Here is a 72,089-nt window from a genome sequence, read left to right as displayed (position 1 = left end):
GAGAATAAATTAAGAAGGCAATGGTAGTTTGGGGAATGGACATGAAAAAAAAAATAAGTTAGATGTTAGATACATTTTAGATGGAGAACTAAAAGGTCTTAGAACTACCTGCCTACAAAAGGCCAGAGAGGGGAAAAGGTAAAGGATGATTTTTGAGTTTTAGACTTGGATACCTGGAAGAAATAAGAAACATAAAAGGAATTATAGAGTAAGAGAGAGGGGAGTTCGGAAGATGGCTTGATGGCATGATCTTCAAATGGACATATCCAATAGGTATTTTAAGTTCTATTTTTGCCTAGGAACTGAATCCTTCCCTTTCATTTTTCATTTCTAAAAGTCATATCTATATTGTCTGTTATCGCTTACATACCTTTAGATCCAGAGAAAAGAAAACTCAATGAAATGAATCCTTCCATTTTTGTAGAAATATCAAATTCCTGGTTTATAGTCCCAGTTGCAAAGACATGGAGGTTCAAAATATTTATGTGATTAACTTGACATTGCTTTTTAAAAATTAAATAATCAACACTAGGAAAATTATGAATTTAAGGGATGGTTTACAGTATGTCACCTTAGATATCAAGACATGCCTAAATTCAATATAAGAAAGCAATTTTCGTTAAAAATCGTAAATGAAGGGGAAAAATGGCTTGATTTACATATGTAAGGGTTAGTCTGTCTTCTTTTTTTACCTAGATTCAGTTTACATCAGCAATATATTCCTGCTTTACTCTCTCTTCTTTCAATTCTTAAGCCAGACTTAATTGGGGTTTGTCATTGCCTGAACAGCAAGTGTATGAGGGATTGGAGGAGGCAAAATGTTGGAATAGAGCCTTAAATCTATCTTTCTATTCATTTGTCCTACACTTATGGCTCTTGTCAGTTCCCTAAGTTCAGACTGATCAGATTTCGAATCCTCCAGCCTGCTTTGCCCTGGGCCATGTGTTTCCTCCTGAGTCCGACCAGAGTCCTGACATCCATATTCAAGTACACCCATGCTCTTGTTTTTCATCCTAGGTTCTAATGGCATTTCAAACTAAGTCTTTTGTACTCAGGAATGCTTCTGGGCTTCTTACGACTCAAATTGTAATGTTAAAGTAGGAAAAACTCTTGTGGAACACACACTAATTTTATAGATGAAGAAACTAAGCCCAGATAGATTAATTAGTCAGAATCATATAGCAAATTTGTGGCAGCATTAAGACTAGGAGCCAAATGTTATGTCTTCTAGTTCAAGGCTTTCTTTACCACAAAAGCTTTATTCCTTAGCTGTTGTCTCAGTGCTGAGACCAAGTTTAACAATAATTGTATTTTGATCTTTACCATATATATCATCCTATCATTTGTATCCTCTTACTAAGCTTCATTTACAAGATACAGGTAATTCATTTTCACCTGTAAAACTGAGATACTCCTAGGATGAAATATAATAGCTACTGAAGCAAATCACTAAAAACAAATTAAATTCAAATGACAGACTATAACGTTACCAATTTGAAAGGACATGGGGAATCTAAATGATGCTGAGTAACTATCAAAATGAAAAAGTAAATACAGCTCAAATAATTGTCACCTTAGTAATGTTCTTAGAGAACTGCTACCATCAAGGAGAAGTTTCATGAGGTTTTAAGAAGTCAGAACTTTAAGATTTCCCAGGAGCACAGGACTAATTCATTGTAAGGTACTGATTCAGAACTGTTTCAAAAGAATAATTCCCCATTCTAAATCGCCAACACTGATGCTCTAACAAGCAGAAACTCGTTTTGTGTACAGACTTCAATTCCATTTAAAGATAAATTAAACAAGCAACAACAACACAAATGTTATAACCCAGCCCTGATCGTTGCTACCAAAAAAGAAAAAAAAAAAGGATGAAAATCATAGTAGAACTCCAGAGTCTCAAATATACATCTTGTTCCAGCAATAACCCACATGAATTTTATCCTTCCCCACTGAAAACCAAAACACTAATTTAAGTGCTTCAAAGCTAGCATGGTTTTTGGGCAAAAGACTTATTGGATGCTTGACAGGGAAATAAATCAAGAGATGGTGAAAAAATGTTTTGCACAAAAGAGTAAGGATTCAGAATCCAGGTCAATGTATTATTTTCCTCACCCTTTTCTACTTTCCATAGCAGGTCCCAGAGGAGAAGATTAGGCATAAATAATGAGATGGGAAGAATAAAAATTTGAACATCTAACCTCTCAAACCCTCAATAGAAATATATCAATAGAGAAGAAAGATAAAAGCTGAGGCTTGCTTGGTTTCTCACTTACTCTCAGGAGTGGGTGCTCGTTTTTGCTAAAAACTCTTTTTTGTGTGCATCTTTAAATAGAGAAAATAGAAATACATGAAAATAACAAGGCTTCTTATAAAATGCCTTTATAAAATTAACAAAATCAACTTCAATCAGAAGATTTATTAGTTTTTTTTTTTGCTTTGAGGAATATAGATACCATACAGACTTCTGAACTAATGAAAGATAAGAAGATATTTCACATTTATGTCCAACATCAGAAATTACTATGTCTCTGTTGGATGTTTTCTCCATCAGTAAGTTAGAGTGGCATGGATGATCTTTTTTCTTACAGTTTTAATCATGCAAATATTCATGGTAATGGCAAAAAACCTGGGCATAGGTCAATCCCCCTTGCTACACTTCTGAAAATCTCAGGACGAAAAGTAACCCAATTCACTGAACAACTACTGTGTTCCTGTTTTGATGCTAAGGGCATTAAATACAATATTTACAGCAACCTTAGGAATTCGATATTATTGACCTTCTGTTAAAGACTATCATGACTCAATGTGAGCCAATGAAGGGGATGAGAATTCTAATCTAAATTTTTCTGACTCCAAAACCTATTCTCGGGACTTCCCTGGTGGTCCAGTGGTTAAGATTCTGCGCTTCCATTGCAAGGGGCACGGGTTCTGTCCCTGGTCAGGGAACTAAGATCCCACATGCCCCATGGTGCACGACCAAAAATAAATAAATAAATAAATATTTTTAAAAATTAAAAAGAAATTTTCTCTCCACAGCTCTGTGCTGCCACTAGTATCAATAAATGCAGGTGATCCACCAAATATGTGAATTAGACAATGAGTTATTGCATTTACTGTGAAGACCACATATGGTCATTTAATTGCATTTGCTGATAACTACAGAAAAACTACTTATGTAATTACTTTAACAGATAGACTATTCGGAGAAAATACCATGATTATTTTTTTCTTAAAATATCACCGATGCACATACAACTAAAAAATTCTTCTAGGTAATTTAGAAAAATCCCCACACTATTCAGTGCATCATATTTGTGAATATGCATTTAATTGCTCTCTTATTTTCCTCTACATTTCCCTACTAGAAAGAATAGTTAGTGATAAGATGATTTCACAGATGAAATTCCAAAGAATTCGTACAAGATGCAACTTCAAGTTGATTTCTATTAATAGATGTGTTTGCTCCAACCTTCAATTTTGAACAAGCATATGGGGAACAGCCAACCAGAAACTTGAATACAGCCTGTGGCTAAGGAACAATGTGTGTCTCTGTGTGACACTAACCAACACATAGAGAGAGCCAGTCATGTTGACCTCACTGAAATCAATCTGTCATCAAGTAAACTATCTGGGTAGAATGATCTACGAACTCTTGATGGCCCCTCCAAAAACCCAAGAGTTAGCTATATGCATTAGTTCCAAATATAGTCATATATTCAGTTACCAAAAACCTCAGTCATGCATGAAAATGTTAGAAAAAGCCTTCAAATCTACTTTAATCCAGAAACACGTTCTGATTTAAGGAAGAGAATGAAAGTGTTGGTTACTCCTTTATCATACAGAGAAGGCAATAATCCACATACCATTCAATGATCAGAAGCCTCTTAAAATGAGATATCATCTCCTTTAAGACTCTAAACTTTGCTTTCCTTTAGAAAGGAGTGTTTGGTATTAAGTTCATCTTGTTCAAAGCCACATTACTGCTGAGTGAAATAACAAAACTGGATTATCTAAGCACGGCAGACCGCTAGGCAGCACATTTCTGAGTGGTTATCACAGACCGTACCTTAAGTGGCTGTTGTAAGGCCTGAGGCCAAAAGCAAAATGATTCACAAGAACTGCATGAAACAGCAAGAAATTATTCTGTTTGGCTTTCATACTGATATTGTAAAATGGAATTAATATAGACTAAAGAAGAAAAAAATCTATTAAGTGTTTTCTCCTCACGTTCACAAACTTTGGTTGGAAATGTACCACAGGATAGAAACTATGGATATAACTCTCCAGCTTAAACAGAAATTCTGTGGCTTGTATGTGGTTTCTGGCCACATACTAAGTAAATTAGCCATTGATACATTGTTAAAGTCACTCATGTGACAAGTGAGTCAAAAAGACCATGTGTGCAGTGAGGTAAAGAAGGGAAAGGTGTTTTTCATACATTCAGAAGGAAAATGTTAGCCTCAAAGAACTTTTAGAGAAGATTAATCACCAATTTTCAACAGGTAGTTTTGAGTTACCTGCTTGGGTAGCTCAAGAGAGCTACTCATGACAACTGTACCTGTTGCCAAGGGACCTCAGACTTCCACTTGTTCTACCTGGAATTTAGTAAATTTCAACAAAAAAAAATTGAAAAAGCTTAGTTATAGACCAAAGAAAATATGCTAATAATAATAATAGGTACCATTTCATAAATACATGTTATGTTTCAAGAACTTAGTATTCATTACCTCATTAAGTCACAATACCTTTATTTTAGGAAAACTCTGCCTTAGAGATGAGGAAACTAGAGTTCAGACATCAGATAGTGTCTTTAATCACTTGAATATTATCTCCATCAGGGCCAACATGGTACAATTTACTAATGTGAGTTTAGCTCCAAAAACAGTGCCGGGCACACAACAGATGTTCGATCAATAATTGTTGATGGATGGTCTGAACACTTCCAAAGTTGAAGACACTTTCTCCTGTGCCATGCTACTTCTCCAGACACGTAGAAAGACAAGGAAAGAAAGAAAGAGAGAAGGAAGGAAGGAAGGAAGGAAGGTAGGAAGGGAGGGAGGAGGGAGGGAGGGAAGGAGGGAGGAGGGAGGGAGGGAGGAAGGAAGGAAGGAGGGAGGGAAGGAAGAGACAAAAGTATCATTTTCTTAGTGGGAAAAAAACTTCTATATTTTCAACTGTTTAAAACGAATGAGCAATTTTTTTTAATTGAAATGACTTACAGTATTATGTTAGTTTCAGATATACTACATAGTGATTTGACATTTGTATACATTATGAAATGATAACCACAATAAGTCTAGTAACCATCTGTCCGCATACAAAGTTATTACAATATTACTGACTGTATTCTTTAGGCTGTATGTTACATCCCCATGGTTTCTTTTTTTAACTGGAGGTTTGCCCCTCTTAATCCCCTTCACCTATTTCTCCCCACCACATCCCTTCCCCTCTGGTAACCACTGGTTTGTTCTCTGCATCTATGAGTCTGATTTTGTTTTGTTTTATCTATTTGTCTTGTTTATTAGATTCCATATAAAAGAGAAATCATATGATATTTATCTCTCTCTGTCTGACTTACTTCACTTAGCATAATACTCTCTGGATCCATTCATGGTATTCCCAAATGGCACGATTTCAATTATTTATGGCTGAGTAATATTGGATAGTAGGTATATATATATATATATATATATATATATATATATATATATATTCCCCATCATCTTTATCCATTCATCTATTGATGGACACAAGTTGCTTCCATATCTTGGCTATTATAAATAATGCTGTAATGAACATTTTTGCACATATGTCTTTTCAAATTAATGTTTTTTTTCCTTCAGATAAACACCCAGAAGTGAAAATGCCAGATGATATGGCAATTCTATTTTTAATTTTTTGAGGAAACCTCATACTGGCTGCACCAATTTACAATCCTACCAGCAGTGCACAAGGGTTCCCTTTTCTCCACATCCTTGTAATGGGCAATTATTTTTATAGCCCATCCCTGTCTGACTAATGAAAAACTTCATGCTTGTAAATTCAACAAGTTAGATAAAATGGATAAATTCCTTAAAAAATATAAACTACCAAAGCTCACTCAAGAAGAAACTGATAACCTGAATATCTCATTATCTATTAAAGAAACCAAAAATAACTTTCCCACAAAGAACACTAGATTTCATTGTCAGTCACTTTCTCCCCTACATCTAATCAATAACCCATGCTTATCAATTTTTCTTTAAAATTTCTTCTTGCATTAATCTCTGTCTTCTACAACTACCTGGTCAAAGCCTTTTTCAAGTTTTGCCTGAATTAGTATAATAGCTTCTAAGTTGTGACTCTGCTTTCTTTCTTTCCTGGTTAAATATATTATTTAAAGCATTTCTTTTATTCATCTGCTTAAAATAATTTTAAGATTCCCCTTTATCCATAGATGTGGTCTCAACTCTGTTGAGAGTCAATTTTGCACAGGTCTACCACAGGTTCATCATGAGAAACAAAGCACTGACTGCCCTTTGTTTCACATTATCTTTCAAGGATGTTTATATAGAAGATAGAGATAGAGTCTCTCCCTCTGGAGCAAAGGGTAGGCATGCTACTTTCTAGTATAAAATATGCAGGTCCCCTAAACTCATGAATCCTCTTCTGTAATGAAACCTACTATGTGTAAAGGTATCATCTGGCCCTCTTTGTATCACCCTATGGGACTTATGGCTCGAGGAACCAGCACCAAAAACGTTGATATTTCTATGAATAATAAGCTGCCCTTCATCTCTAACTAAGGAATCTCATGTTTTATGCCAGCATCCTTGAAACTGTGGCAGATTAACTTTTTAGCTAGCAAATAGAGTAAAATTTCAGACCCGTCACTCTTCTTAAGAATTAGAATCATCTTGGGAGATATTTAAAAACACCATGCCAGTCTCCATCAAATCAATTAACTCAAAATCTCTGGAAATGAGCCCGAGTTTTTGGCTTGTTTAAAGCTCCTCAAATAATTATAATATGCAGCCACATTAGAGCAACCTATAGGATAGAATTTGCATTCAAGGCCCTCTAAAATCTGACTCAAATTTGCCTTTTCAAACTTATTTTCCAAGTAGAAAACTGAACACAAATAAGAGACTAACTAAGCTGGAGAAAGAGAGACATCTTCACAAGAGAAAATTGAAATATGGAAGAAAGGATAAACAAATATGATGGAAAAAAATGAGATTCTGAAGGTCTGAATAGAAACATATAAAAAGGAAAAAGAGATGTATCCAGGAATGTTTGATGTTAAAGAAGTCATTAGAAAAGGAAGAAACATCTAATGGCTACTAGAGCCCAACAACATCTGAGAGAGGAAGAGAGAGGTAAAGTCTCAGAAAAGAAAGAAAGGAATGATTTCCCCAAGGAGGCCAGGATCGTGGAAACTATTAAGATGTGGTTTCTTAAGCTACAAATACGGATTCCATTGTAAAAGTAATTGGGGAACAAACTCTTAAGTTTAGGACAGCAATATTAAATTGTTAAAGAACATAAAAATCTGCATATATTTGAGGGGAGAACATCGGGATTACCACAGTAAAATACTCCAAGAACTATCAGGTGAGTTTCAGAGTAATACAGTGCCCTGAAAGCACATACCAGAAATATGGGTGAAATTAGGACTGTAAGGGATGGTAAAGCAAAGAAGGGGCACATAAAAGTGGAGCCAAGCAAGACCAAAGCAGATGGAGTCTGAATTCGATGTTGGTCTGATGGGAGAATAGCTCCTGGGTAAGATTATCCAACCCAAAACATATAAATTGGGCAAGATATATTTGACAAGCAAAGGTTTTGGCAGTCCTGGAATCATACTATACCACTATTAGCATCTACAAGTAATCTGGAGGAATAGGGTAGAAATAGAAAGAATAAATTAAAAGTAAAAAAGTGAATAGATCAAGCAAACCGTGTTAGAAAAGGAAAGAAAACAACTTAAGAAGCTGATTAAAAATTCAGTTGAGCTTCTCTGAAGATGTAACAGAATAGTAGAGATAAGTGAAACTAGAGACAAATATTCTACAACTACAGAAAAATATTTGGGAGAAAATAATGTTACTCAAGACATTTAAAAACTAAGTACAATGCCTTAAACAGCCGGCCCTTAGGGGTGCGGTTTTCACAGTTATCAAAAGGGTCTTCAGTTGAAAAATCTATTGAGTGATTCTCAGGTAGGTGCCAGGGGAAAACTTCCCTAGCAACAGGTTTCTGGGATCAGGCTGTTCATATTAAAAGGAAAGAACAGGTACGGGTCTGAAAATGCCTGCTGACAAGACATTGGATGGCTATACCTCTGGTAAGAGTCCACACTCATTAAGCTCTGGAGTGCCAGAAGCAAAAGATTCAAAAGGAAAACTGGGAGTTGAAAGAGTTTAAATACACAGAAGGTAAAGAAAAACATTTCAAATGAGACCCATGGGCCAAAGTTGCCACCATCATAACTCCTAAGCTTGGAGAAAAAATACACAGCACATGGATACGTTCCGCTCCCCAATTCCGGCCATGGGATTTTGCCAAAATTACCTCTTGCTAGGAGAGATCTCAGGCTTTTGAGTTCCCTGGTTGTAGATTTGGATTTCAAAGAACTAATCATGGACAGGAATTGCAGCAACTCTAAACAGAGAAAAATCTAACTTTCTCCTCTCAAATACTACTTGGACTTTGGCAACACTAAGTGAAAGGCCCTGGAGACAAACTTTTGCTTGGGACCACTGCTCTAGGAGATGGGAATTGGCCCACTTTCTCAATTAGGCTAGTGAGGGGTTGGTGCTCAGATGATTTTTTTGTTCTGTTAACTATTTGGACACTTTTTTAAAGACAAGGATATGAAAGACTTAACTCTTACAACTGAAGGCACTACATGTTTTTTGGTGAAAAACCTTAGCCAGAGATGCTAAAGAAAACCTGACACAACCCAGGCACCAGAGAGAGAATAAGAAATTGGGGAAGACTTGAAGTCCTTTGATTTTAATTTAACCTCAGCAATACAATTTGATTCGAGACTTTAAATCTTTGGAATCTCCCCAGAAATGTTATACATAGAAGGGATTTATATTCAAATTTAGGACATCTCTGTGTTGATAGCACTTAATTACCAGAGTATCTTAATGTTTGCATTCAACCTCACGGCAAAACCCTGCTAAGCGATTGTGGATACTATGGTCAGCCTTGGTTACAAAATGTCAATTTAATTGGTATGATGTTCTGACTTATTTCAGAGCCTTGAGTGCTAAATCTATACTGACAACCGGTGGTGGTAGAAGTCCAATAACAAGTAGGAGGGGAGTGCCCTCGAGAGGAGTGAAGCTGTCTCAAGATGTTCATCTTCTCCCAAAAAAAGGGAGAGCCACACTCCTAATTGACCACAGTCTTTTTTTTTTTTTTGGCCATGCCACTCACATGGCATGTGGGATCTTAGTTCCCCAACCAGGGATCAAACCCGGGCCCACTGCAGGGGAAGCGCAGAGTCTTAACCACTATACCACCAGGGAAGTCCCGACCATAGCCTTAATGGTTAAACCCAATGGGTTAAAAACAACAAAAACAATAACTCCATGGAATGTGGCAAATAGAGAATGGGGGAAACTCAGTATTCAACTGACAAGTTTGGGAACAAGAACCAGACAAGCAGAGCTGAGATCCTTCCCCTCCTCACCTTCCTTTTAGGAATAATTTGTTTGCAGAGAGTACACATTATCCTCTATCCTTAACACAACTATAACGTTACATCTCTGCCCTGGGGGAGGAGGCCTGCCAGAGTCTAGACAGGCCTGTGGGTTGGAAAGTCTGGATATTTATGGGATTCAATATTTATGGGGTTCAGTATCTTTGCCACATACCCAAGACGAGTGTCCCAGCAGCCCTGGCAATAATACAACTAACATTTAGATTCTCCTCAGCTAGACTTCTTCGTCTATCCCAGTTGAATCAGAATTAAGGGGAAAGATTCAGGTGGATGTTATGCACTGCTCCTCTCCAAACCCCAGATCTCTCTGATTCTACAAGATGAACCAAAACCATATTGCCTCACACCAGACAGCTCTGGTACCGATCTGACCCAAGTAGATATTTAAATATGACCCCTGGAACAGTATAATCACAGCAGGAGCATGGATGGGATTTAGTGATAGGTTGGTACCAGTTTGGTAAAAGGAAGGAAACTTCATAGATGATGCCAAACATTTTATTTGGGGAAACAGAAAGGAACCTGAAAAATGACGGTGCTCCTATTAAAAGAAATGGGAAAGCAGAGCTCAGCATGATATCACTACTCTTAGCACATCCATGTGCCAGGAACTATGTTATGAGTTAGTGGTACACAGATGAAAAAGCATGAAGGAAGCTCTTTGCCAGTCACCCCATTGTCTCCTGCCTGGCAGCACCAGCAGTAGCACCAGTAGCACATAACATACAGCACAGTGTAAGATGTCTGATCCAAATCCTTTACTTGCATTCATCAAAGAACAGAAAAAGGAGGTCTAAATGCATGGTCCACAAAAACACAGCAGAGTTCGTTTTTCTCCTCAATTCTCTTGCTCCCCCAAGGTTTCCAGAAACTCTCAGTCTCTAAACTCCCAATTTTTAACTCAGAGATTTTGTTGCTGCCTCCTCTTGAGCCCGGTTCTTCTTCTCTCTTCATCTACCTTCACACCTGATGCTCCTGAAATTTTATCTTCCTGAGGGATGTCATCTAAAATGTCCATGACTTTTCTCTGCAAGAATCAGCCCACTGACTTTATCCTTTCCATATCTGCACCTGTTCTCATCACTCAGCATCACAAACAACCTAAAATCCTTTCTGGAAATATCAGAACCCCTTTGGAAGGTGGTTGAGGGGAAGAGGCTAAGTGAGCACAGCCAGAATCCTCTTCAGGGGAAATGAGAGGGGTAGAACTGAAAACACTTATACAATTTTATCCAATCATAATTATAATAATAAACATAATTAATTAAAAGATTTACTATATGCAAGGACTTATGCTGAGCACTCTTACATGGACTATTTCGCTTGATGTACCAGTTTTTTGAGATAATGGCTGTAACTATTTCTGTTTTAGAGAGAAGGGTGATAAGGCTTAGGAGTTAAATGTTGCCCAAGGTCACAAAGCTAGAAAGAAGCAAAGCCAGAACTGGAAGCTGGGTCTGCCTGACTTGGGAACCCTTAACATTTTCATTTCTTGTTTAGTCCCTGACAGCCTTGCCCTTTTCTTCCCATCACCTTCCCCCCAAATTCCAATTGTTTTCAACATTTTCCAGGGCAAAATATCAGGAATCTTAAAGTGTTTGGAACATCACATGGTATATAAAAGCATGGACATGGTGCCAGCACATTGTGCGCACTGGAGTAATATTCACTCATTTGACTTATAACATTTGAAACAAAATCATATACCTCCATCCAGTTCTTAGCCTCCAAATCAGTTGCTGCCAATTTTCCTTCTTCTATAAAGTATATCATTTCCCACATCCCTCTACCCCTAGGTCACAACATCAATCTGGAGTCCACTCTCACAGAATCTGTTGTTGGCCTCTCCTGTTGATTCTTAAGACTGCCCCTCTCATCAATCTTTTCAGGACCACTATCCTGCCTAGCCTAGACCCCCATCATTTTAGATCATGAAGCACCACAATAGAACCTTAATTGAATTCCTGTTTCTAGTTTCCCAATTACAGTAGATTTGACACACTACATATCAATTTTACATCAGCCCTTCAGTTAGATCCTTTACCATTGCCTTTAGACTAAACTTCTCATTATTTTGTCACAATCTGGACCTACATCTCAAATCTAATATCCTATTGATCCCCAGATCAAAGACTCAGCTCCAAACTGCCTTTTCATAGTTCCCTGAATATATGCTTACATTTCTTTCTCCTAAGTGAAATGCAAACAACAAATAATACACAAAAAATGGGTTCATCCTTACTCACAATTAAAGATACATTAGTTAAAACAATGAAATAAAATTTTAATCCAAGACATAGACAAAGACAAAATTAAAAGGTTGATAACATTCAGTGTTAATAAGGAGGTGGGAAAATAGGCACTCTAATTCATTGACAACACAAATTACTTCAGTGTTTGGAGGGCTATTTCTCTCAAAAATTTAAAAGGCATCCTTTATAACTCTAAGAACTTGTGCTATAAATTCTCTAACACAAGTAGGCAAATATAATATATGCCTATATATATATATACACATATATATATATATATATACAAATTTACTTACTAAACATTATTGTGCTATTAAAAATACTATCTAGGAAACAACCCAAAGGTCAAATAAGAAATAAGTAACCAGCTAAATAAATTATGATGCATCTACACAATGGCACACTGCACTTTGGAAATTAACAAATATACATATATATATATATATATATATATGATTGATCTATATGTGCTAATATGGAAATATATTTATGATATGTCGTTAAGTAAAAAGAAAAAGTTGCTGCAATAACATCAATGAATCTCAAGGGAATTATGCTGAGTTTTAAAAAAAGGCAATCTCAAAAGTTTACAAAGTATACAATTCCATTTACAGAACGTTCATGAAATAAAATTATAGAGTTGAGCAGGTTACTTATGGTCAGGGTTGAGGGACTGCGGGTGTAGCTGTAACAGGATAGCACCAGGGAGCCTGTGGTGAGGGAACAGTTCTGTACTGTAATTCTGGTGGTAACTACAGGAAGCTGCATTTATGATGAAATTGCACTGAAGTATACACCCACAAACACACTCACACACAAATGGGTGCATATATAACTAGCAAAGTCTGAATAAGCTCTGCAGATTGTACCAATATCAATTTCCTGGTTTTGACACTGTACTACAGATTGAGGAAGTGTAGGTGAAGGGTGCATGGGACCTCCGCATACACATATTTGCCATTTCCTGTGAAGGTATAATTATGTTAAAATTAAAAAAATTTTTAAATATATAGGCACTCTTTCTGTGTTCACACAAAATATAATATAATAGTGAGTGTAACAACTGTGCAAGTCTTACTAGAAAGGAAGGCTGAATATAGTTAGTACACTAAGAGATCACTTTTGTATAAAGAAGGTTAGAATTATAGAGCATGCTGACATAACCTTATGATCTTTTAATAAACCTTTTAGTAAACAAAAATAAAGAGAACAAGTTGCAAAATAGACAGATTGGTATATCTCATTGGTGTAAAATATAAGAATATTTATGTATTAAAATATCAGGGAATATCCTCAGCTAAGTCTTGATACTGGCTACCTCTAGGCAATGTTAGGAAGAGTTGGGGGCCAGCTCTTTATTGTTTTACTTTCTTTTGTATTAGCATGTATTTCATTTATAACTTAAAATTGATCAGGAGGATAATGAGTAGGAAGAAACTGAAAGAGAAAAGAAAGGGAAAGAAGGAATTTTTCTTGTCTGAACCTTTGCTCATGCCATTTCTTCAAAGCCCAACAGAGGGCCTGAGGTCTCAATAGAACTCTGAACTCCAGAGGTATTTACTTATTGTTTACACTATGTATTTGGGATTTAGAAAAGTCTTCCTTGAAATACTAAACCCTGGGATAGCAGGGTTCTCAAGAAATGTTTATCATGGCAATACTAATACTTTATATTTGCTAAAAATGGATTGTTCACAAAATAGCTGTACCATATTGTCTACCACAAAGAGGAGAATAAAGAAGATCCTAATTTGAAAAACACAGACCTTAATTAAGTACCATAGTCTTAAACTTCTGGGTCAATCAGTCATCAGAAGAAAACAAAATGCAACCTTAAAGAATTATTCAGATTTAATAAAGAAAGATTTTAAGGGTTGTTTGAATACTGCTCCTTCTTTTAGAAAAACAACCTAAGTTTTAAAAATTATGAAAACTCAGATTAACACCTAAAAAGGGAGTCTGTCCAGCCACACCAGTCCAGTGCTCACCAATCCACTGCCGTACAATTTCTTACAAAAGCCTGCCCTGCACTCTTGTGGTGGCTTCTGTCCTATGCAACAAACGGGAAGAAAATTAATCCAAACTGTATAAGCCACGGCATTCAGACTTCCTGTATCTTTCATTGCTGTTAAGGAAGAGATGGGAATTACTTAATGTATATGAAGGCACAGCAGCAGTAAACACCTCTAAGAGCTAATATGAAGTACTTGAATGTAGACTACTTTGCATTTTACATTGATAGCGGTATGGTTAATGATGGTAATGATATTTGAAAATGTATGATTCACTTGAAATAACTAAAAGAAATGGATAGGATATATTAAATTTTTCTTCACTGAGGGCTAGAAATTAATTTTATAATAATACCAAGAAAAAAATTATATCTGCAATTTAGTATACTCCAAGCAGTTATTGTAATCATGCCACTATCTCAAAGATATGACAAAATGTCATCTCAATTATTAAATTATAATAGATAGATAGAGAAGATTTGGTTTTATTCAGATGCAAGATAAAATCGAGAAAGGCTTTAGGAGTTTTCTATTGATTTTCCAATAACAACAAAAAAAACTGTGCTTTGTGCACCACCTAGAGGAAATATGTAAAATTTATATTGCAATGCATAGTTGCATTGGTTATAGAGACTGAGTGAACAATCTCACCATTAGAGTTATAAAAGAGAAACTACTTTCATCTGCCTGCGGTGATTTTTCAGGTAGTCCTGCTGGAATGACTTCCAATCTTATCTAGATGAAGTAGATGTCAGTTGGAGTCTAGCATAAATACTTATAGTTGCAGTTACTAAAAATTTTTTCTTGAACATAATTTAAACTCTAATTTCCCTTCGTAAATTGGAAAGCCTACAGCTAGATTTTCTTCTAACATTATACCAAAGTCTATCTATTTAAAATTAAATGTAACACTTGTGTTACCAACAAATAGTTTAAATAACAAGGAAAAACCTCTCTCTCTTTTATTCTCCTTACCAAAACAAAACAAAACAAAACAAAACTGTATTACTGACAGGGAAACTGAAATGTAGATTATAAAAACTTCCAAACCTAAATGTTTTATTACCAAAAAAGAGAAGGAAAAATAACTGAATTTCATGACCATTTTTACCAGATATCTTTCTGGGCCTCATAGCCTCTATGTAGCAAAGTGTGTTCAATTAATAGTTACACTACCCTCTATGAGTAAACATTTTTAATATGCAACTCTGTCTTTATGGCATATATTCAATTTATTTTCTAGAAAAATTATTGATATTACTTATAAACACAATTTTTTTAATGAGAAGAGGCTCCTTACTATGCTATATTGAAAATACTTAAGACTAAAACGCTATGCCTTCAACTCTTCTCACTTATACTCTCTCTTCCTAATTAGTCTCATTCAAAAATAAAGTCTCAGTTAATAGTTTTACATTATTGACTCCAAATTAGTATCCGTATACAGTATACAGATCTTACATCTACATATTCAAAAGCCAACTCAGTATCTCTATTTGCATATCTCAAGGACAGTTCAACTCAACCTGTTCAGAACCATTATGTTCTTTCCCCCCCAAGCCTCCTTCTCTTGCAGCTCCCCTTTGTTGAGGCTATGACACCATGAAACTTGAAAGTCATCCTTAAAAACTGCCTCTTCCTTGCTCTTCAAATCTACTCCATTGTCCAAACCACTAAATAGCTCTGAAATCTGTTCACTGCTGTCCATGTCCACTTCTGCAGCCCTAGTTCAAACAACCGACACTTCTGAATTGGGCAGCTGTCCTAATGTCCAAACTCATCTCCCTTCATCACTCCCAGCCACGCTCAGTTTACCACTCAACAGCTAGGCCATTCTCATCACATTGCACCCACCCCCGAAACCCTCTTACAGTCCTTCAGTGGCTTCCCAGTGCTCCTAGGGACCAATACTCCAGTCTTGAATCTACCTAAGAAGGCTAGTTTCACTGATCATATCTGGCCAGTACCTGCTTTACCTATCTCAGGTCACACTGCTCTTCCCCTTGTCCTCCACATTGTAGCCACCAGAATTCTTTCAGTTCCTCTAAGCACCATTCTCTTTTCCCAGCCTGGACCTTTGTAAATAACTTTTGCTTTTTCTAGAACATGCTTCCTCTTACCCCATTTTAATCTAATCACCTCATTCTCAGCCTATTCCTCAGATCTCAACTCAAATTCACTTTCTCAGGGAACCTGCCCTCTGAGATTAGGCCAGATGCCCTCTCTTATCTGCCCCCTTTGTTGTCCTCATGAGCATAGGAAAACTCTCTGGTTTTGCTTATCATTGTATTTTCAGTGCGTGGCATAGAGTTAGCAAGCACTTAATATTTCTTGAATGAATGAATAAATACATGAACGACAAAGGCCATTTTTGTCCTCATTCCAAGAAAAAAAAAATCAAGATGAAAGACAGAGTACCTATGTTTATCTCCTCTCTTTCCCAAGACTCAATAAAAACAATATAGAGGTATACACAAAAATGATATACATGGACAATGAGAAAGAGATCGAAAGTGTGGCACTCACCAAATGATTGCAACAAATTTGGGGAAGACTGAAAGCAGATGATGATGAACTAGTGACTGATAAATTAAGGCAAAGGAAGATGCTATACGTATGCACACAGAGTGAGCTGTAGAAGACAGCTAATCTGCCCGGTGGAATCCAGATGACTGAGAACTTTGAAGTGCCAACTACAGTGGAGAGCAGAAGTGAGGCCTGGGCTAAAAATGAAGAGATTCATTGAAAGACTTCAGAGAAAAGATGTTATCTCCCCCTGCACCCTCCTCTCTCAGCCAACATCTTTCTCAGAAGGTCCAATTACCTAGCATTCACCCTCATCCCAAAGCTGGGTGAAAGGAAAAAAAAAAAGAAGAAAGAAAGAAGAAGGAAGGAAGGAAGGAAGGCGGGGGGAGGGAGGGAGGGAGAAAAGAAGAAAGGAAGTAGTAAAAGTAGCCATTCTTCTCTATAAAAATTGAATACGGTGCTTGAGAAGAAGTAGGGCAGCTTGTGTAGGAGTTGGAACTCTGACATTTAAGAGTCCCAAATTATAATGTTCATCTCCGCACCCACACACCTTCAACAAGGCTTGTCAGGGCAGTAACGGCCTTTGACAAAAACTCACTCAGCTTTTCTATTACCTCTTTCTAAAATATAAACAAACAAGCAAGAACCACCAAATATCTGAAGAAAGAAACCTGCACTATGAATGAAAAAGATCAAAATAAGCAAAAATGACTCTAGGAAAAACAGAGGTAATTCCTCAACAAGGAGATTTTTTTAAAAAACTTGTATCCTAAGAAATATTCAAGAAGATACCATATCTATTGCATGTATAAAGCAAACAAAAAAACAAGAACAGGATGCTATTAAAGATTAAATATCATAAAGCAAATGTGTTACAATATATGTCAAATTAAAATATGAATACTAAAAATCTTCCAGCGTAATAGAACTAAAAGACAAGAAATAAAAAATATAAAACAAGATGCCCAACATTAGAAAGAGAGAACAGAGATCATAGAAGAGAGGTGATAATAATAATAAATACTAATAATCATCCTAGAAGAAATCTCCTACAGCTAAAGTACTTCAGTGAACGTCTGCTCAGTGATATGTCTGGCTCAATTACTAAAAGGAAGACATTCACTGAGCCATAGCATTTTAAAACCTCAAAACAGTAAACAAAGAGAATATACTTTAAATTTCTAGTGTGGAAATAAAAACAAATTCCATAAAAAGGAACAAAACACAGACTGTCGTCAGAATTATCAGCAGTATCCGATGATAGAAACCAGTGGATGAATGTTTAAAATTCTGAGGGAAAATGATTTTCCACCTAGAAGTCTGTATACAGCAAAACCACCCATGAACTGTGAGGGCAGAAACAAGAAATATTTTCAGACATGTATGCAGTCGGAAAGTTCAGCTACCATGGTGCTTTCTGATGAAATTCCTTCTAGGATATATGCCAAAAAAAAGAAGGGATAATCCAAGAAAAAGTAAAATACCAGCAAAGAGTAGCTTCTTCTCAGAAGGGCAGTAAAGATAAGCCTCAGGATGACAGTGGAGCACCCGAACAGCAAGTCATACTGGCTAATCATGAGGATGATGGAGGGCTCCAAGCAAGAGAGCTTGGCAGGAAAAAAATTCACAGTGTCATAGACCGCATGATGGGTAGTTTGAACAAAATGTAAAATGCAGTAAAGGCAAATGATCAAGGAAAAAACAAAACCAGTTAGAAACTCTACAAGAAAGAAACAATTGTAAAAGGAAATATAAATATAATGCACTACTTGCCTCTTCAGTGAATGACATTTATATTTTACACAATCACTAAAAACATGAACAGTGTCTACTGAATTTTATATGTTAAAATCAACTTATGGACAAAGTATAAAATTATCGTGGTTATAGCATAGAATGTATGTGATGTGAACCGTGAAAAAAGTAAAGTTCAGTGACAAAAGGTGAAGGCAGAAGGGAAACTAGGAAAACTGAAGAATAGGGTTACTGTTTGTGTTTATAGAGAAGTGTCAAAAGATACTCTATAGTTGGAGAAACAAGAAATCAAGATAGTAAAAAATTATACTAGCTAAACTAAACTAAAGCTACTACATAGAAGATTAAATTTTTGATAAAAATATACTGAGAAGCAGGGGAATACTGGAAAGCTTGGCAAAAATGAGCTAAATCCTGATCTATCATAGCAAGAAGTCAATAAAGAATAAAACTGATAAATCTAGCAATAGATATATAAGCATATTTTAGCGATAGAGGTTTACTGTGTGAGAGCTAAATTAACTTAACCACTATGCCTATCTCCTCATCTGTAAAATAAGAACAATAATAGTACATACCTCATGGTGTTTATTGTGAGGATTAAATGAGTTAATATACATAAAATCCCTTACCATCCCTCGGTGTCTTCAGGGTATTAGTTCTGGAACTTCCTCGGATATCAAAATCATACTCAAGACACTCAAGTCCCTAATATAAAATGATGTGATATTTGCATATAATCTACCTCATCCTCGTGTATAATTAAATCATCTCTAGAGTACTTATAATATCTGATACAATGTGAAGGCCACGTAAATAGTTACGTGTGCATGGCAAGTTCAAGTTTTGTTTTTTGGAATTTTCTGGATTTTTGTTTCTAATATTTTTGATCTAGGGTTGATTGAATCCACAGATCGTAACATGTGGCTATAGAAGGCCAACTGTACTGCTTGGTATATTGTGGGTGCCAAATACAAATGTGTGTGTGCGTGTGCGTGTGTGTGTGTTTGTGTGTGTGTATTTTATGCCTCTTGATGAGTAATGCGGGTGGAGATGGGGAAGGGAGCCACAGGGCTCTTAATTTTCATTATTTACCTTTCTTATTATTTTATTTCTTTTAACAAGAATAAGTATTGCTCTGATAACAGGAAAAGTACTTGTTTAAAATAACTTTCAAAATCATGTCTTACCATTGATTAAGGTTAATTCCAAAGCTTAGAAAAGCCAAATTTAAATTTATATGATGAATTTTTAAGCTCTCTCATAATAGTAGTAAACACCTCTATAAAGTCAAATTGAATTAAAGGATTAATATGAGTGCAACTAACCCAAATTCTCATCCTTCTATGATCTTCCAGGCAAAAATGTTTTGGTGCTCTACTCCCCTTTGCTACATACATCAATTGTTCCTTTCTTTTTCCCCTTCACTTCCTTTCATTCCCCACCCCTCCCCCTCCCCCCGAACCCACCCATCCCTTTTTCTCTTTCATTGTCTTCTCTCCCTCTATACTGGTTGCCCTGCCTAAGCGTTAGGATGTTAGTGGCCTGTCTTACAGTGCTAACTTATCCCTCTTGGGGGTATTTAATACTCAGTGGATTGGTGACTATGGAAATAGTTTTCTCAGAAATTAAAATTTATATCAATAACATAACATAGTTATTGTAATACATATTATAAATGCAATTTATTCTATATTATAATGCTGGCATCATTTCCTAGGATCTCAGAAATGACCACACTTTTAAAGTGTCAGAAAATAACCTTTTAAAAATGTTTAAATAAATATTAACCATACTCTAAGGGTATTACAAAACTCTATTGTTCTAGTGAATCATTGAAATACTCAGAGAAATCATGTGCCTTTAGCATCATGTAGACACTTTTTTTAAAAAAACATACCTACAAATAGAATCACTTGCTATGCATTCATGTCTTATCACTAAATATAAAACTGACACTAACCAAAGTGAGAAAAATCTGATCCTAGGAAACAACTCTCTGAAGTACTATATTCAGTGATGTGGCTTTGCTAAGAATGAGCAATTCTAGTGCTGGGATAGTGGAACTTAGGAAATTAATCAAATTAAATACCATTTGGGGCTTCTTAAAATGAGATTCATCTTTCTTTAGTAGGCATTTTTTCTTATAAGTAGTCTTTTTCTGCTGTATATATTTTTCACTGAGAGGCCAACGCGTGGATTCACAGGTCGCAGCAGTAATGCAGCGTGAACAGCAGAGGGAGCTAGAGGCACAGGCCAACCTGGGAATATCAGTGAGCCTAGTGTCTCACCACTACAGCTGAACCACGCTGGAACTCCTAGGAAGCATGCATATGCAAAACTCCGTAACGTGAGGGCGTACAATGCGTACTGGTGGAAATAATTGAGAGATTTCTTTATTCTCAAAAATAGCATGAAACTTTCAAACTACCCTTAATGGAGCTCATTCTCGCCAAATACTATTTCATGGGCAAATATAATTAGGAAATTATATTTTTAAAATATTTTGGAAACACCATTAGCAAATATTTCACCACCTCCGTGATCGTCATTGTGAGTATCATCAATCAGTGCAGAGTCTGGGATACTTATATGAAGACTTGACGCCCTGGGTGGGGAATTATGCCAAAACAAATCATCTGACTCATGACTTCTACTAAGAAGGACTTGCTAGGGTGGCCCATTTACAGATTTATTCCCACAAGTGAGGCATTTTAAAATGCCTATTCAACGTTGAGAGGCGGTAAGACAAGCCTGGAGACAGGGCTGCCTGCAAGGGCTTGGGTGTCCTACTCATCTCGGCAGCATCTGTTGTTCTGGCTAATGTCTCGCATACTCACATCATGAACCCAAGAACCCTGAGGAGAATCCAGTGATGGTCTGCTTTTCTTGACCGTTTTGTGGATGCTTGTTTCACTACTCAAATTTCCCAACATCGGTATCCTATATAAAGCCCCGGATTGTAAGCAATAAACAAGAATTATCTATCAAAAAAATAAATAAATAAATAAAATGCCTATTCACTACTCTCTTCTCTATTGTCTCATGTTTTTCTCACTTATTTTTTCATATATTTCTTTTCCTTTGTATTTTACTTCTTTTAATTTTTCTTTCATTTCTACAACTCCTTTTCTCCAAATGACACCTATGTTTTCTATTTTTATCTTTTGTTCCAATCACATTTTATTTCAACCCCTATTTTTATTGCTCTTTAATTTCTTTTTCATAATTTATTCCTTTTTTCATTCATCCTTTTCTTCCATCTGCAAGCTTCCCCTCTTTTATAATCAGCCATTGTTTCAAAATTTTTCTTTTCCTCTTTCTCTTTTCACATTCATTGAAAAAGCTACCTCTTTTCCACTTTTGTGAAATGGGAATAACAAAATTTGCTGCTGTAATCACTGATTTCCTTATTTTATAAATGCTTAAGGCATGCCTACAGTATGAAAAATATGTAGTAGGCAACAGGGTTGCAGGGTGGGGTAGCAATAAGGAATGAATGAAGAAAATAAAAATGAAAAAGACATTATTCATTTCCTTTGCCGCTCATAATATAATAAGAAATAGACACAAATAAATATCAAGGCAGTATAATATCAGTACTATCAGGAAAATATAATATTTTTCTATGGGGATATAAGGGATTAACATGAAAACTTTCTAAGGACACAACCTCTGTGAGGAATCTTGAGGGATGGAGGGTTACCAATGAGTGTAAATGGAGAGAACAAAATGAAAAATAACACGAGGTGAGAGAGGGAGAAGTTTAAGCGTGTTAAAGAATAACTGGGGGTTTTGTACGTTATTTGTCAAACAACGAGGATGGTCCGTCTGCAATATTCATAATAGACTCTCCCTTTCAGTTAACCTCTTCCACCTTCCTGTAGACTTGGTAGGAAAGACTGAATATCACAATTACTAATCCTCACCCTTCCTTTGCCTCGTTCCCCCTTCATAAAATGGGATTAAAATAGTACTTAATTCATAGGGGTTTGGTGAGAATTAAGTGAGTTAATAAATAAATGTAAAGTACTTTAATTGTTCCTGGAACATATTACGTGCTGTAAAAGTATTTCTTACTGTTGGTGTTTTTGTTATCTTAAGAGTTAATTGAGGCCAATTCAAATAGTACTCTACACTCTTTCCATGAAGTTTTTTCTAATCTCTCCAACTCACTCTGACTTTTAATTTCACTGTACTCCTAGACACTGTTACCCAGTTAATATTTATTCTCTAATTATTTTATGTATTTTCATTTTGTGTCTTCATTGGATCATAAATTCCTTTTGGCAGGTCCCACAAAGTATTGTATGCTTGCTTGATTGGTCCATGAAACTAATATAATTGAGGGCACCTAAGAGACACTCAAAGAAGCATCAGCTAAACTCATCAATGTATTCCATGTCTTAGAAGTGAATAAGTGACTAGTATGACATGTAAGCCTGCACATTCATTAGTGGAAAGTGAAAATTATTAGTAAGCTCAGAAGAAATCTGAGAACTGCTCAAATAAATAAACAGTATTTCATTGTTTCAGGGTTATTTGACAGTATCAGGGAACATTTGTCAGATATTTTACTTTTACATATCTATTTATCCACAATGAATTAATTATTTAATTGAATTTTTGCAACCATCTTATGAGATTTTGTGAGTGAGGCTCAGAAAGGTCTATAGTCACACTGTCATTAATAATGACAGAGCTGGGGTTCAAATCCATGTCTACCAAACTCCAAGTATGTGCTCTTCTATAATAGAAGTAAGATAAATTGGAGAAATAATTTTTTTGGATTAAACAGTTATATTACACAGGCAAAACAACTATGGAAATACCAATAAAGTGAGAATAAAAAATCAAAATGCATATTTCTAGAGTTATCCAAGGAAATTTAGCAAGAATTAGCAAATGTCAAAAAGTAACTAATATAAAAGATTAGAACTCTGTAAATTTATTGTAAAGTCTCAAATCATTACTACTGTAATATTTTTTACAAGTGGTATGGAAAATCTTAGATACATGTTTATTGAGGGAACAAGTAATAGCAATAAAGTACCTTGATTTGTATTTCATGTTTTTAAGGGTCAACCTAAACTTTTTATTGACCCCATTAGTGGGTCATTTCTTTGATAACTTGGAGTAGGGCTAATACATTATTAAATGGAGCCTGTCTTTCTGCCAGTTCCATTTTTTTCTTTTTACGTATCAAGTATTGCTTATTCATTAAACATTTTCTAGCTAATGACAAATATCACAGAGTAAGGTGAACTTCTTCCTTACCTGGGCCAGGACTGATGCCCAAGAAAGCTAACCCAAGGAGTAGTTGGGGTGCTGTAATGCTCACCTGAGGTATAGTTTGCTAAAACTGCCATAACAAAATATCACAAACTAGATGTCTTAAACAACAGAAGTTTATTTTCTCACTATTCTGGAGGCTAGAAGTCCAAGATCAATGTGTTGGCAGGTTTGGTTTCTTCTGAGACCTCTCACCTTGGGTTGCAGATGGTCACCTTCTCCTTATGTCCTCACGTGCTCGTCCCTTGGTCTGCATGTTGTCTGTGTCCTAACCCTCTTCTTCTTATAAGGACACAAGTCATATTGGATTAGGGCCCATCCATCTGACCTTATTAATTACTTCTTTAAGGGCCCTGCCTTCAAACAGTCACATTTTGAGGTCCTGGTAGTTAGAATTTCAACATAGAAATTTTTGGCAGGGGGGGTGGGGGAAGACACAATCCAGCCCATAACACCTAGCATCAAGATCTGAATCATCTATCTGGTTAAAGCAAGACTTGAACTGTAGCACTCAATTACCTAACTAAGCACTAGGCAAAGCAGGAGAACCAAAACATGTTTTTGTTTGTATTTTGGGGTTTTTGTTCCGTTTTGTTTTCGCAGATTTTGATATTTTTAAAAAGCATCAAAACAGTCATCATGGAAAAAGCAGAACTTTTTTGCATTTTCTTATACTTATAACAGTCTTGTTAATTGGCCTCTAAGGGTCTTAGCCAGTCTGTGGCCAATCCTGGCTAAGGGCTAAGGGAGCAGCCCAGGTAAGTGGATGGGTAGCCAAGGCAGGACTCTGACCTAACATGGGAATTAGAATGCAAATCAGAAGACTATGACTGAATTCCAGTTATAGGGTCCACAGGAGTTAAGAGAGTTGAAAGGGAAGGCTGCCACTGTGGACCAGGAAAGCCACACCCTCACTCCACGTACATCAGATAGGAGGCCTGGGATACCAGGTTTGGTTTGGATTCCTTTAGAGTCCCCGAAGGGTAAATCCTAAACAAAGTGGTGGAAAGACATCAGCTTTAAAGTGAAAAAGTTCTGAATCAAGACACTAAATATGAATCATACTGTTTGTGAATCTATGAAAATGTGATCACACCTCTTTGGGTCTCAAATTCAGTAAATATCTCCATAAACACTAGTTCTTTTTCTTTACCCTTTTTGCACAGCTGAGTAGGACTGGAGGAGATAATTACCAATTATAAATGTAATCTAGTGAAAAGTAAACCAGAACTAAATCGGGCCAGTAGCAACATGGAATGTATCTTCAGCCACCAGTGTCACAAAGTCACATGTAATAAATCTACAGTTTCCTGACTTTGCATTAATATGTTATGGAAATATCTAAGAACAAAGGTATCTCCTTTAATGTCTATCTAAATAGTCAAAACTTCCCTGAACACCACATATTAGAGTATTTTCTGTTAAGCTTAAACATTTGCTTATTGCCATAGTAGCGTAGTGTTGACATTTCTGGTTGCTAGGAGTGTCATAGTGTTGGGTACGTATACAATAGCATTCTGTCAGCTCAGATGTGGGACCTTTTAATCAGCAGGACTTTCTTTTTCTATGCTGGTACAATAATCGAATGTATAGATTTACCATGCAAATTATACATGAATATCTGAACTCACTAATCCAGAGAGATAAAACACGAGTATTTAATAACTTATATTTAAGGATTTTTTTTTCAGCATCTTTCAGAGTGAAAAAATAAATAAAAGCCTTGAAACAAAATGGATGCCCGCCAGTAACATAATGGCTGAATATATTGTGCTGCACACACACCTCGGATACCACGGAGTCATTAAAAGAAGTAAATTACAGGTATGTCAGTTGACTTGAAAGAATTTCCACCCTGCGTTGTCAAGTGAGGAAAGCAAAATGCATAAAACTATGTATCTATAGTAATGTTCATTGCAACATTATTCACAGTAGTCAAAAGGTGGAAGCATTTAAAATTTGATTATGTAATTCTTTTTTTTTTTTGGTTGCGTTGAGTCTTCGTTTCTGTGCGAGGGCTTTCTCTAGTTGCGGCAAGCGGGGGCCCCTCTTCATCGCGGTGCGCGGGCCTCTCACTATCGCGGCCTCTCTTGTTGCGGAGCACGGGCTCCAGACGCGCAGGCTCAGTAGTTGTGGCTCACGGGCCTAGTTGCTCCGCGGCATGTGGGATCTTCCCAGACCAGGGCTTGAACCCGTGTCCCCTGCATTGGCAGGCAGATTCTCAACCACTGCGCCACCAGGGAAGCCCTGTAATTCTTAATATTTTATAACTTTAAAACATATTAATATAACCTTAATTTTAAATACTTTTACATTTACTTTAAAATACATTTTGTAAAATATATTCAAATTTGGATTTTAAATGCAATCATGCTTTGAATACAATTACATTTTAAATTATTTGATCATTACCATTAGAACACAGATTATGCAAAAATCTTGATCTTGACAAGATCAAATCTTGACAACCTAACTAATGATTTTGTTGAAATAAAGGCAAGAAAAAAAGTTTATAGAATAAACATATAATGATTTATGAATTATATATGTCTTTATTTTATTAGTCATGTAAAACACTTCCTATTCAATGGACACCAGACAAAAATAACTAAATTTGGTCTTTTGGATATTTTGCCAACTTATGGTCCTTATAAAACTATAGTTTTACACATATCTTTCAAATGTTATTATGAAGATATATTTGTCAAGGTAGGAGGATTTCTACCTTGTTTTTACAGTTTGTTAACTTGATTTGTGATGTTCAAAGGTTCTAAAATGCGTATGCGGGCCTCTATTTTTACTTTTGACCCAGGCTACCCGAATCTCCTGAACGGGCCTGGAAAGCACTCTGAACACAGGATTTATGAGAGTCCTAAGGTTAGAGCACCTACAGAATGGCAGAGGCTACTGGCTCAAGATATCTTGTTACTCAGTTCAGTTGAGAGTGGAGAAAGCCTATTGGCTTTCTGTTTCTAGTTGATGTTTCTAGTCGATACATGTATCCTGAAGTTCATTCATTTCGCCAAGGAAAAATCACTTCCACATCCATTTTCCTAACTAACAAAACTTTTGGTTTTGGTTCATTTTTTTTTTAATTTTTTTTTTTTTAATGAAATTAAGATAAAGCCTTCAGAGAGTGAGCTTTGCTTAATCTTTCAAGTGCTAACTAACACCCCTGGAGTCTGCATACCTAACTAGGGTAATTCAAATGTTAACTAACTGCCCTTAGGGTGCAAATTACACTGAACTATCACACTATATACCACTGTTTAAATAGCAGTATTTTAAAGTAAATTATAGCAAATGTAACAATCACCGTATATAAGGGCTTTATAATCATGAGTTCTGCCATTAACTAGCAGGTCTTTAATATGTTCTTGCATTCAAACAATGCCCAGACTTTTCTCTGAAAGGTCAGAAGTCATTCAACTCTATCCTAACAGACCTCAATTTGATATCTGCTGTTCAGAACCCACACTGTGAGCCCAGAGACTAGAAAGGACATCTCCCTTTCCAGCTGGTCCCTCGACGCTGCTCATAGTAATTGGCTAAACTGTAAACAGGTTAGAAGTGGTTGCCACCGCTCCCTACACACCTCTCAGATCATGGCACACATCGCTGACAGTGGTATCTCCTCACTGAAGCCAATTTCTCCAGTTCAATCTTGGGTTCAAGGTATGGGTAAATTTCTGTACACAAGCCATATAACCCACCCAACTCATTTGAGGGGGCTCAGATCTCCACCGTCAAATGATTTGAACAAAATGATCATTTAAACCCCACTGTCTAGAAAGATGAAGTCCAAACACCTATCTTGGCTACCACCTCCACTTGGAGCAAAACCAGTCCCAAGGGAATGGAAACCGGACCCCTAGCACAATGCTATTCTAGTGGAAGTCTTACATCACAGGCCATGTCACCAATCTACTACATTTTTCTAATGCTTCCAGTTCTTTTAAGTTTTCTGGCCTTGAGTTCTCTTCCTTATCAATATCTTTCAGCTTGGGTCTGGGCCTCCACTAGGATATTGGTTTGTGGGGTACATAGATTCCTTCTTTTTATCAGCTATCTGTTGGGGGTGCCTGTGAAAGAGTACCTCCACCTTGCTTCCAGAAAGGCTAAGAACTGCATTAAAGTTGTAGATCTCTCATTTGTGCTAGCTGCTATACAAGTCACCTGGCTTAGCTTGATAAGTCAACGCTTCCTGTCCAACATTGGTAGCTTGAAGAGGCTGGAGTTATGGTGATGAACATTCCTGGTTTTCCTGGGGCTGAGGTAGTACCCGGGACATAGGATTTGCAGTACTAAAATGGGAAAGTCCTGCACAAATCTGGACCAGTTTGTTACTGTCATTGGGTGATTGGCTGGATTTTAGCACATGTGGCATACAATGGAAGTTTCATGTACAGCAGTGCCCGCCCAAGGCTGGTACAGTGATACTAACACATTTCCTACTTAAAAAGCTCCTCTGGCCAGTCCCTTTTACATCCAAGTTGTAGCCTTAGAAAGAAAGAAGATTCTTCTTTGACCTTCTTGAAAATTTTAAGAAATTAACTTTCACAGTCTCCTAGCCCTCTACTTATTCAAAAGCCATAGGGTCTTTAAGCATTTTGCTGCCATTGCCAAAGGTTCATTTGTTTCAAAGACAAATGACCTCAAGCCTGGGACTCTATGACATTCCATTAATGTCTGGCATTTCCAGGATTCTGATACTTATTCCACAAATAGCTCCTCAATCACATACCTTTCAGCTGAGCTATCCTTAAGCTCCCCTTCCCTTCATTTTCTTCTCCTATAAACTAAAAAGTTTGTATGGACTGAGCCCTAATAAGTTGTAAGGTGTTTCTTTATTATTAAGTAGAGTACATTTTATGCAAAAGGTATCAGAAACTAAAATTATTCATTAACAAATATTTATTGAGCTGTTGCTATATTATAGCACTGTGCTAACTGCTAAGGATACAAGAGTGAACAACGCAAGCCCAATCTGCTAGGCTAGTGAGGGTTGCTGAGAAGTAAATGAGCAACTGCAACGTGGCAAATACCATGAGGGTCAAGTTCCACATGCTATGGGGGCACAGGGGAGGAACGAGTCATCCAAATTTGGGGGTCATGGAAGATTAAACGGATGGTTAGCACTCATCTGTTCACGTATTCGTTGCTTAATTCAATAAATATTTATTGAGAGTCTTATGTGTACCAGCACTGTGAGAGCCATTTTAGATGAGCATAAATGTAAATATGACTTAGTCTTTATGCTGAAAGTGTTTCATAGTCTAGTATGAAAAAAACACATGTAAATAAATAACAAGCAGTTATTTATTTAGTTATTAATAAGTGCTATTATAAAGGCCTCTGGGGAGAGTTTGACTGAAAGAGGTGACTTCTGTATGGAATTGTATTTGACCTTGAAGGTTAAGGAGGAACTTTCTTTTGGGACAATGGGGAAGAAGAAGGGCTCTCCACACAGAAGCAACATCTCATGGACATATGTACAGGTATGGAAGCACAGGATCTGCAAGGTAAGTACAAGAATTGGGTGTGGCTAAGGGTTAGGTGTTTGTGGAGAGTGGTAGACAATGACTGAAACTGTAGGTGGCATCAGATCACAGAAGGTCATTTTATGCCATCTTTAAGGGGTTTGGATTTATTCTGAAAATAATGGGAAGCCGCTGAACAGTTTTAAGTCAGGAAGTGACCTTTTCAGATTTGTGTCTTGGAAAGATCTCTGTAAAGATTGTGAGCGTGGACTGAAGGAAGAAGCGCTTTATCGAATTCTCAAAACCACTCTGTGAAGTGAGTATAACAGGTATTTTTACTCACATTTTACATAGAGGAATCTAAGATTTAGAGGTGTCAAGTGATTGGCTTAAGGCCCCATAGGCCATTCCAAAATTGACGAAAATCAACACTTGGTCCAGATAGGAATATAAATAGCTGGGAACCTCTATGCAGTTAGCCTTTGGCTTCAGTCTTGCTACCCTTGAAAATAATAATTACAAACTAGTTCTGGTTGTAGTGCCGACTCTAAGTAGTTTTGCATAATCGATTAGATAGAATTGATTCAATTTGAATCAGACACTTTGAAGTTTCAAAGCACACCACAGTGTGCTTTTCTATTTCCTAGGCAAAGGTCTGGGTCACTCATATTTTCTAATGTTATTCTATATCTTCTAAATCTTACATTCCAGGCTGCAAGTGAGCCATGGAAATATTCCAACTTTTCTAATTTGTAGCCAACAGGAGGCAACTCACTTTAAGGAAATGACATTTTTATCCTCTAATATTGTAAACATTTCAAAATTGTTGACCCTGGCTCAAATATGTTTCTTCTGATATTTGTGGGATATTGTAGGTGGCAAATAATTGAGAATTAGTTTGATTTGGTTTTCTTCCCTTCTCAGTTTTATATTTAGGTGCAAACGAGCCAATAATGATTTTCTTTTCCCCCAAATGTCTCTAATCAGTACTTAAAGTTTTCAAAGAGTTTATTAATTACAATAAATATTAAAGGTTATGTTCATAGAAAAAGAAAACACAGTAGTTTAAATTATTCCTGGAAAGTCTGGATTTTGTTGAGGTGAAGGGTGAGTAGCAATAAGTCTGTAAATGTTAGCAAGGGAAAGTCAGTTTACTAATTTTTCCTATGTAACAATGGTTCTCAAAGTGTGGTCCGAGGGCCAACAGTTTCTGCGTTACCTGGGAACTTGTTAGAAATAAAAATTCTTAGCCTGAACCCCAGACCTACTGAGTGGAGCTGGGGAGTGGGGGAGAAGCAGCAGTCTGTTTTTTCAGAAGCCCTCCAGGTGATTCTGATGTAGGTTAAAGCTTGAGGCACATTGATATAAAGGAAGAAAGCATATGTTTCAGACTATGAAAGACATGGTTTCCATTCCAACCTCAGACATTTGATTTTAGACACATCATCTATTTCCTGGTGCCATCATCACATTATCTGGTTAATAACCCCATAGCTGGCCTCGTGAGTATTATAAGTGATACCTGATCATCTGTTATAGTGACAGTCTTCCGCCTCCAAGTGATTTGGATACATGCTTAAGTTTGAGAACCACTGGTCTATAAGTGTAATATATTGGAAGCAGACCAGCTACGTAATTTGAGAGGCCCAAAGCAACATGAAAATACAGGGTCCTTTGTTCAAAAACTAAGAATTTCAAGACGGTGACAGCAGAGCATTAAACCAAGTAAGGGGCCCTACTAAGCATAGGCCTACAACTACACAGGTTGAATGCCCAAAGAGGAGTTTTTGCTTGTATCTAACCACACCATTTTGTTTTGTTTTTAGATGGAAACAATACAATGCCATGAAAGTGGGCCACATTTTCTCCTCAGACACTACCTCCTGTGCTGTCAGTCTCCACAGGCGGACGGTGCTCATTGGCCTCCCCATCTTTGCTCAGTATTGTCTTCTTTTTAGCTAGCCAAATGCATTTGTACTTCAAGACCCAACTTAAGGTCCCCATCTTCTGAGAATTCTTCCCTTACGACCTTAACTCACTCAACTCTTTCTAAACGTTTCAGTACTAGTTATATGACATATTTAGCTCTTTTTAAAATATTAATGATTGCTCATCATTGTGTTCCTCTTGTGTCTTAAGTCAGAGTATAAACATCTTAAGTATTGAGATGGTGTCATCATCATACAATGGAAAGAACATAGGCTTTCAAACTCAATAAAGCCTGAGTGTAAATACCCTCTCTTGTTTACTAGCTGTGATATAGGTAAATTTGCTCTTGAGTCTCAGAATCTTCACTGGAAAAACGGGTTAATAAGACCTACTGCACTGGGTTGTTGTGAGGATTAAATGATATAATATACGTAAAACCCTGGGCATATGTAAGTGCTCATCAAATATTAGTTCATTTATTGGATGTCTCCCACCACACACCTGATTTTGTTTCAGCAAACAGATCATTGCTAGACACAAAGTCAAACACAAATTTCAATAAATATATGCTTGTTGGAAATTGTATTTTATTTTTTATTGTATTAAATTACATGTACCCAGGAGGTAAACCAATCCTATGTTGAATTTCTTATAAAATGTTAATTATTATCTGACTTTTTGTACATTCTTATGTTTACATTCTGACTCATAAAAAATTTTAAATTTTGTACAATTCTCTATATTTTCAAACCTCCTATGTTATTAATGTTACCTTAAGGGGTGAAAAGAGAGACAGTTTTATTCCCAATGAGGAGATGTGAAAGACCGGCACAGACAGGTTAAGGGATAGCTCTAATTACATACACTACCAGCGTAATTAATATCCACTAATGTGTCCTTGAAGCTGGGTCTAAACTCATATGCTGACTCCTTGTCCAATATTTTTTCCACTATGCCAAATCTGAAAAGGACATACAGGGATAATTATCTTAAGAACATACCTGTAAAGTACTTACAGGAACAATTATTTTAATTGATTAAAACAGAATAAATGATACTATTTCTTTTTATGCTGCGCACATAGTGCGCATTCCATGTCTGTTAAACAGCATGTAAGCTGCCTATTACAGTTCTTGGTTCACTGTAGTACGTGTTTAGTAAAGAGTGACTTATTTAAATTCCTCTATTTGATAAACGCGTTTTATAGGAACGATTTTTTTCCTAATGAAAATTTAAGGACAAGGTTCATTATTATTAACACAGTTTCAGTTTGGGGCCTAGCAAATCATGCTTGAAAGCTGTTTTTTTTCCCCCCGTGTGAACTATTACACTCCTTCCTCCTTCCTGACTGGCGCAACCCACACTTTGCCTACCAAACTTATGACTCAAAGGCCCCTGAGGACTTTCTGTAGCCTTGCAGACATAGCCCAAACATCCAAAGCTGCTTCCACGTGAAACAACCAAACACAGTCCCACAAGCAGAAGATCCGCTACAGCGAGAGCTCCTATAGACAGGGCAAATGAGAAAGCAGCGTCCCCCTTTGCTCCCACCCCTCCCCATCTGCAGCATCCAATTGCTTTCCTCTGTTGTGCGGTCGGCTCCTGGGATTGGTCGGGATCGGGACCGGCGCGGGACCAGTGAGCACAGGCCGAGCGGGGAGACTGGTCAGTCACGTGCGGCCGCCCGGTTACCCCGCCTCACTGCGCGCCTGGCGGGGCGGGGCGGGGCGGGGCGGGGCGAGGTGGGCGGGGCCCGGGAGCTGCTGCGCCTGCGTTGTGGGCGTTCTCGCGGAGCAGCTGCTGCCGCCGCCGCCTCCGCCTCCGCCTCCGCCGCCGCCTCCGCCGCTACCGCCGCGTTTGGGTGTAGAATTAAGAATTCCTGCGCCTCGTTAACAATGAAGCAGAGTTCGAACGTGCCGGCTTTCCTCAGCAAGCTGTGGACGCTTGTGGAGGAAACCCACACGAACGAGTTCATCACCTGGAGTCAGGTAAGGGTGAGGGCACGGCGGCCTCCGAACCCCCTAACTAACGTCCTCCTCTCTCGCGCTCTCCCGCGGGGTTGTCTCTCGCGGCCTGCGGCTCGACGCCTTCTGTGAGGCCCGCGGCGCGGGGGTGGCACGGGCCTCGGCGTGCAGCCTCGCGGGGGACCCCGGTATTGTTCGCGCGGGGAGCCGCGGGGGTCCCGGCCGGCGCCGCTGGCTCAGGCCGCGGTGGGGGAGGGGCGGCCGGCGCGGGGCGCCGCGGCCCGGGAGACCCCGTAACGGTCCGACCCGGGCGGCGTTCGGAACCAGCCCGGCGGAACGAGGGCGGCAGACGAGCCGAGGGAGCGGGAGCCACGTTACTGCACACTCATCCTCCGTCCTCCCGCCGGGCTCGCGGGCTGCGGCTCGCTGGGGGCACGGGCAGCTCTGGCCGGGATCTTCAACGCGGGGTTTATGTGAGGCAGTCTTTACCTTCGCGACCTGATTCTCGCCCCTAAAACAGACACACAGTCCGCCTCGCATCTGAGATCTTTATGAGGACGGCAGTCAGGGAAGGAGGCAAATGTTCAAACGCAGGTTACTGCTTATCAGGAGGCTTGAAAATATTATATAGAAAATGGTACGTTATTCTTTCGCGATTCTGAGCCGTTTTTATAAACGGATTTTTATGATTACTTTAATAAAAGTGCCAATAGACAGGTGTTCAGTACCATAGTGGAGAGCAAAAACGAATCACTGAATTTCACTAAACAGTTGCCGGCAGTGTGGTGTATAGATGTCTTGATTATTGGTTTGATCCCAATTCTGCCACTAAACAGGCTCCTTATCTCGTCTGACCCAAGTGTCGTCGTCCATAAGATGAATAGGTTACTTAGGTGATCCAAGACCCCCTCTAGTTCCAAATACTGATTCTAATTAGAATGATTATTACACAAACAGAGCATTTGCGTTACAATACACTTAGACTATTGGAATCGTTTTGTGAAGGGGAGTGGAGTTCTCTTATTTTAGATGGTCATCTGTTTTGGATATTATCTTGTTTAGAGGCCTGGAAAAGAGTAAGTGAAAACTACCTGCACAGTGCCTGGCACCTGTTAAGTGCTGAGTAAATGTTATCTCCCCTCTTTCTCACTTTCTTTTCTGTTCCTTTTCTGTTCTGTTTCCTATGCTAGGAACCCTCAGTTTTATTATTTTACCTTAACAGGGAGCACTGTATTGAGTACGTGAAGTTTTGACTACTGTAACACCACGGTCTGCCTTATATTGCTGTCATTTGTTTATTTTCTTTATCTCCCTCTAGGACTTAATTTTCTTTAAGGTCAGTAGCATCGAGTGGATGTTGTGCATTAGGCATTTGATGAATTCTGCACAGTTGTACAAAGAAGGGGTGAAAATAAGGAAGCCAGCCACCAGTATACACTTAAAAATAAACAGATGTCTCATGCTTTTCATCAGTCATAAGGATTAAAAGTTGACAAGGATGGATCAGCACAGACTGCAGTTACTCAGCCTTGTAAGAGATTGGACTGAGAGTCTCCCCACTCCCAAGCTGGCTTTATCACACCTATTTGTCTTGGGTGGGCCTTCTTGTTTTTATTGCCTAGAAATGGTACCTAAATATATTGGAAATTGGTTTTAGTTAAAGGGTATTCTGTCAGCAGGTCTAATAAATTCTCGTTAGCCAAATATTTTAATAATATTTTTATTTTATGGGCAGTATTAAATGTGTAGAGTTTCATACTAATCCATAAATGCATCATTTTATGAATTCTAAGCCAAATAAACAAACCACTTAAAAATCATTCTTATTTTTTTTCCATTATTAAGTCTAAGCTTATGTTTTGGCTACTCATTTTTTAAACACATAGTGGGACAATTAAAGTATAAATTCAGTGAGGACAGGGACAGTATCTGTGCCAAGGGACACAGTAGGTACTTAATAAATGTTTGATGAAGCAGTGAAATCCTTGGACTATGTAATGGAAATGGTAGGAATGATAAAAGTGGAATGACGCCTGAAAAGAATCTCAAAGATCATCTGGTTTAGTCTCATTATATAGATGAGGATTTGAAGCTTAGAAGCTTAGGTTAGATTATTTATCTATAATTACAAAGCTAGCATTATTGGAGGTGGGGCTCTAACATAGATTTCTGAGCTCCCAGATCATTCTTCCATCAACGGCCCTACACTTAATACAGGTCGTCACAGTATTTAGTTTTTATACCAAAATGTTACTCCTCCACAAGTCAGTGGACAATTCTGGATTAATGTCTAGGGCTATGCTTAGTTGCCTAAGGAAGTTGTCTTACATTCCCACAGATTTTTCCAAAAACAGTGTTAACAATGAAAGGTAAAACTTTAATTGAACAATGATGTTAGATGGAAAAACCAAAATAATCTACTCTCATCTTTTATAAGTTGCTGTTTATGATTGTTTCTGGTTTCCTTCAAACTTGTTTTGCTGGACTTCTGTTGAGGTAATTTAGCATTTATACTCTCTGAGTGAAAATCATATTAAGACCTTTTAGAAGTAGCAGATGTTTGGGAAAGGAGGCGATCTTTTATGCAATTGTTTTCACTTGTGGAAAATAATTTACTCTAGCTAGAGTATAAGGCAAGGGGAGAAAACTTACCAACTGCAGTTTGAAAAGCTTGGCTTAATATTCCTGAAGACTTATATAACTTTAGTTTTCCTTGAAATTTGTAGTATGACAGAAATGAACTAATACCCCCATTGATGTCATTAATTGTAGAAATATAATATTCTGAACAATCAAAATTATACTGTTATAGACTCAAATAATAGAAATGTCTTTAGATTCTGAGTGTCTTTAAAACATACAGTACATCCCCCAAATTCCCCACTGATATTTCTCTTTCTTTTTTTGCCTGTTTTTACATTTCCTATAGCTATTTTGGCTCTGGTAGGCAGTCTGTTACCAGAATCGAGGACAGGGATAGTACTGTTGAACAACCTAAAGCTGTTTTAAATGTAACAGAGTCCTAAACAGAGGGCACAGGTTTAGCTTGGTAGCAACTGGGGAAACTTGATCTTCAGGGGCAAGAAGTTGTGGAAGTTGAATGGAAGTTCTTGCCATTGATCGTAAGGAACAGCCTTTACTGTTACTGATATATGATACTCAGTGTATGTTGAAGTGAAGCAATATTAAAAAAAGAACTGTAAAGTCACTGTTTTACCAGTGTTACTGCCTTTGTCTCAGTTCTTCTGGTTGCTTGAGAATACCAAGAAGGGATTTCCACTAAAGACTTCATACCCATCTGTTCCACCTTTTTGTGCCCTATGGCAGTCTCTACTTCCCTATCCATCTCAAGTCAGCAGAGACAAATCAGGAAACAGGAGGGGGAGCAAAACCAGAATTTGTCCAGTGTTTTCTAGCTGTTTTGGATGAATTTGAACAGTAGATCTTTAGACTTGCCAGTGTTATGGTATTGTTTTGAATTTCCCAGCAGTACTCTCAAGTGAAAACAAGAAAGGCCACAAATGTGGCAGAATAGGGGTTAAATCCACTTTAGATGGACCTACAGAAAAGTTGACTGACTCACAGACAAGTATTTTTTATTTGTATACGTAAGAGAAAGAGCTAGAGACTCGCAAGGAATGGTTGGTAAACATTAAGAAATTATAGACTGGTTGTTTAAAAAAGAGATTTCTATTTTGGAAACTGTTTTAAAGTAATGGGGCTGAAGTATTAGATTATTATTAAGAGTATTTTGGACGTTTATAACCAAGAGTACCAGTTTGAGCAGAAACAATTACTATTTGGAAGCTTGCTAACATTTATGGGTTAGGCCTAAAGAGAAGCTACCATCCTTCCCACCCTACTGAGTGTAAGTGGCTTTTTGTCCCTTATAAAATGCATAGGGAGAGTTCTGTGTTGCAGTGCTTAAGCTTCACAGGTTTAAACAGCAGTAAGGTAGAAATTTTGCACTCAAAGAAGTTATTTACTAATTTTGAAGTAGAGACTGAAGGAATACCATAAGCAGAGACACAGAACGATATTAGTGAGTTAGGGTTGTGTGTGTTTGAGAGAAAGAGCAATATAAACAAGAGGCATTCATCTTCTCATTTGATATATATAATCCAAGAGTTGAAATTCTAAAAATATAATTTGGTCCACTGTGATCAAAGACTCATTTATTGTCACTCACAAACAGTTGTGACTCTGTTACAACCAGACAGTGTGCTAGGTAGTAGGAATTCATTCAGTAGTTAACAAAATAGCTGCCTTCATAGATCTTACATTTTAGTGAAGGATACTGATAATTAAGAAGTAAGCAAACACAAATAATATAATTTCAGTTAGTGATAAGTAACAAAATAAAGCAGGGTAAAGAGAGAGTGCAATTAGGAGGCAGAAATCACACAGTATTTTGAACAGAGAAAGTTTAATAGGATAACTATATCAGGAGAATTGGGGTAAAGAAAACTCTAAAGAAGATAGGAATAGCAGTTATAAGAAGCAACCATCACTGGTAGGCCTAAGAGCGAGTGCCCAAGTAAGAGCCCTTCCCCGAAGTCTAAGACCTTGTTGGAGAGAGAATGCCCATATCTCACTGAATGGCAAAGACTTCACTGATGCCACACTAGTGGGACTTACTAGAAATCCATCCTTCAGAACTTGCCGGGAAATATGCTTTCTAGGGCAGGGGTTGGCAGATTATGGCCTGTGGGCCAACCATGTGTTTTAAAAGTAAAGTTTATTTGGAATATAGCCATGCTCAGTCTACTTACATATTGTCTGTAGTTGCTTTCTTGCTACAGGGGCAGAGTTACGACCTTATGACCTGCAAGCCTAAAATATTTATTGTCTAGCCCTTTAAGAACATGTTTGTTAACCTATGCTCTAGGGTACCCTAGAAAGCTATTCATGGAGAGATGCCTGGCCAGAGATACTCTGATTTGAACCCTCCCAAGGGAGAGGGAGTGTTGGGGGAAGCTGCTGGCCTTAGGGTGCTGCTGCCTTCTGTGCACTGCAAGAGCTAGGTGCTGGAGAACCTTCCTGCACAGCAGGAACCTGCCAAGGACACACTGGAACAAGGAAGGGTAATCCCTTCCTCTTGTAATATCTCTCTAGTATCTTCCATGACAAAGCTTAACACCGTGCTCGAAAAGAAAGATAGTTAAGACTTAGCTCCATATTTGCAGAGCAGACATTGAAGAATGAATTTGGCGCAGTAAGTTCATAACTAGCATGTAAAATGACTGGAATCTGTTGTATTTTAGGTAGAGTGACGATGAAGCCTCTTTGGGGAGGTGATATGTGAGCAGAGATCTGAATGATTAGAAAAGATGGGTCTGGCAAAGGGGAATGGAAAATGTAAAGGCCTTGAGCATAGCATGTTCATATGATTGCAGAAGCCCCATGTGGTTGGATTATCTTTAGATAACATGAGAGTGAGGTCAGAGAGGTAGGCAGAAGCAGATGGTATAGGGCCTTAGGGCATGGTAAGGAGATTGGAATTGAGGGAACTAGTTAGAAGACTATCACAGTTTTCCACTATGGGATTGAAAATAGCGTGGCTGAGACTAGGGTAATAGCAGTGGAGGTGGTGAGCAGCAGATGTAATATCTACTTTGAAGGCAAGGTCACGGATCTTAATGATAAATTTTCTGGAGTTGGAGGAGAGATAGAAAAGAATTAGAATGACTCATATATTTGGCCTGAGCAATGGATGGATGATGGTGCCACTTGCTGAGATGCGGGAAGATTCGGAAAAGTGCAGGTGGGGATTCTGTTTGGCCATGTTAACTTTGAGATTACAAATGGATCGCTAGTATTACTTCAGACATGTTTTGTTTTGCTTGCATTTCACTGACCACACTTGGTCATACGACCACACCTTATTTCAAAGGAGCTGGGGAAGTGCAGTGCTGGAAAGGAGAACAGCATGAATGACTTCTGTACTCCAAGACCTTCAAGTGGCAATGTTGAGTAGGTTATTTAGATGATGTAACACTCTGGCATTCAAGGTGGAGTTTGGAGCTTGTGAGTGGTAAAGCCATGGGACTGGATGAGATCATCCAGGGAGACAGATGAAGATAGAAGGACCTGCAAGATAGGGTATTCTAATATTTAGAGGGTATGAAGACAAGAAAAAGCCAGCAAGAGAGATTGAGAAGGAACAGTGAGAAAGGAGAAAACACAAGGGAGTGAGGTCATATAAGTTAATGGAAGAAAATGGTTCAAGAAAGAGATGATCAACCATGTCAAATGCTGTTTTGACTTTTCTTATACACCTCTTCTGGTGTATATAAGCAAAAATTTCTCTAAGGTAGTTACACCTACATTGAAGAGTAGAATTTCTGGAAAATAAGGTAAGACATGCTCAACCTCAAGATTAAATTATTTTCCAAAGAAGTCAAATCAGCTTGTACTCCTTTTAGCCATGCATGAGATTTCCCATTAATTTGTCTCTTCAAAACCTGATATTCTCATTCTTCTGAGTTTTTACCAATCTAGTGGATATAAAATATTATCTCAGTGAGGTCTTAATTTATATTTCCCTCATAATTAATGTGTTCAAACACTTTTTCATATTTATTGGCCATTTGTGTTTCGTATTCTATGAAATGTTTGACCATTTTTCTATTGGGTGGTTTATCTTTTATTATTTGTAGGAATTACTTGTAATTCTGCATCTTTTTGGATGTATGTGTTGCCTCTGTCGTCTCCTAGTTGTGGCTTTTTTTTTTTACTTTCTTTTGATGAGTATAAGTTCTTAGTTTTAGTATAATTTAATAGATCAGCCTTTTTTGTGGTTCATGTTCTTTGTTTCTTCAGGATGTTTTTGCTTTCCTACCCCAAGGAGAGAAAAATACTTTTCCATCTCTTTTTTTTTTTTTTTCTTCTGAAAGTTTTAAAGGTTTGAATTTTATATCTAAATCTTTAATTCACTGGAATTGATTTTTGTGTGTGGTATAAGGGATCCTGTTTCATTGTTTTCCATATTTAGTTGTTTTAGCCCCTTTATTGAACAGTTTCTTCTTCCTCTAGTGATTTGTGTTGCTACCTCTGTCTTATAAGCAAAATTATATGTAGATTGTGTTTTTGTGTCTAGGTTCTCTGTTCTGTTCCACTGGATAATTTATCCTTTTTCCTGTATCACATGTCTTAATTACTGTAGCTCTGTAAAGCTTTTTGGGAGGGCAACCTAGTCTTCAGGAGTGCCTTGACTACTATTGGTCTTTGCTCTTCCATATATGTTTTAAAATCAAGTTCCATTAAAGAAAAAAAGCAAACCTATTAGGATTTTTTTAATTGCAATAGTACTGAAACTGTAAATCAGATTAGGGGAAATAGGTATCTTTATGATATGATATATTCATGGGAACAAGGCATTTTTCTAAATTCATTTTGTTATTTAATAAAGTTTTATATTTTTTGCAATTAGATCTTGCACAGCTTTGTTAGATTTTAGAGATATTTTAAATGATATCCTTTAATGAAAAATAATTGCTGTTGCTGGTAATTAGAAATACAAGTAACATTTGTATATGGATAATAAACCAGTGAGCTAATCATTTTACTGATTTGGATTCTCTAAGTGTACATCCATAGGTGTCTGGTTATGACAGTTTTGTTCTTATTTTCAGACCCTTATACCTTCTGTTTTCTTTTTTGCAGTGGCTAAGACACCTCAGGGTGTCAGATAGAAGCAGCGATCATGGGATCCCTTTCTCTTATTTTTAAAGGAAATGTTTTAAATATTTCCCCTTTAAGTTACTAGCTGTTAAAATTGAGAATTTTTAATTTGCCTTTTTGTTATCGATGACAAAATTAATTGGGTAGCTTAGAGGGGACAGGGCATGCCGGGATGGAGAATACAGGAAAAAGTTGATTTTGGAGTAGGATGATGGGTTTGAAATAGACAAGTGAGTGAGTCAAAGAACATTGTGTAAAAATGTTAACGATTGAAAAATTCAAGTGGGAAATTTGAGATGGTCAGGGGCAGAGGTATAGTTGTGATAATCATTATACATAATAAAGTCAGTAATTAGAGAAATTGGTGTGGATGAGACTGCCTAAGGAAAGAGTATAAAAGGTATCATAATCAAGGATAGAAACTTAAAAAACCCACTACCTCTTGATAGCTGGAAGACAATTGAAAAGAAATATGAGAGATAGGAGACCCAATGTATAGTTTCAAAGGCATAAGAGCAGAGCATTTAAGAAGGGGAGTGTCAGAAGTGCCAAATGAAATGCCACAGAGAGGTGTAGGAAGATGAGGACTGAAAAGAGGGCATTGAATTTGGCATTTGGCATTTTAGAAAAAACAGTTTGAGTAGAGGCACAAAAACTGAAACCAAATTTTAGTGAGAGTAAATAGATGGCCCTGAATTGGAGAAGGGGGCTTTAAAATATTTGTTTGTCAAATTTTTCAGTGAATGAAAAGACAGATGGGATGGGTAGATTGAGAGGAAGTAAGGTAGAGGGAAAGTCCTTTTAAGATAGAAAAAGATGTATGCGTTTTTAAATTTTAATAGCTACTACCTAATAACCAACAGTGGTTATTTTTAAACTTTAAAAATTTTGCCAATCTAATAAGTGAAAATCATTATTTTGCTGTACATTTTTATGAATGAGATCCGATCTTCTAAATTTCACATTGGGTGTTTCATCTTACTGATTTGTTAGAAAAATTTTAATTAATGCAGTTAATCGTTTGTCATAAATGTTGGATATATTTTTATGTTAGTAAGCTTTCAACTTTATTGAATTTTTTAAATGTCTGTTGCCAGTTAAGTTTAAGTTCAGACACAAGTAATAGAAATCCAGACAACAATGGCTTAAACAAAATAGAGATGTACTGTATTTTTGTCTTACATCTGAAGATACTGAGTCACCTTCTCAACCTTTCAGCCATACTTAGTTCCTCTACTTCAGTGATTGCTGGAGCTCTAGCCGTTGGCTCCAGGTTCTGAGCAGGAATATGAGATGTAGGGGTTTGACACTTTGAGTCTTTTCCCTTTTAGAAGCTTTTGTGGAAGCTCCGCTCAATCCATTTTGCTTATATCTTGTTTGCCAGATGTGTTATTTGGCCACCTTTGCTTCTAAGAGGGACTGAGAAATGTATTTGTAGTATCAGACAAAATTGTGTTAGTAAGAAATTAGAGGAGCATCCATGTTGTTGCAAGTGGCAGGATCTCTTTTCTTTTTAAGGCTGAATGATGTTTCATTGGGTATGTATGTATAAAATATATCAATATATGTATAAAGTATGTATATATATATCTCACAATTTCTTTATCCATTCTTTCTTTGTTGGACGTTTAGGTTGTTTCTGTGTCTTGGTTATTGTGAATAATGCTGCAGTGAACATGGGAGCACAGATATCTCTTAGAGATACTGATTTCATTTCCTTTGGGTATATACCCAGAAGAGGGCTGCTGGATCATATGGTAGTTCTATTTTTAACTTTTTGAGGAACCTTCATACCATTTTCCATAATGACATTACCAATTTACATTCCCACTGACAGTATACAAAGGTTCCCTTTTCTCTTCATCCCTCACCAACACTTGTTGGTTCGTTTTTTTGTTTTTTTAGGAATAGCCATCCTAAAAAGTATCAGGTGATATCTCATTGTGGTTTTGATTTGCATTTCCCTGGTGATCAGTGATGTTGAGCACCTCTTCACATACTTGTTGCCCATTTGTATGTATTCTTTGGGAAAATGTCTAATCGAATCCTTTGCCCATTTTTTAATTGGGTTGCATCTTTTTGCTGTTGAGTTGTGAGAGTTCCTTATGTATTTTAGATATTAATCCTTTATCAGATATGTATTTGCAAATATTTTTATTCCATTAAGTTGTCTTTTCATTCTGTTGATTATTCTTTGCTGTGCAGAAGCTTTTTAGTTTGGTGAATTAGCTTTACTTGTAGTAGTCATTTCACTGTGCATGTGTGAATATATGTTAAATCATCATGTACACCTTAAATATATACAATTTTAGTTTTAAAAAATAAAAAAAAGAGAAATCTGAAGATAAGGTAGGCAGCTAGTAGTCTCCATGAATACATTTATTAATTTTTACCTGTATGACTTCTGGGGTTTTTTATGTGATGCTTTCAAAAGCTTGGTTATAAAGAGTGAGGTAGCTTTGAGTTAGCATTGAGCTTTTGTTTTTTCCTTCCAAATGGAAAGTTTATTAACTAATCCTTTTCCCTCCTAATTTTTCCTCCTGATTTGAATGCTGCCCTTACTTATTACCTATTAAATTCTCAAATAGATTTGCTGCTGCTTCTGTTCTCTCTAGTCTGTCCATTCAGCTATTTGAGTATCCCTTCTTTAGTACCAAACTCTTGTAGACACTATAATTCTGTTGTCTGTGTAAGGTAGGGTTAACACCTCTCTCTCCATTGTTTTCAGTATTTTCTTGCCTATTTGTTACATAATTTTTATGAAATGAACTTTAGTATCTAATATTTGGTTGTGTTAGCATCTATTCACCTTGTCTCCAAAAACTTTTTTTTAATTGAGAGAGAAGTCAATGCACTGGTTAACTTAATTAGACTTGACATCTTTACAACACTGTCTCTCTGTAGTTTAATATTTCCTTAAAGGTCTTGTGTAGTCTTAAAATTTATTTTTAGATACTTGATATTTTTCTGTTGTTGGAGTTTTTTATTCCATTTTAGTTTTAGGTTTTTGTAAAATACATATATCTTAAGATTAACCATTTTAACCATTTTTACGTGTACAGTTCAGTGACCTTAAGTACATTCACTTGTTATGCAGCCGTCACTACCATCCATCTCCAGAATGTTTTTCATTTTCCCAAACTGAAACTTCATACTCATTAGACAGTAATTTCCAATCCCCTCCTCCTTAGCCCCTGGTAACCATTCTACTTTCTGTCTTTTTGAAGTTGAGTATTCTGGATACCTCATGTAAGTGGAATCATACAGTATTTGTCCTCTTGTGACTAGTCTAACTTAGCATAATGTCTTTAAGTTTCATCCACATTGTAGCATGTGTTCTTTCTTTTTAAGGGTGAATAATAGTCCATTGTATGTATGTACCACATTTTGTTAATCCATTCATCTGTCAGTGGACGTTTGGGTTGCTTCCATCTTCTGGCTATTGTGAATAATACTGCTGTGAACATCGGTGTACAAATATCTTTTTGAGCCCCTGCTTTTAATTCTTCTGGATCTATATGTAGAATTTTAGGATCATTTAGTCATTATGTGTTTAATTTTTTGAGGAACGACTGTACTGTTTTCCATAGCAGCTGCACTATTTTATATTCCCACCGGCAGTGCAAAAGGGTTCCAGTTTCTCCACATGCTGACCAATACTTATTTTTTGGGTTTTTGTATTTTTTTTTTTTAATAGCCATCTTAATGAGTGAAGTGATATCTCATTGTGGTTTTGCTTTTCATTTCCCTAATGATTAGTGATGCTAGGCATCTTATGTGTTTATTGAACATTTGTGTATCTTTTTTGGGAAGAAATATCTATTCAAGTCCTTTGCCCTTTGCTAATCGGGTGGCTTGTTTTTCGTTGTTGTTGAGTTGAAGTTTTTTTTAATGTATGTTATGGGTATTAACCCCTTATCAGATGTATGATTTGCAAATATTTTCTCCGATTTTGTGGGTTACCCTTTCATTCTCTTGATAGTGTTCTTTATGCAAAAGTTTTTAAGTTTGAGGTAGCCTCATTTGTGTGTTTTTGCTTTTGTTGCCTTTGCTTTTGGCGTTATCCAAGAAATTTTTGCCAAATCCGTTGTCATGAAGCTTTTCCCCCTTGTGTTTTCTTCTAAGACTTTTATAGTTTTAGCTGTCACGTTTAAGCCTTTGATCTGTTTTGAGTTGATTTTTGTATATGGTATAAGGTAAGGAGTCAACTTCATTCTTTTGCTTGTGAGTATCCAGTTTTACCAGCATTGTTTGTTGAAAAGGCTGTTCTTTTTCCATTGAATTGTCTTTTTTTTTGGCTGAGTTGGGTCTTTGTTGCTGCGCGCGGGCTTTCTCTAGTTGCGGCGAGCAGGGGCTACTCTTCGTTGCAGTGCGCGGGCTTCTCGTTGCAGAGCACGGGCTCTAGGCGTGCAGGCTTCGGTAGTTGTGGTACGCGGGCTCAGTAGTTGTGGCTCGTGGGCTCTAGAGCGCAGGCTCAGTAGTTGTGGCGCGTGGACTTAGTTGCTTCACGGCATGTGGGATCTTCTGGACCAGGGCTCAAACCCATGTCCCCTGCATTGGCAGGTGGATTCTTAACCACTGCGCCACCAGGGAAGTCCCTCCATTGAATTGTCTTGGCATCCTTGTCAAAAATTCTTGGACTGTATATATGAGGGTTCATTCCTGGGTTCTCTATTCTGTTCCATTGATTGGTCTGTTTTTATGTCACTACCATATTATTTTGATTATTTGAGAAGGAAATTTCAAATTGTTTATTTTTTATATGGAAATACACTAGTGACTATTTTTTTAATTCTTATTTTATATTGGAGCATAGTTGATTAACCATGTGTTAGTTTCAGGTGTACAGCAAAGTGATTCAGTTATACGTGTGTCTATTCTTCTTCAATTTCTTTTCCCATTTATGTTGTTACATAATATTGAGTATAGTTTTCTGTGCTATACAGTAGGTTCTTGTTGGTTATCTATTTTAAATACAGTAGTGTGTACATGTCAATCCCCAAATCCCTATCTATCCCTTGCCTCCCACCCTTCCCCCGGTAACCGTAAATTTGTTCCCTGAGTCTGTGAGTTTGTTTCTGTTTTGAAAATAAGTTCATTTGTATCTTTTTTTTTTTTTTTGGATTCTGCGTATAAGCAATATTGTATGATATTTGTCTGATTTACTTTACTTAGTATAGTAATCTCAGGGTCCATCCATGTTGTTGCAAATGGCGTTATTTCATTCTTTTTGATGGCTGAGTAATATTCCATTGGGTATATGTACCACATTTTCTTTATCCATTCATCTGTCGATGGACATTTAGGTTGCTTCCATGTTTTGGCTATTGTAAACAGTGCTGCAGTGAACATTGGGGTGCATGTAATCCTTTCAAACCATGTTTTCTTCTGGATATATACCCAGGAATGGGATTGCTGGATCATATTGTAGCTGTATTTTTAGTTTTTTAGGGAACCTTCATAGTTTCCCGTAGTGGGTGAACCAATTTACATTCCCACCAACAGTGTAGGAGGCTTCCTTTTGATCCACACTCTCTCCAGCATTTATTGTTTGTAGGTTTTTTGATGATCGTTGTTCTGACTGGTGTGAGGTGATATCGTCTGCCCATTTTTTGATTGAGTTGCTTGTTTTTTTGATATTGAGCCCCATGAGCTGTTTGTAAATTTTGGAGTTTGCAAATATTTTCTCCCGTTCTTTGGTTTGTCTTTTTGTTTTGTCTGTGGTTTTCTTTGCTGTGCAGAGGAATTTAATTAGGTCCCATTTGTTTATTTTTGGTTTTATTTCCATTACTCTAGGAGATGGCTTGAAAAAGATATTGTTGTGATTTATGTCAAGTGTTCTGCCTATGTTTTCTCTAAGAGTTTTATAGTATCTGATCTTACATTTAGGTCTTTAATCCATTTAGAGTTTATTTTTGTGTATGGTTTTAAAGAGTATACTAATTTCATTTTTTTTTACAGGTAGCTGTCCAGTTTTCCCAGCACCATTTATTGAAGAGACTGTCTTTCCTGTATTGTATAGTCTTGTTTCCTATGTTGTAGATTAATTGACCATAGGTACATGGGTTTATTTCTGGGCTTTTCTATCCTGTTCCATTGATCTATATTTCTGTTATTTTGCCAGTACCATACCATTTTGATAACTGTAGCTTTGTAGTATAGTCTGAAATCAAGGGGCCTGATTCCTCCAGCTTCATTTTTTCTTTCTCAAGATTGCTTTCGTTATTCAGGGTCTTTTGTGTCTCCACACAGATTTTAAGATTTTTTTTTGTTCTAGTTCTGTGAATAACGCCATTGGTAATTTGATAGGGATTGCATTGAATCTGTAGATTGTCTTGGGTAGTATAGTCATTTTGACAATATTGATTCTTCCAATTTAAGAATATGTTATATCTTTTCATCTGTGTCATCTTTGATTTCTTTCATGAATGTCTTACAGTTTTCAGAGTACAGGTCTTTTGTCTCTTTAGGTAGGTTTATTTCTATGTATTTTATTCTCTTTGTTGCAGTGGTAAATGGGATTTTTAAAAAATTTTTCTTTCTGAACTTTCGTTATTAGTGTGTTAATTAGTAGCTAGATATCTTACTGAATTCTCTTGTGGTTTTTCAGTTGATTGTACAAAGATATAATTATGTTTATTGATAAAATATGACTTTCAAATTTTATCTTATTTTTGTCTTAATTGCATTGGCTTTAAAACATTGTTAAGTAATTATACTAGTTACATACTGTATTTTATTTGTTTTTGATTAGAAGAATGGAAATCTTTCTAATATTTAACTATAAAGTTTGATGCAGCTTTTGGTTTGATACATACTCCTAACTTTTGAGATTGACATCAGAAAGTTTAATTGCAGTTTGGAGCTTAATTGAAATTTGTAACTTAATTGCAGTTTGTTTTTGCTGCTATTAACAGGAATAAAATGATGGTCTGAAGGTGTCATGGAAGGACTGCCAAGTTTTGGGGTTCATATGTATCACCTAATTTCAGAGGATCTTAACTAATTGACGTTTTCAATTTTTTTCAGAATGGCCAAAGTTTTCTGGTTTTGGATGAACAAAGATTTGCAAAAGAAATTCTTCCCAAATATTTCAAGCACAATAACATGGCAAGTTTTGTGAGGCAACTAAATATGTGTAAGTATGGACAGCAATTTAATTGGAGTACTGTCATCAGTCACTGATTAAACCATTTCCCCCATTAGGTTGATAAAGGAAAATATATTCCATAGAAGCACCATTAATTTTTAAAGCTTTTACTTTTGTCTATTTAAAATTTTATTCAGAATCTGAATTTTGAATCTTTTTCAGATGGTTTTCGTAAAGTAGTACATATTGACTCTGGAATTGTGAAGCAAGAACGAGATGGTCCTGTTGAATTTCAGCATCCTTACTTCAAACAAGGCCAGGATGACTTGTTGGAGAACATTAAAAGGAAGGTGAGCTATTGTTAACATGATTTAATTAGGGCATTAACATGTAGTATACTTGGCCAAGACATATTTCATTTGTTGAACTTAAGAAGGTACTGAAATACACAGGTTTTCTTGTTGGGACAACTTAAACTAATAAAGCTTTAATTATTTTGTCCTCTATTTTTTTTTTCCTCTGCGCTCAACTGTATGGAGGGCTCAGTCTTTAAACACTTTTTAGAGGAAAGGAAATGTTTACATTCTGACTTAGGATAAGGAGTCATCTATATTGTGATAGCTCACTCCTTATAATTTAGCTTAAAAAACATAAGTTCCTACTAGAAAGTCAGCTGTCTGGAGGGCCTTTTTCTTTAGTTCACTGCTGAATATCTAGTGCTCAGAATAAGTCCCTTATATATAGTAGGAATTTAATAGTACATTTTTGAATGGATGATATGTTTTGCTGAAATAAGATATTTTGACTAAATTCACAAGGTGGGGTGGGGGGCGGTAAAAGGGTAGTGGGCCATGAAAGAACATGGTCTTAGCGTGCAACTATTCTACATAAATTTAATTAAAAGTGGAATGCAATAATAAATAGGCTTGGGGAAATTACAGGGAATTTGACAGAAGGAAATGAAAACAAAAAAAAAGCCCTTAAGTTGCTCCTGCTCATGGAAACTTTTCCACATTAAAAATATATAAATAAACTGATTATTCCTTATCCTCTCTTTGAGCTATGAAGTCTATTCTTTTCCTGGGCTTTTGGAAGTAAATCTCACTTCCTGGACAGGCTACAAAAACGTCTTATAACAGGGAAGTTTTGAATTATAATCATGGTGTTTAGTATTTGTTTAATTTCCTACATTTACTTTTTGAAAGGTTTCATCTGCAAAACCAGAAGAAAATAAAATTCGTCAGGAAGATTTAACAAAAATTATAAGTAGTGCTCAGAAGGTTCAAGTAAAACAAGAAACTATTGAGTCCAGGCTTTCTGAATTAAAAAGGTAAAGTATTATTTCCAAATATAATCCTAATATGGGGGTTGGTGTGTATGTGTGTGTTGAGGTTTGGAGGTTGGTGCTTTAAGTACCTAGATTACATTGTTGAAGCCAGGATCAAAAGCCTTTTTCTTAAGTATTGATTCCCTTTATTTTTTATTTGTAGCCATAGACTTTACCCCAATATTGTATTTTCATGATGGTGTCGAAAGAATATATAAACCTGGTCAGTCAAAACAATTTGATACACAAGTGTTACTGATGAAATAATAGATCATTAAGTTGGTGTAGGAAACTATGATTCTACTTAGGTTGACTTTCATATGTTTACACACATATGAGGACCACAAACCATACTACAGGGACTTCTCTGGACCCAGTGGTTAAGACTTCACCTTCCAGTGCCAGGGGTGTGGGTTCGATCCCTGGTTGGGGAGCTAAGATTCCACATGCCTTGTGGCCAAAAAACATAAAAAAACAAGCAATATTGTAACAGATTCAATAAAGACTTTAAAATTAGTCCACATAAAAAAATCTTTAAAAAAAAAAATACCACATACGTTACCTAACTTTTCTTTCTTAGAAGTTTCTTAGGACATTTTCTATGTGGCCTATCTTTTAGGAAAAAGTAGGACACAAAAAATAGGGAAAAAAGGACACTAGAGACTTGTCCTACTTGATACTTACTTTACATAGACTTGGGAAAGTGATATTCAAACCTTTTATCTACAGAAAAGTGCTGTATTTTGTTTTAGTACAATTTTTGGCACCGTTATCCTAATGCCACAGTAACAACTTGTGTATAGAGTAGACCTATATTTCTCTTCTTAGTAAGTACTTGGAATTCTCTTACAGTAAATAGGCACCAAGGTCTTAAGAGTAGTTATTTTATGTATTGTCTGTCCCATTTCAATTGTGGGACGTTAGTTTAGCTATTCTTAACTCAAGTATCTTCATTGAGAGTAACCTTGGACTTTGATTCCCTTTTTCAATAAGCCTTAATTTGAAGCTTGCTTGTTTTGCATGTTTTATTTAAGCACTTATGTTGGTTTACTCTATGTATCTTGTGTCTGTTGAAGTGCCCTTTGACCCAGTTCCTTGAATCTCAGGTTTAGCTTTTAAGGAGTGGGATCCCAAATTCATCCTGTAAGTCTTAGTGGTAACCATTCTCCTACTTATCTTTAGTAGGCAGATGACAGTATCTTTATATTTCTGAGTCAGAAAAAGTACAGTAGTTATTCAGTAAGTATCAGAATCTTATTTTCTGTGCCCTCTATATTTAAATTCAGTCTCTTTTGTAATAGTTTGGATTGAGGAAGATGGCTTTTGTGTAAATTAACAAAAGAGCAAAAATTAGAGCATTTAATAGAGGAATTATCTTTCAGGCCTTCTCAAAATTATCATTGCTGCTAACATTTAATAACTGCAATTTCAATAGAAGGTGGTGAATGAAAAAAAAAAACTATTACTGCTGGGCATATAATTGGTTTGTCATGTATTTAGATATGCTTTTAAAAAAACACATTTTTAAATATGCTTTAAAAAAACCAAACATTTATATGCTTGTGTTTGAGACAGATCTTTAGACAGTTTTAGAGTCTTATAGACTTTAGCTCGACATCAATACTTAACCAAATTGTCTGTGTGATCTTGGGTAAGTCTTCTCAGTTCTCTGAGTCTGTCTTCTCATCTATAAAATAGAGATAATTCCTTTCTTGACAGATTTTAGAGAAGTTTAAGTAATATACATAAAATGTTTAGAATAGTGCCTGGCATAGCAAGTGTTGGGTAAATGTCATTTCCCCTTTAAGAATCGTTTCCTAAGCACAAGTCCTGAATTCACATGGTAGCTGTAGTTGAAAAGTTAGCTTATTTTTTAAACAAGAAGTAATGAAGCAGATTGTCAGAGGAGTAAATGGCCTACTATGTATGGATGTAAGCATAAATCTTAAGTTTTTGTGCATACATTGCCATGAGTAGAAGATACTACAGTTAGGAAGGAAGGATTCTGGAGTTGTGTCAAGGTTAGTTGCCAGTCTGTGTAATTGAACCAAAGTTTTCCTAGTCTCATAAAGATATATAGTAAAAACTAGTTCAAGTCTGGTATTCTTAATTAAAGATATTGAGGTCTGGCTTGTCTGACTGAATTTTTTTATTTTTATTTTTCATAAATGATAACATAGTGAGAATGAGTCCCTTTGGAAGGAGGTGTCAGAATTACGAGCAAAACATGCACAACAGCAACAAGTTATTCGAAAGGTAAGCTTTTTTCTCTGTGACTGTAATCTGCATTTGTTTAATGAGTACCATTTGTGACCCCCCCAGAAATCTCTATTCAGTAGTCAGTGATTGATCTTAGTTTCTTATGTATTGGGCACACAGAAGTAAAACTATGAAATCAAACAAATTAAGCCAAGTGTTACATATTCTTTGTAATAAAAAAAATTTCTTATTAGCTAAATGTAGTCATTCCATACCTCCAGATAATGTTTCGTTAACTTTTAGTAAAATATTTTTGCCTGATATAACAACTTTATTATACTTCATTCTTGGTAGTATAATCAATATACTACCAATTTCTTAACATTTTATATAAAAGACATAGCTTTACTGTGTGGGATTTTTTTTTTGTTTTTTGTCTTACTATTTTTTATTCTAAAAGGCATAGATATGGTCTTGGAAGATAAATGACTAATATTTTCAAGTCAATCGATCAAATTATGTGTTCAAAAAAATGAGTTATAAGTGTATGCCACTATTAGTATGTGCAGAAAAGCAGTTAATGTAGTGTTGTAAAATAAATCCTAGATTTTAGTATATAAGCTGAAAATTACTGGGGGAACAGAAAATCTCTCTGCTGCAATTGTGTCCTTGTGATTTAATCTTCTCATATCAGCTTTCATATGTTAATAAGAGGTGAAACATAAAAGTAATTAAGGCAGCTATTTTTTGCTCATGAGTAAACTGGACTAAGTTTAAGCAACAGGTTTTATGGGGGCAGGGAGGGTGGGAGAGCTTCAGTTTGTTCCTAGTCAGAGGCCGTTAGCTAAAAATAGTGTTATGACTGAAAGGATATGGGTGTAGTGGAGCAGGCTTAGAACACAGAGATGAATGGTAGCTGTAGCCTTTGGCCCATAGTCAAAACAGATATACTGATTTTTAAAAATAAGTATGCAAGTGAAGGTTGAATGTAGGATTCAACTTTAAGTGTTTAGTCCAAGTACATGTATTTTTAAAACTTCCATAGTTGATTCCAACTTGAAGCCCTGTTTAAGAATACCTGATTTTAAATGATAGGTTTACCTTAACCTGTGCTTTATTTTTAAAATCTGTTTATCTTTTTCAGAAAACAATGTTATGGTTAAATATCAACTCACAGTACTCCATAATTTGTTGGGGTTTTTTTCTTGAAAGCAAGGATAGTTGGTAAAATACTTATTTAACATTTCAGTTTTTCATGAAAGCTAACATTCTTTCTGCTCAAATTTGAGTTTGAATCTATGTGTTTTAGTGGGGTTAGGGAGTTTACGTAATGCATGATGACAGGCGATAATTTTTTCTCTATTCCTGGAATTTGTTTCTAACTCTACCATTTACTGTTTGGCCTTGGATTAATTGGAATAATATATGGGAGGTGTCTGTTATAGAACTTGTCAGCTAAAGAAGTCCAGTGATGTAAATGTTAAATGCCTCATCTTCTCCTTCAGGAAACGAACTCTAAAACATAATGCCAAAGTGTCAAAAGAGACCTGAAATACACAGCAAATTTCAGGAGAAATTTAGCCAGAGATTCATGTTCTTGTAAATTCAGCCAACTAATGTTTTAAGAATTTTCCCTAACACTTTTTTATAAATTAACAAAAGTAATTGGACTATTTCATAGATACCTTTAAGGTTAAATGTTGTCTTTTCATCAGCTGTCAGCATTTTCTTTTGAATAAGCAATTTAGTGGCTAACCTCCTTTTCATAGACTCTAATGCTGTCTAACTATTCAACTAAAATGTCTATATTTTTCTCCATGGCAAAGTTAATACTGATTGTAAGGCAAACCATTTAGTAGCCTCGTTTAGAGGAGAATGTACAATATTAAAGCTATACAATGTGTATTTTCAATGGACAGTTCTCTATTTTAATTACGTAATTATATTTCATAAAGCTTGTACAAGGAACTCTTCTGCAGAGTCTAAATTGTCATCAGTCACTTGGCCTTTATTCATAACATCTCAGTGATATACTGCTGCTTTTTTTTTAAATAAATTTTTAAAAAAAATATTTATTTATCTTGGGCTGCCTCGGGTCTTCATTGCTGCATGCAGGCTTTCTCTGGTTGTGGCGAGCGGGGGCCACTGTTTGTTGTGGTGCGCAGGCTTCTCATTGCGGTGGCTTCTCTTGTTGCGGAGCACGGGCTCTAGGCGCACAGGCTTCAGTAATTGTGGCACGTGGGCTCAGTAGTTGTGGCTCGTGGGCTCTAGAGCACAGGCTCAGTAGTTGCAGCGCACGGGCTTAGTTGCTCCGCGGCATGTGGGATCTTCCCGGACCAGGGCTCAAACCTGTGTCCCCTGCATTGGCAGGCGTATTCTTAATCACTGCGCCACCAGGGAAGCCCCTATACTGCTTTTAATAGTTTACTTTTTTAACTCCTTTAGGCAGTATAATTTCAAGGCATACCCTAAACCAGTGGTTCTCACATTCACATCAGTATCACCTGGAGGTCTTGCTAAACAACACATGTTGCTGGACCTCATCCTCAGCATTTAAGATTCAGCAATTCTGGAGTGAGGCAGAGAATTTGCATGTCTAAAAAGCTCCTAGGCCAGTGCTGCTGGTCCATGGACCACACTTTAAGAAACACTATCATAAAATATGAAGGATTGTTTGCATGTCTTGATCTGTTTAATAGTCTTTTTCTAAATTTAATCAGACTTTGAAGATTAAATCAGCTTCCCGTGATTGTCAGCAGGAAGCTTTGACAGATGTTCAGTGTCTCAATAATAATTTTTCTAGAGTTAGCCAATAAACTTTTTCTAACTTGAAAATATTAAGATCTATTCTGAGAGAGTTGGCAATTTCTTTTGCCTCTAATTGTATTACCTGGTATAAGAAAAATATCTGTCAAACATCAGTTTTCTTTTCTGCATCATAATCTTCTTGAAAGAATTTTAAGTAAAAATAGGGATCTGTATCCAGGCATGCTTGGTACTTATCATCAAGACAAATAATTGAACTGAATATTTGATAGATAAATAGATGGATGGGTGGGTAGGAAGCTAGATATATAGATAGATATATGGGTAGATGGATGTCCTAGGTACCTCTATATCTTAGGTAGCAGCAACTTTATCACAGGTTGTTCTTCTGCCTGGATGCTGGTATATTTCTTTAAATATCATTGTAAGATGCATCCAAATTTAAAATGTTAATATGTGAGAAATTATGTGACTTAGAATAGAGGACATACAGTACCTGAATTAATTTTATAAGACTTGTAATATAGACTAAAGAATTAAGAATCTATGATGGAGTATTTCTTATTTATATTTTCCTTTTAGATTGTCCAGTTTATTGTTACGTTGGTTCAGAATAACCAACTTGTGAGTTTAAAACGCAAAAGGTAAGATTTTATGATAATACATTTTGACCTATCTATAGACAACCAGACATGTTAGAATTTAATCCTGAATGGTCTACATTTGCTGAGTATATGCGTGTTGTCCCAGATGAACAGTCCTCCCTTGTTAAATTATACTTCTAACATTTCAAGAGTGGTGGTGTTTCCTACTATTGTCATCTTGCTGTTTTTGAGAGATTAGGATAGCCTAAATGGTCGTTTTACATACATACGGTTTATAAAGAGTTCATCTTCCATTCACATTAGCAAATTATTGTAGCATTAGAAGGCCTCAGTGAGAGAAACTCTTAAAAAGAGGATGCATGCTGAAAACATAAAAAAATTTTTGATATCTCATGTTTAATCCACTCACAAGGGTCTTTAAAAACCTGTACATTGGCCATGAGTTGTGATACCCATAAATGTCAGTAACTACCTTTGTCACAATTAAAACATAAGGAAAACAGTGGACAAAGGAATAAGTAGAAGGAGAAAAAGATTATCTTGTAAGGCAAAGGATTTTAGCAGAGCTTGGTTATACTTAACAGCTTATGCTGTAGAATTAACTCTACTTCCACTGAGTCTTTGTGATATTACCTACTTTTTACTATGTAAGTACCATAAAGAGTTATATAGTTCAGTCAGCAATGAAGTAGATTTGGGGAGAGTAATTTATAGTGTTTATTATAACAAAGATAACACAGAAGAATGGAGAAATAAAAGCCGTAGATACACTCATCCCCCATACCCCTCCAAAGAGGTAATCGTTTTTAAGAGTTTCTTGTGTACTGAAATTTTTTATTCATTATTAAAATGAGTGTGTTATATGTGGCTAAATTATTAGAAGCAATTTAAACTCCATGTATGTTTGCTCACTGAACTTCATGTATATCTTCTGATTTTCAGACCGCTACTTCTAAACACTAATGGAGCTCAAAAGAAGAATTTGTTTCAGCACATAGTAAAAGAACCAGCTGATAATCACCATCATAAAGTAATTTTTAAAATTCTGTTTTATATTTATTATCTCAAACTAAATTTTATTACAGCAGTATGTCATGCATTTGAAAAAGTTTAGTGAATAATGTAACTGTTCACCCTCCAGCTTTTAAAAATCATGACATTTTTTATCATTTGCTTTAGATTATTTTAAGAAATAAACTATTACAAATATAGTTGTCTCAGTTGCCTGTTCCCAAGTTCATTTTTCTCTCCCTCTCCAGTCTCCCCTGTCACCCAGAGATAAATCACTATCTTGAATTAGTATATATCATTCCCATGGCTATTTGATGTGTGAATCCATGAACAATATTTGGTATTATTTTGCATATGTCTAAGCTTTTTATAGATGATATTATTTTGTACATATCATTTTGCAGTGTGGCTTCTTTCACTTGGTCTTGCTTTTGAGATTTATTAAACATAGAGATTTAGTTGATCTTAACTACTATATGAGATTAATTGAATATTATGATAATGTAATTATGCACTTGTCCATTGGTTATTTTAAGTTGTTTCCAACTTTTATTATAAATGTGTACAGACCTAGACTCTTTTACTGTAGCAATTTCAAAAAATATTTTTGTTTACCTTCATTTTTTCACAAGCTCTCTGGATAAATTGTCAAACTTATACCCAGTGGCAATTAGTTGAGTCCAGACTTTTTTTTTTTTTTTTTTTTTTTTAATATGAGGATATATAAGACCAACCGTCTTTTTTTTTTTTTTTTTTTTTTTTAAAGCACTTTTCTTTTTTTTTTTATAGCTACTTTATTTATTTATTTTATTTTATTTTTGGCTGTGTTGGGTCTTCGGTTCATGCGAGGGCTTTCTCTAGTTGAGGCAAGTGGAGGCCACTCTTCATCGCGGTGCGGGGACCGCTCTTCATCGCGGTGCGCGGGCCTTTCACTATCGCGGCCCCTCCTGTCGCGGGGCACAGGCTCCAGACGCGCAGGCTCAGTAGTTGTGGCTCACGGGCCCAGCTGCTCCGTGGCATGTGGGATCTTCCCAGACCAGGGCTCGAACCCGTGTCCCCTGCATTAGCAGGCAGATTCTCAACCATTGCGCCACCAGGGAAGCCCCAGACTTCTTTTAATACCTGATTATCATTGTTACTTTCAAATCTTAGAATTCTAAATACTGCTTTAGATTTATTATTAAAGTATTGAGATTTTTGTTCTCAGGCAAGTCAGAGTTAACCTGACATCTGGTTCCTCTTCCCACTGTTTAAATAATCAAGCATACCTGTTTTTAGGATTGAAGACTCATGTAAATGGGTGAAGATTTCTTAATTTATCTTGATTTACATCTTTTGCCTCTGTATTATCTAGAGTTGAAATTGATAGAATTTTCTATTATAATAATGACTTTAGTTTGCTTTGGAGAATTGAATGTTTTTTTATTAGTGTATCCATAGTCTGAATATAGCTGTAGCTGAATTAAGAAAAATAATAATTGCTAAAATGCCAGACTGACATTTAGCTGTGGAATAGTTGAAGTGTTTATTTCCCCCTATTAAAGAAACCATTTAATGAGTAAGAATAAAACATGGCGTCAAACAGAGTAGCTTAAGATGAAATAATCCCCATCAGCCCAGTGGCCATCTGGTTATGTTTGAGATTTCTGATGAAGTCCTAAGACTTTTTTACTCTTTGGGTATAAAAAATACTTTAAAATTTGAAGATCTTTTCATAGAAACATTCTGAGGCATGTCATCTTTAAAGTCCCTTACAGTAAAAGAAATAGTTAAGTAGCATGCAGATAATACATCTCATACCTCTGTAAATTGGTACTTCTAATACCAGTTTAGTGTATTAAGTCCCATAAGGGCAGAAAACATATCTGTTTTGCTTACCATCGTATCTCAGTGCCCAGGTAACATTTTTTAAATGGTATGTTGTTTGGTAGTCAAAATAATTTCATTTTTTTGATATATTTTCTACCTGATTTTTTAGGTTCCCCACAGTAGGACTGAAGGTTTAAAGCCAAGGGAGCGGATTTCAGACGATATCATTATTTATGACGTTACTGATGATAATGCAGATGAAGAAAATATCCCAGTTATTCCAGAAACTAATGAGGATGTTATATCTGATCCCTCCAAGTAAGGAGATTGTGAAATAAAATTTTTGAAAATATTACTCTTTTTTTATCAGAGATCTAAATTTAAAACTACTTTATTCTTTGATAAACTAATATCTGATTCATATTTTAATTATTGAACTGAAAAATTAAGCCAAATTATTCAAGCACATAACCGCCCTCCCTCCAGCAAAAAGACTCCCAGCAAAAAGTCATGAGAATTAATTCTTATTTTTAAAGTTTGGAGTTAAAGACCTTTAATTGATTCTTTGTGGTCTTATATTGTATGAAGTATCAATATTTTTCATTAAACTACACACCCAAGAAAAGCCTTTTGACAGGTGGTTTTGGGAGAGAGTTTCCATGGAGAGTGACTGGATAGGGTGAATTTATTGAATTAGTCTGAGAATGTAATTGGTTTTTTCTCATATTGCTGATCTAGCTGTAGCCAGTACCCTGATATTGTCATTGTTGAAGATGACAATGAAGATGAATATGCACCTGTCATTCAGAGTGGAGATCAGAGTGAACCAGCCAGAGAATCCCTAAGTTCAGGCAGTGATGGCACCAGCCCTCTTATGTCTAGTGCCGTCCAGCTAAATGGCTCATCTAGTCTGACCACAGAAGATCCTGTGACCATGATGGATTCCATTTTAAATGATAACATCAATCTTTTGGGAAAGTGAGTCTCATCTAAAGGTTGTCTAAATTTATTTGCTTTCTTTGTTTACTTCACATGTTCTTTTTCTCTTTGAATGATTTTCCTTTCAGGTTATGAACCTGTGTAGTCAACCTTTCTGTTCTGGTTAGTGCTGAGCTCTGCAAATGGTATTTTGAGAAAGATTTAATTATTCCAAGAGCAGTCTTGGGATTTTCTTGTCAATTCCTCAGATTTCTGTAATGAAATACTTCTTTTTGAATGTCTTAAAAGTGTGTGTGATTGTGTGTATTTGTGTTTTTATCAGGACTGTGGAATAATACAATCTCTATGAAGGAACTTATTTTATAGCAAAAGAAAACTAGAAGTTAGTAGCAATAACCAGTAGTAAGAGGTTAAACATTTTATAATTTATAGTATAGAGGAAAAAGATAAATCAGACTGGGTTATTGCAGAACCTTTTTTCTTTAAATACTGAAGTTTTGTATAAAGTCTGTGGGTTCTCAATTAACCAAGTTTTTTTGAATCCTAAATACTGAATAGGATCTCTTAAGGTTAAGAATTGGTAAGGATTCAGCAATTGCTAGGAATATTTTGCCTAGCTAGACTGCAGTGTGATTTTAAACATAAAAGCAAAGAAACCTAATATTTGATTTTTTTAAAATCTTTTTTCCTTAGGGTTGAGCTGTTGGATTATCTTGACAGTATTGATTGCAGTTTAGAGGACTTCCAAGCCATGCTGTCAGGAAGACAGTTTAGCATAGACCCAGATCTCCTGGTCGATGTAGGTACTTTGAATATTCTTTGTTGTACCGGCAGTTTGTGTATTTATGTATAGTATTTATAAATCAATGCATCGTATTCTTGAATTCTACACTGTTTTTGCAGTTTATTTTTTTAATTGAATGGTTTTGTTTATTAGAATGAACAGATGGGTTCAGGACAGTGAAGGAGGGTGATCACTATTCGTCTCTGAGTAGAAGTTCAGTTAATCCCTGTGTAACAACATATCAACTCTGTTCAACAGTACTATTAAATCCAGGTCTTGTCTGGACTTGTTGCTGTGTTATGTTTTGCTCTAGAGTAAATTGTCATTGAATAGAAATCAGTGGAAATAGTATAAATAATTAGCCAGGAAACAGCATGGAGGCACTTCCTAATACTTTGGGAATTAATGTTTTTCAGTCAAATGTATTATATGTTATTATATTTAAAAAATTTTTGTATTGAGTCCTAAGATTCCCCTATTCCAGTCCTCACCACCACCTATATGAACTTGATTCCTATGTTATCTGGACTTTGAATCCTTGTCTATCATTTCTGGTACTAACCTTGCTCTCTTTTCTCTTGTTCCTACCACTCCTCTCTCTCTTACCTAAAGCTTTCTATGTGGCCTGGTCTCATCCAGATGAATCTTGTTGTTTCCCCTATTTCCATTTCCTGTTGTGAACATTTTCTGTTGTGTTCTTTTTCTTGAAAAGTTTTGTTGTTCTTTGTTTTGCATTTTTTCCCTTAAAATACAGCTTCTCTCACATCAGAAGATTCTACAGTTTGTCAGTGTCACATGACTGTTATTTTTCCTAAATCATCAGTGCCTCACAGGATGGATTTCACCTTCTTTGAAGATTTCCTTTCCATGTTACTCTCTTAAATGAATTCAACATCCATGTTAATGACCTATTTGGACTTGTTTAACAGTAACTTGACAGCCCTTCTTGATTCTATCAGTCTTTGTCCCCAGTCTGAATCCAGAGACCTTTTAGAATATCTCTCCCTTAGATCACTAAGAAGGAAATAAAATCCTGTAATTCTGACTCTCTACAAATCCCCACAGTCTTCAAGTAGGTCATTTTAATTTAACTTTGGAACAGTTATCACATTCTTTTGTCCTCACGACCTTATCCAGCCAACACTTCCCTATTCACAGAGCATAATTCACCATGCCCTGGTACTCTCATCAGCTGTGGAATCTCATATCCTTTCTTCTTAGAGGAAGTACTTCCTTTTTAAAGCCAGTTTGTACACCTGCCCCCCGCCTCTCTGTTTTTCTCTATCTTTGATCTTTTCCAACTGCCTTCAGTGGGTACAGATCATCTCCATTTTGATGTGTTGCTCTGCTCATTTACCATTCTGCTTCTCTAATCCTTTCACTACAAAACTGTAGAAATGAGTGGCTGTATTCATTACTTTTTTTTTTCACTCTATATTTCTTTTGAAACCCTGGATTGTCTTGCTTATTTACTCGAAGCCTGTGCTGTCTTGGTATATCCACTGTAAGTAGCCTGCAGCTTTTTTTTTTTTTCTTTTTTCTTCCTCCAAATTAAGCCACTGGGCTAGTGGAAGAAGGTTTGTTTTGAATCAGACAGATTTGGGTTCCATTTTTGGCTCATGTTACTTACTAGCTAAGTTATTAATCTTGGGAAAGTTAACCTCTCTTGCTCAGTTTCCCCATCTGTTAAATATGGCTGATGCCTGACATGAAGGGCTTTTGTAAGGATTATAAGTAATTAACACTATTACTATTGAACACTATTGATTTTCTACTATAGAACTTTTCCTGGTGATTTTAAAGGCACTGGACCTCTTTGTTCTCTTCCTATCTCCCTAACCATTCTGTTTCCTCTAAGAGCTTTTCTTTTTCTTGCTGTCTTCTACTTGTGGATATTCCCCAAGGTACCCAGTCTTTTATCCTGTTTTTGCCTACCTCTCTTCTTTTTTCTATCCTGCCTCTCTGGAGGGATTTTGGCTTGTAGGATTGCTCTCAAATGTATATTTCCAGCTCTTAATATTTTTTAAAGTAACCTTTGCTTGAATTCTAATTCCATGCCTTTGGGATCATCAGTTAGATCTTGCCTTAAATTATTTGTGTTTAACACCAAACCTTTGTTTATTTTCTAAACTAGCTACCTTTTTAAGCTTTATTTTCTGTAGTGGTATCAGACTTCTGTTTACCCACACAAGATAGTAATCACAGTAATCTTGGTTTCTTTATCTCCTTGTTCACCAAGCCTGTGTATTTCCCAAAATAACATTCACAAACCATCCCTACTTTCTGTTGGGTTGGCCAGAAAGTGCCTTCGGTTTTTAAGTAAAAATAAGACAATTTTTCATTTTCACCAAGAACTTTATTGAACAACATATATTCACCGTTTTGTTCCACTACCTTCTGCCATTTTTCATACACCTTCGTAATTCCATCTTCCCAAAACTTTTTATCTTTTTGAGCAAAGAATTATTCCAGGTACCTTTTACAGTCTTCCAGGGAATTGAATATTTTTCCATTAAGAGAATTCTGTAAAGATCAAAGTAAATGGAAATCTGAAGGTACAATATCTGGTGAATATGGCTGATGAATCCAAACTTCCCAGCCAAGCTGTAACAGTTTTTGCCTGGATATCAAAGAAACATGTGGTCTTGCATTATCCTGATGGAAAGATTATGAATTTTCTGTTGACTAATTCCGGATGCTTTTTGTCAAGTGCTGCTTTCAGTTGGTCTAATTGGGAGCAGTACTTGTTGGAATTAATCATTTGGTTTTCAAGAAGGAGCTCATAATAGAGGACTCCCTTCCAATCCCACTATATACACAACATCACCTTTGGATGAAGACAGGCCTTTGGTGTGGTTGGTGGTGGTTCATTTCACTTGCCGCATGATCTCTTCTGTTCCACATTATTGTACAGTATCCACTTTTCATTATTGTATGGTATCCACTTTTCATCACAATTTGTTTTAGAAAGGAATGTTTTCGTTACATTTAAGTAGAGAATCGCATGTAGAAATATGTTCGAGAAGGTTTTTTCATTTACCATATGTGGAACCCAAACTTCTAAGCGATTAATATATATATTAACATAACAAACTTCATAGTGACTTTCAATGCTCAATTTGAATATTTTGAATATGTCAGCTATCTGCCGCATGGTATAATGTTGTTTGTTCTAATTAATGTCTCGATTTGATCGCTGTCAACTTCAACTGGTCTACCCAACCGTGGAGCATGGTCCAGCGAGAAATCTCCACGAAACTTTGCAAACTACTTTTGACACGTTCAGTCAGTCACAGCACCTTCTCCATACACTGCACAAATCTTTTTGTGCGTTTCAGTTGCGTTTTTACCTTTCTTGAAATAGTGAAGCATAATATGCTGAAGATGTTGCTTTTTTTCTTCCCTCTTCAATATTAAAATGACTACATAAAAATTCACCAATTTTAATTTTTTTTTTAAATACACGCTGATATGACAGCTGTCACAATACAGTCTAGCAAGATTGTTTCAAATGAAGTTAAAGACAACTAAGTGCTACTAGAGCCATCTTACAGAAAAACCAAACGAACTTCTGGGCCAACCCAATATTTTCACTGTTGCCTCTCTCATCTAAGACCTTTATTGTTTATTGTTTCATCCTTGAATTATGGGGTATTTTCATAAATAAAAAATCTACCCATAGGTTGCCTTGTTCTCTGAGATGGCAAAGATGGTAAGAACATGTGGGAGTCTTAAGTATGCTGAGAAGCTCATGGGTTCTTGCTGCAGAGTTCAGTGCAAGTGACCCAGTGTGGAATCAGTAGGAGAGACTTGACCTTAGAATTCAACCGTGTCAGCTCCTCATACATGATCTATTTTCCGACTTCAGACCATGTGTCTGCTGGGAATGCATGAAGGTATCCCTGAGTCAGTGGGCAGAGGGATTGGGGCAAAGAAGGAGTGAGGAGTTTATACTGCTGGTCCTCCTCAGATGCCACTCTCATTAGGGACAAAATCTGGTCAGACCTCTGAGGCAAGTACAAGCTGAACTGGTAGAGATTGGCAGTGATGTATAGTTACCTACTCTTAAGAAACTGAGTCTCTTCCTCTTCATGGATCAGTAGGTGGTATGAAAGGAGGAAAAGTTAATGAAAGGAAAAGAAGATCTGGGGATATTTTTAGGGCTACAATGAATGTGGAACTTGAAGGAGAGGAATCAGTGTTTAGAGAGGGTGGAGGAGCCTCTCTGCATTTCATTGTATCCTGCAAACCATTTGGTGTGCTCATTCTCTTAAAATGCTTCAGTCAGTATATTTCATTACTCAGGCCACTCCCAAGTCTCTTATTGCTGACAGAATGTCCTGTCCATTCACTGGCCTTGCCTTACCTTTTGAACCTTATGTATACAACTTACTATTCAACTCAGAACTTCTGCATTATTTGGACTTGTCATCTTATTTGTAGAACTTACCTCACAAGCATTTCTTTCTCTCTGTTGTTGCTAATGCTGTAACAATGTACTCCTTCATCCTCTCCTTTCTAAGTCCTAACCATTCTCCAGGAACTACATGTCACATAGTTTTATCAAGACTTTTTGTTTCATCTGAGGGACGGGGTGTGTGTGTGTGTGTCTGTTTTCCTTTCTCTTAGCTCCTTAGTACTTTTGAGCCCCACCATCCATTATTATTGTAATACTGGATTGTATCTGATCATATGTTGCTATTTGACGTTGTTCTTATTTTGCCTTTTAGATTGTAAGCTCCTGGAGAGCAGGAATAGTGTCTTCATCTTGTATTCTTCATGATGTCAATTATTTCTTAGATGCTCAATAAATCCCTGTGGACTGGATGACTTTGAAGCTTATGACATAAACAAAAGTTATGTTTGTGAAGTGGCTGGTCTGAGGAGTGCAGTAAGCAATAGGCAGTGGTCTTTGCATTCATGGCTTCCCTTGCTAGGTGAGGTGAAAAGAACCAACACGGAGTTAAGCCATTTGGTCAGAGGGCTCTACTTGAGGTGTAATTTAGGAACCACTGTCATAGAGCAGATTCTAGAAATGTATCACGTAATTAGCAGGTAGTCAGTGAAGGCTCTTGTCAGGGCAAGGGACTCAGCCTTGGGTGCCATTTAAGGCCAGAGGCTTTTAGGGAGGAAAAAATAAAGGAAATGAAGGAGAGGGGAGGTGGGGAAAACCACCATTTGTCTCAAGTGATTTACCTTACTACTTTATAGAATAGAAATTCTTAAAACAGCTAATGCATGGGCTTGCTTGCTCTGCTTTTGTTCGTTTTTCTTTCCGCTTTCCTGCTTTTCTCTTCCAAACTTGTTTTACTATATGGAAACTTCCTAGTGCAGGAGCTACATCTCTTCACCCAACATGGCTGTATAAAAATTTTGAACACACAGTTAATTTTTTAAAAATATTTTTTAAACTTATCATCTTTCTTGTTTGGTCTTTCAGCTTTTCACTAGTTCTGTGCAGATGAATCCCACAGATTACATCAATAATACAAAAGTAAGTTTTAATTTGTGTTGCTCAGGACCCGTAGCTGTAAGAATTTGAAAACAGTCCTAGTAAGTAGAGAGCAGTATCACTCCCAGTTACAAAAAACATTTTATATTCTTACCTAGTACATGTGATCAAGATAATAAAATTCTAGATGAAAAGTTAGCTTTTGGTTATGGGGTGAATCATTGCCCAGTTCTTCTGTGCCTTGTGCTATTAAGTACCAGTGTGAAATCAGCCCTCAATGTGCTGGGAGATAAACTGACTAAATTTGGCATATTCAGGTATATCACTGAAAAAAATTATTAAAATATGATTTCTTCATGTTCTGTGTCTTCATTTTACATTCTTATTCCATCTATAAATAACTTCTCAGCATTTTTTATTGAAAATTTAAGGGTACCCATATTTTAAAATAAGTTCCTTCATTTTATTAGCATACAGTAAAAGCACAGGGATTTATACTATTTGTAGGTAAGGTGAGTTGAAACAGTGAAGTATGGATTTTGGACTTTTTCTTTAAGTAATTGTTTTATTTTCTTAAATGTATAGTACCTGCAGTTAGGATTAGCAGATGTTAACAAATTTTTTAGAACTGGTTTTTAATGAGTAATAAGAACAATGTGAAGTTGTTAGAGCAGACATTTAGAAATCATTCTGTTTCGTTGTGTAGCTTATTGTCTTGAATAGGTATATACTTCATTTATCTTGTATTTATACCAAATTGTTCTGTAATCCCTGTTTTTCGTTGAATGAAAAGGTACATCAGGTCCCCTGAAATGTGTACAAATTCTAGATTAGTGGAATCAAAATTTAATTTTTATTTGTGTTCTTTATAGTAAAAAATGAACACATATTAAATAAATATGAGGTATTAGAGTGAGGAGGTGGAATTTTTCTGACCATTGTCATGTGTGAGGATGGCCTGACCACATTTTCTACATTTTCAAAGTTATAGCCTGGGTAACTTAAAGTTGAAGGAATTTGTGAATTTTTGAACTAGAAGGTTGATTATACATTCAGTATTTGGATGATTTATATCAGGGGTTGTCATACTTTTTCTTTGAAGACTAAATATTTTTGGTTTTGCATGAAGCCAGGTGTTCTCTGTCACAACTAGTCAACTGCAATTGTAGTGCAAAAGCAGCCGTAGACAATACATAAAAGAATGAGTATGGCTGTGCTTCTGTAAAACTTTACTTTCAGAAACAGACAGGATGCTGAATTTGGCATTTGGACTATAGTTTGGCTAGGTTTATATTATAAGAATCTGTGGACCACGTCAGTACTGTGTTTCAGTAAATATATTATTGAATGTTAGACCTTAAGTTGAATAAACCCATATCATGCATTCATTTAGTGAATGTGCTGTACTGTTTGTTTATTGTTAGACATTGAGTTGTTCTCTATTCTTGAATCATCTCCTGTTCCCAGAAGCTTTTAGAAATAGCAGTTAAACATCAAGTTTACATATTGCTCTATAGTACTATAGAAAAATCAAAATTGAGAGTGATTTTTTTATCATAGTTTTAGAATCTAGATTGTTTTTAAATAATTGACACATCAGCTGTCATTCCCTTGCTCATGGCAGGTATTATGTGACATGTATTACAGCACTCTTTACTAATGAGTCAGGATGCCTTATACTCCTCACTGTAGCAGTCTAAGTGGTCACTACTAATAAGCAACAATTTGTATGGGAGATGAAACCCATTTGTCATCCTGGTTCTCATATGCTTTAGAATAACAACAGTGGCATCCTTGGAAAATACCTATTTTAGGAAGTAGAAAAATACAGAAGGTATTATTTCATTAATGTTTATTTATTGTGAATGCTAAATGAGAAATATTTTAATGTAAATTTTGGGGGAAGTTTAAGTAGTTTTTATTATGTCTTGGAGTCATTATTATCTATGAAGCCTGGAAACTTGTACTGCTTAATTTTGTGATGACTATCAGGGAAATTATAGGAATTAGTATGTTTGTTACATCATATATAATTTACAAGCATGCAGATATCTGGGACTCACAGCTATTCAGGAAAAATTGTGAACCTCAGCACCTCAGTTTGAACATCGTTGAAAAGAGCACTGAAGACCTTAACATTTAAAGATTAATCCCCTTACAATCAGATGTAAGGAGAGAAGACAGTGGTTGAAAGAAGCAATTTAAATGACAGAAAAGAATTGAAAGAGCCAAAAAAGGAAATGAAGAAACACCACCTCAATTTTGAGGCTTCCAAATATAGGGATAAATAGTTTGAAGGATGTTATCCTGAGTTACTGTAAACGTGTTCACTTATGCTAAATATTCTGTTTGTGAGTGAAAAGAAATGTGTAATACGTTTTAAATCAAAGCTGTTTAAAATGAATTTAATTGTTTAAAGAATTATCTCTTCATTAGCAATTAGAAACTAGCCATCTTTGATTCATTACCATCTTCTACTCTTGTCAAATTCTGTCTGTTCTACTGTTGAAACGCTCCCTCCTTTTTGTACTTAGTGTCATCCTAGTTTAGGTTCTTTGTTTCATCCACCTGATGACAGCAGTAGTTTTCTTAGCCAGTTTCATTACCTCTACTCAAATCTCTTTCTCTCCCTAGTTCATCTTTCCTGATGCTCCCCTTTCCCATATATTTCAGAGAATGTACCAATATTCTTATACTGTACCAGTTTTTAATTTTTTGCTATTTTTCAGGAACATATAAAATGTGAGACAAGTATTTTTATATTATTTTTTCTCTTTTAGTCTGAGAATAAAGGATTAGAAACCAAGAGCAATGTAGTTCAGCCAGTTTCAGAAGAGGGAAGAAAATCTAAACCCAAAACAGGTAGGTATAAATGTAGTATTAGTTTTTTTAAATAAAGATTTCTATGTAGAAACTGGGGGCCAAGGAAGGTTTTGCCATGCTTAACAATTGAACACAGATTTGTATTAGTCTGAGTTCTATGCATAACGTATCAAGGTTCCAGCATATAAAGGAAATTGAATTGGTGTATTAATAGTTCTTAAAGATTGTCATTTTTTCCCCCCTGTTTAACTTCAGGAGAACTGAAAGAACCCTCAGTTCTTAATTGTTGAATAAAAGTATACATTTTCTGACTTGTACATTTTTAAATTTATTGACACAAAGTGTGATATTTCTTGTTTGGCTATATAAGGGTAATGATTGCCGCATATGCACATCTGCTTCTGTTTTTTCCACCATATAGCTTGAACTCTATATAAGCTGGTGATAAAAGACCAGTCTTCTTATCTTTGTTATAGATAAGCAGCTTATACAGTACACTGCCTTTCCACTTCTTGCATTCCTCGATGGGAGCCCTGCTTCTACTGTTGAACAGGGGAGTACAGCATCATCAGAAGTTATGTCCTCTGTAGATAAACCCATAGAAGTTGATGAGCTTCTGGACAGCAGCTTGGACCCAGAACCAACCCAAAGTAAGCTTGTTCGCCTGGAGCCATTGACTGAAGCTGAAGCTAGTGAAGCCACACTGTTTTATTTATGTGAACTTGCTCCTGCACCTCTGGATAGTGATATGCCACTTTTAGATAGCTAAATCCCCAAGAAGTGGACTCTACGTGTATATATTCATCAAAATGATGAACTATTTATTTTAAAGTATCATTTGGTACTTTTTTTTTGTAAATTGCTTTGTTTCGTTTAATCAGATACTGTGGAATCAAAAGCACCTTTTGCTTTTCTCACTAACCACACACTCTTGCAAAGCTTTCAGATGTTACTCAGCTACGTAGGTACATACGATTTGATGCGTTAAATCACAGTATTGGCATATCTTTAAGTTGGATTCAAATGGCCATTTTTCTCCAATTACAGCAAATTGGATTTGTTTTTTACATGTATGTTCATTAACCCCAGTTAAACTTTTTGTTTGTTTGTTTTACTTGTTGATGCTGTCTTGTTTGCATTGAGTGTAAGTCACTATAACTAATGGTAGAACTCCTAAAGCTTCCTCTGTTCCAGTTGCTTTTATTAAGTATTTTTCACTTGGCTTCTTTATAAAACTGGGAACATAAAGTGCCTGTATCTTGTAAAACTTCATTTGTCTCTCTTGGTTCAGAGAAGTTCATTCATGTTCAACAGGAAAGGCAACATACACTTGAGTGCTTGCTGTCTGATGCAGTTGCAGCTCCATATACATAGAAAAAGGGGATGGGATGGTGTCAGCCCATCCACCTCACTGGACTAGTTTTAAGTAAAAGTTTTCGGGTTTGTTTGTGTTTTTTTGAAGCATACTATTTAGTAAAATAAATATAATGAATGTTGCGTACTAGTGTCTGTTATGTGTCTTCTTTGGAGGTGACATCCATGTGACAGTTTTTCCTTTTCATAGGAAGTAGACAGACTTAAACTGTAAACTTTATCTGTTGTCCATTATTCTTAATATGAGTCATACCAAGATCTTTGTGCCTCATCTCAGAGGATAGACTGTGTATTGCAACAAGGAAGAAATATAATGCCTCCAAATTTAAAAATTATGCTGGCTTGCTTTCTATGTTGCTATTAAAGAACTGAGAAAAGTATGCTTCCAATTGTCCCAAATTAGGTAAAGAACATTATCACTGGATGCCAAGGGCCTATAATTTTTGCCCTGAGAGAAGATAAGAGAAACAGTTAAATCACTTCTTTCCTTTGGAACACTTGCTCAGAAGAATTAGAGAGACTTAATGCAAGGCCAGGGCACTATCACTTGAAGAATTGTACCTTCAAGCAGAGGACTGAAAGCAGTGAGCTAGCATCTGAATATTTTATAGGGCTGCTTGATGAGGAATTGCAAAGACGGCCTTCCTGTTGGTTATAGTCTCTCAGTATCTTGGAACTTCTCTGTGATGTAAAATTTCAAATAAAGCGTAGCACAGAGGGATAAGAAACCCTTCCTTAGCAGATCCTAAAATACTTGGGTCTGACAATGGGATCTTGGTGAACTAATTTAAGAACCCAGAACAGTTTTCTGCGTAAGCTTTAGAGGTCACTTTCTTAGAGATTGTTAAGGTGCGAAGAGCTTAGAGACTGAGGAGAAGAGAGCTTCAGAGACTTTTTCTTTTTCGCTTCCCTTCCTCACTGTGGGATATGATTAAGTTTCTTCTCCTTTGGGGATAACTTGAGAAGTATTTAAAAAATAATTTTGAAAACCTTATACCTCCTAGTACTTTTTAAGGTGACATTTAAATTTTTTCATCTTAAGTATTCGGGAAGAATTTAGGATATTGTTAATACTGCCATTTTAAAAAATAGTTGTTATGTGCTTTTAAATGTATCTGAAAGAATCTAAATGCCATAGTGATTTGATGTTCTTCATCATCCATTCCACTTCCTCCAAAGAGTTTTATCCTACTTTTATTATGCGTGACAGTCATACATTGAAAATAATTGTTGCACTTCTCTGCAACTAAATTTGAAATTGCGTCCTGTAACCTTAAGATTCTAAGCATTAAAGTTTGTCTCCGATTATAAATACACAGTTGATCAAAACAGTATAAACGTATGTGGCAGAGACTGTTAACTGATTGCTGAACCATTTCCTATCATGCAGTTAGATTATTTCCACCTTTGTAAACAGGGTAGCTATGTAATTGAATTCTAATAAATCAGGAAAAGTGATGTTCAGAACTTGCAGGTCTGGTCTGTGAACATCTCCCCCATGCAACCCTCCTCACCTTTTTACCCGTCTACTAGCTTGATGCAGAGGAGTATGTGGCTTCCAAGTATACACACGACAAGGAAGAAACCTGGCTTCCTGAATCGCCGCTTAGAGGAGAGCCACCCATCAATCCTGGATATTCATTTAGACTTCAGGTGGGGTGGGGGGAGACAAACCTTCATTATGTTCTGCCTCTGAATTTTGGGGGACTGATCTGTTAGAGATTTTAGTGTTCACTAACAGAATATAGTCCAAATTTTGATGAACTGTTAAACATACAAAGTAAAATTTTACCAGAAATACATCTTTTTGTGGGGTGCACAGATCTCAGGGATCTTTTTTCCCCCAAATGTTTTATTATCTGGGGGTAAGTTTATATCAATATAATAAGAGCATCAATTTTTTTTGTTTCTATAAAGTCCTAAGAAACTTTTATAATACAAAAAAGAGAATAGAAGGGATTTTGTTACAGCAGTGTCACTCAATTATTTGAAGTCCTTCAGAATTCACTAAGTATTTTAAAATTTATTAGCTAGTAATTTCATTAGATCATCCTGATTCAATTTCATTGAAAGAAAAGAAATAAAAATCACCTCAGGATTTTTTAAACCAGTGTCGTTCTCTTACCAATATTTAAAATTGTCTCTACTTCTGTGTTTAGCGATTTTATCCAAAGTGCCTTGGTATTAAGATTCAGAATGAATTAAGAGGTATTATATATCCTTTGTCAAATGTGAAAAGAGTAATTGTTAAGAGGGATGATGCCTTGTCCTGAGGCATCTTTTCAGGCACATCAACTTTAGGAAAATGTACGCATGGAAATTGAAAATCTGGAAACTGATTCCTTTAAAAGTAACCTAACTTGTGTTTACAGCAGAGTCTGTGTGCTGTTTGGAAAACAAATAGCATAGTATGAATACTTTAGAGGGTACCCCTCATCTTCATCCCACCTCCAAGCTTCTTTTGCCTCAGTGGGATACAGGTAGGCCCATAGGAGAGCCTGTGACTTAGAGCTAAGTGTTCTTTTAGGGTGTGTCACTGTGTGTTTCATAGGGATGGTATATACTCAGGAACTTAAGAGGCTGAAGTGTGAGAAAAGGTCCACAGACTGGGAAGATGACACATGATGAACATACATAAAATGCTACATTTGACAATTAGAGCCTAATTGAAATATCAAGCATACATGAAATATTTTGAGAATCAGTTGCATATTAGGCCATAAAGCAAGTCAAATTTCAGGGAATTGGTTTCAAACAGACTACAATACAAATAAGCTAGACTTTGACAATTTTGAGGCATACTGGCATATTTTGTAGTGCCCCTCAATTTGGGTTTACTTGATGTTTCTTCCCATTAGACTGGGATTATGAGTTTTGGGAAAGATCATAGAAGTGAAGTGCCACTTTCAACACATGAAAGGTAAATGCTATCATCAACCTGATTTTTCACTGCTGATATAAACCTTGACTTACTAAATTGAGCCCAAAGCTGCTGTAATACCTCTTGTGCAGTCTCAAAACCAACCCAAGCAGCCCAGTCAGCCTTTGTAATTTGTACACACACACACACATACCCTATTGGTCTGTCTCTCTGGAACAGGACAGTACTAAAAAGGGTGTAACAATGGCCAAATAGTGACAAGTTGTCTATTTAGGTCTTCTGCCCATTTTTTGATTGGGTTTTTTTTTTTAATATTAAGCTGTATGAGCTGTTTGTATATTTTGGAAATTAATCCCATGTCAGTAGCATCATTTGCAAATAGTTTCTCCCATTCTGCAGTTTGTCTTTTGTTTATGGT

At 36.4% G+C, this 72,089-nt stretch overlaps 1 protein-coding gene across 3 annotated transcripts; it reads left to right on the top strand.

Annotated features, from left to right (window-relative positions):
- The first annotated feature begins 32,725 nt into the window (after window positions 1–32,725).
- On the top strand, window positions 32,726–68,917 carry HSF2 (heat shock transcription factor 2). Of its 3 annotated transcripts, none has more exons than XM_059941318.1 (13): window positions 32,726–32,952; window positions 47,641–47,749; window positions 47,924–48,051; window positions 48,907–49,031; window positions 51,209–51,284; window positions 54,576–54,637; window positions 55,541–55,628; window positions 57,588–57,736; window positions 58,157–58,396; window positions 59,051–59,156; window positions 64,582–64,635; window positions 67,374–67,455; window positions 67,838–67,924. In XM_059941318.1, the coding sequence occupies exons 1-13, from the start codon at window positions 32,860–32,862 to the stop codon at window positions 67,840–67,842; spliced, it is 1,317 nt and encodes a 438-aa protein (XP_059797301.1). In that variant the 5' UTR covers window positions 32,726–32,859; the 3' UTR covers window positions 67,843–67,924. The 3 variants fall into 3 exon arrangements, with proteins under 3 accessions (XP_059797301.1, XP_059797299.1, XP_059797300.1); XM_059941316.1 differs by having other exon boundaries at window positions 32,728–32,952; window positions 67,893–68,917; XM_059941317.1 differs by lacking the exon at window positions 64,582–64,635 and having other exon boundaries at window positions 32,728–32,952; window positions 67,893–68,917.
- The last annotated feature ends 3,172 nt before the right edge of the window (window positions 68,918–72,089 follow it).

Source organism: Balaenoptera ricei, chromosome 12 (genome assembly GCF_028023285.1).
Source record: "Balaenoptera ricei isolate mBalRic1 chromosome 12, mBalRic1.hap2, whole genome shotgun sequence".
In the NCBI taxonomy this organism is placed as follows: Eukaryota; Metazoa; Chordata; class Mammalia; order Artiodactyla; family Balaenopteridae; genus Balaenoptera; species Balaenoptera ricei.
The sequence above is the reverse complement of the archived record's forward strand: the minus strand, read 5'-3'. Positions and strand labels throughout refer to the sequence as shown.

What these genes read in the sequence shown, in the direction of transcription:
- HSF2 (XM_059941316.1), top strand. Translation starts at nt 32,860, where the DNA reads ATGAAGCAGAGTTCGAACGTGCCGGCTTTCCTCAGCAAGCTGTGGACG. An exon ending in AGGCTTTCTGAATTAAAAAG is followed by an intron (nt 49,032 to 51,208) that starts GTAAAGTATTAT and finishes ATGATAACATAG; the next exon opens with TGAGAATGAGTCCCTTTGGA. An exon ending in ACCCAGATCTCCTGGTCGAT is followed by an intron (nt 59,157 to 64,581) that starts GTAGGTACTTTG and finishes TTGGTCTTTCAG; the next exon opens with CTTTTCACTAGTTCTGTGCA.